Here is a 72,089-nt window from a genome sequence, read left to right on the forward strand (position 1 = left end):
CACGCCCACGGGGTCGATCCGCCTCCGTGTACAACATCCAGTTGTCCGATCGAGTGGTCCTCAACCCACTCGTGTGGTTTTTTTTTACCATCAACATTGATTGTAAGTTGAAGAAGGACGGTGGCTTCTCCCGCGTGTAGATCGTCGTCCGGATTGGCCCGTATCGTTGTGCTAGACCACCGAGGCAGATTTGAACCATCACCGTCACATTGGTGGACCCAAGTGCATCGCAAATCTTCTTTATCTTGGTCGTGTAGTCCGTAACCAACATGTCTCTTTGCCAGATGTTGTTCAGCTCTTGCCAGAGCTGCAACTTACGAGTTGTGGTACTCGCGGCGAAAATCTTCCAAAGATTTTCCCAAGCCTCATTTGGCGTTTTTTCATCTTTGATGTAGTTGAGCATCTGATCGTGCCCACCAGACACGAGACAGTACAATACTCGGCTCACTCCTTGCTCCCATGCTAGGAAGTCTTTGTGTGTCGGCTCCGGTGCTACCTCGTCGGTTCCTTCTAGGTAGCTCCAATAACCATGCCCCAGTAAGTACAAGTGCATTTTATATGACTAGGACGCATAGTTGCTCTGGTTGAGCTTCTTTGTTGGAAGTGAACTCGTCATACCTCTGTCCATACCTTTCTCTATCTGTTGTTACCGGTTATTAGGGTTTGTCTTCGAAAGCGTATGTTGGCTGCAGAGGTTCCCAACCCTCGCGCTCTGATACCATGTCAAAGTTAGCATGCGGAAGCTTATGCCAAACCGGCTCTTCCGGATAGTAACAGTAAAGAGAAGAAGGTTTAATGGAAGCTTAACACATAGAATAAGCATACACAGGAGAGAGAGAGAGAGAGAGAGCAGAACATAAAAATCTATTCAAAATAATACTCTAAAACTCTGTGTACATAGAATGTGCTTAGAGAGCACTTTTATACAAGTCCATAAAGGACTTACAGGTACTTCAATATTCCTACGTGCGACTGACACTAACTACGAGACAATGATTACCTAGTAGTCTAGGCTACTACTAGGCTTCTAGTGTGCACTCGAATCCGGCTCTCTGATCCGTCTCCCCGATCCGGCTCTTGTTTCCGGATACCGATCCGACTCATCCTTCCAGATGTCGTCCGGATGCCGATCCGGCTACGATCCGGATCCGGTTGAGCTTGCCGCTCAACACAACACATATTCTTTATCTTGGAATCTGCGGGGGCTCATCTTTCTCTCAAAGGGTATCGTCTTCCTCTATTTTCATCAACCAGCTTGCCCAGATCTTCCTCTTCTCCTTCGGGTGGTTCTTCGTTTGGGTTGGAGTCAACTACTTCTTCTTCATCGTTGAATCCGTCTCCCAATTGGCCTCCTATTGACATGACTCCTTTGTTGAGAAGTAAGCTCAACAAAGGTATGTGATGCTTATTGAGAAGTAAAATCTTACATATTAGTTATTAGCTAATTAGCTACTAGTGGACATAAAGGTGAAACAGTTATTTAGCTATGCACAACGATTTAGCTACTTACAGCTATTTAACTATAGACAGCTAATTAGCTGCATATATAAGTCACTTATAACTTAGGTAAAAAGAGAAGTAGTGAGTGTGTAGTGAGTAGAGAAAACAGAAAATAGAAAGATTGACGAGAGCGAGTTGAGCTCTACGTGTAATGAAATAGAAGAAGCTTTTTGGTTTGCTACACAGAGGTAAGTCTCCTTCCCCTTCCTTTCTGTCTTGAGCACTAAACTATCCAACACATCACGATCTGTTGTGCACACAGAAGAGACCTAGCGCCTTGGTAACATCCTTGTCGGAATTCGATCGACTCTCCATGTTCTTAAGTCGGCGTTCAATTTTCGACTGATCGGGAGGATGTGTTTGACTTCTCCTTCTCCCAGTCGACAATAGTCTTCTCCTCCATGAAGACTATCTCTCGGCTCCGAATGACCTTGTTGTCCGCTAAGTTCCACAACCGATAGTTGAACTCGTCATCGCTGTATCCGAGAAATAATGGCCGATATTTCAGATCTACTTTTCCCCTTTGGTCCTTAGCTACATGCACGTTGGCAAGTCACCCGAACACCTTCATGTGTCTGTACGATATGTCTTTGCCAATCCACACCCTTTGTGGAATATCTCCATCCAAGGATGTTGAGGGCGATCTATTTATCACATACGCTACTATCATCAGCGCCTCAACCTAGAACGTCTTGGAAAATTTGGCATGTGCCAACATACTATTGGGAAGTCGGTCTCTCCAGATGGGATCCGGTTATGAATGAAGAGGACCCGGTGAGAACCGGATCAGATGGACCTGGTAGAACCGGAAGAGAAGACATATTTGTAAATATGTTTTGAGTAAGCCTATTGAGGCTATATTTGTAAATAGCCCTAAGTTCATATGAGTATAAATATGACCTAGGGCAATCACAATAGATAGTGTGTGTTGTCATATTGTTGTATGTGCATAACTGTTGTATAAAGAGAGAGAGATACAAAGCGATACTCTGTTGTAACCGCCGCTTGGCGAAGATATAGAACTCAAGGTTGTTGCCTCCGAGTCTCTGATTGTACCAAATGTATATTCATTACATGCCCATAAGGGGTTTATATAATACATCCAATGTAACGGTTACATGACCGTTATAAATAAGACCGTTACGCATTCTTGTACACATGCACATAATTGTGCATGTGTCCATACACATACTCATCCTCACACACTCATTTACTTTACACATACACATCAACCACATCATTACACCTACCCTTATGCCTCCTCGTATATTCTTACGGCTAACAATCTCTCCGTTGGTCATCATACCAGTATCCACCCTTTAGTCTATAACGGTCCTCTCGTTGGAACCAAACCTCATCCGGTTGTCGGTCATCCCGTGGTTCAATCTGTCTTGACTGTTCGGGTACCGCCTATCACCTCTTCTCCGGTCATATTCCGGAGAGTAATCTCTTTTGTAACGATCCCAGATATAATCGTCTCTTTGTCGGTCATCATACTAGTATCCACCCTTTAGTTTATAGTAGTCCTCCCGTCGGAACCGATCCTCATCCGGTTGTCGGTCATCTCGGGGTTCAATCTGTCCTGATTGGCGCTACCTACCGATTTAATCAATTGTACTCACATCGGTCCATGGTGTGTGCCTTGGAGTGACATAGCAAACATTGTGTCCGCATTGTACATTCTACAATGGAATGGTCAGGGCTGAGACATGTTGTACATTGCACTGCATGTCAGAATCGTAGGTCCTCCTCCCATCGCCATGTAATTCCCGTTCTGGGCTTGATCCATTTCGAGAACCCGATCAATGACTTTCGTCGATGGTGCTTGTCCGGAAATCCAACACTACTAACATAGACTGGAGTGGCCCCCAGATTGCAGCCAAAAATACTGCCTTAGCTTCATCCTCCAGGGGTGCTCTTGTCAGTTGGTTGTGCAACATTTGGAACTGGATGATAGATTGAGGTACGATTTCGTTGGGTTCTTGACACATAGTATAGAACCATCCAACTAACTCTCTCTGCACCACCTATTGATGAAACAACTACAAAAACTTATCCCATAGAGCCGAAAATGTAGTGAAGGTCCCCGGCAGGTGTTTTGCATGCCATCATGCCACCAGTCCTTCCAGTGATAGCCCAAATTCGGTTATTTTCGATCTTTTGGTTTCTGCTTCTGTTAATCGTTGTGAGACCGATTCCAATTCCGATAAAGGTTCCTATGCCAGTGGTGTCGGTATGCATTCACCTTCCTCCTCTGGTTGTTGTTCCGGAATCTCTTCTTCCAGTCGCATTGGTTCAACCACCGCCTTCGGTGGTGTTGGAATCGGGATTTCTTGTTTCGTTGGTGTTGGTAACGGAGTTTTCGACTCTAGTGTGTGCTCTGATCCGTCTTCCTTCGGCTCGTTCGGGGGTGTCGTGACTGGATCCGTAATTCAAGTGGATGTTGTTTGATCCCGACTCGAGTGCCGAAAAGGCCTCCGAATCTCCAGTGCATGTTGCTAAATTCTATAATATCGATTCGACGTCGAGTAGATAAGGTTGCTTCCTTCGTCTAAGTGTCGTTGATTTTGTATTCAGATCATTTTTTCCACGACCCACCAGAGCACTTTGGGCAAAGATCGATCCTACCGGATCTCTTGTGCCACTTGTTGGTACTCTTCCCTCCTTCGCAGTCGTTCAGCTAATCTTCTCGCTCGCTCGACTACTAGGTTGTTCGTATGCCTAGACATCCATTCCCCATTGTTCATTGCTCTATGTAGGAATCGTGGTCGCCAAAATTGTGTTTATCTTGGGCCGGACTAGCCGCAAACACAGGGTGTCCTATCCAAAACACATATCCAAAGGGGTGGTAAGGATATGGATGATTATCCGGTACTGATCCGACAAATTATATACAAGACTCCGGCTACCGGATCGCTTAATACATATCTTATCCATAATTGTATGTGTATTAGTAATAATTACATCGCAGACGGTCGTCCACAAGAGAGACAATAACATTAACAAGAACCACGCTTAAGCCTGTATTACTTCCGTAAAGTTTATACATCGATCCAGATCCTTTTATAGGCATCCGGTAAATATTACAAAACGGTGCCTTACTGGCTACCAGCTACTATTCAGTGCAGATCCGAATCCATCCATTCCTATAAAATTACTAACTAATATTTACATTATTCAATGGACTCTTTCCCGTCCACACTTCTCCTTTGGATCATACTCCTAGGGCCAACATTTCAAACCAAACCATTGTCGACTGTTATCCACATTCTCAACAACATATTGTTGACTCAACGACATTATGTATTGAATATGTTGTTCAAGTTCAACATGACGTAATGTCGAACTGTCTCGACTCCCCTCGGCCGCAATCAGTATCTGCACCATGACTTGAGATCGTCATATGACGAAATATGATTCATGCAAATTGTCGGGAGCTTAATCTATCTGACAATCAGTCAACCGGATCTAAGTTATCTTATCAACTTGATCAATCAATTCATGTAAAAGCCGACAACCAAACACATGCAGTGCGCACATCAAATATTGAGGTATGTAAGCGGCACTCTTGATCATGGGCTTTCGTACAAACATGGTGTTGTCAAACAACTCAAATGCCGACAAGGCCAAAGACGCAATAGATCACCGATTGACATCGGGTTTTAGGTTCTTCCTTGGGAGCGCAAAGATCTCTTGGAGCAACAAGAAGTACCCAACAATTGCGTCATCAAGCACTAAAACGGAGTATTGAAGAGCGATCGTTGCAACATGTGAGGGAATCTAGCTAAAAAGACTATCGAGGGATCTACAAGTGGAAGTTGCCGAACAAAATCCTAATCTACTATGATAATCTCAACACCATCCAACTTGCCAAGATTTCTATCTTCCATGCTCGCACAAAGCAAATTGAGGTGCATTACTATTTCCTGTGCAAGTGAGTCCTTCATGGTGAAGTCAAATTGCATTTTTGTTCGAACTGATTGGCAAATGGCCGACATCTTCACCAAAGCACTAGGACTGGACAAGGTAGTTTTTCCGTAGATGCTTGGTTTGCAGCATCTCGACTTGCCCTCCTTGAGGGGGACAACAGGAGAGGAGAATGAGCCATCCAAGCCAAATGAGCCTGGGGGAGAGACGAGCCGGAATGAGACAAATTGCAAGGGGTTGATTCCAAGGCTGAAAGGGGTGAAGAGAGCCGAAAAGGCCATATGGCTGAAAGGGCCGAAGAACTGAGGAGACTAGAAGGCTGAAAGCTCAAAAAGAACGAACGCCGAAAAAGGTCGAAAAGGCTAAGAGTCAAAGAGCTTGGCCGAAAGGCTGTCAATTGATCAAGGTCGGAAGGGCCAAAGGCCAACAACAACTTGAGCTTGAGGGGGAATGTTGGCATGTCATGCTCAATTATCTTTAGTGTGGACTTGGGTAGGTTCTAGTTAGACTAGAATTTAGTGCTCGTTTACGAGCCGATTGTATTCTTCTCAGCCCTCTCTCTTTATGAGAGAAATAACAGGCATTGTATAAAAGATGCTCTCAGAGCAAGTTGTAATTGTTGAGAATCAAACTCAACTTCCTGTGTGTGGGAACACACTTTAGGATACTCAAGTGTGTGAACACACCCCGCCTCCTTGTATAGTAACTAGTGTGTCATAGAAGTTAATGTTCTAGGACACATATTCCTTAGGTAATTAAGACATGACCTCTTTCCCAAGAGGTGGTACTAGTAAGAGAACTTAGAGAGAAGGTGACTACATAAACCTTCTCCGTCTCCTTGTAATGTTGTTGGTCATTCTTGTCTCCTTGTTAATACAATTTTTCTGTTTTTTCTACCAAAAGCATTTGCATGACTATAAAAGGCTTATTCAAAGAAAGAGACGAATATGGGAAGTTACTCAACAACTTCTCCAAACGCAAGAGAAAGCACATGCATGTGCTAAATTTTGGGGAAATCTAAAGGGGAAACGTGTTGAGAGTTATGGTGACTTAACTCTTCATGACTTGTCTATGCATTGTAAGAATTTATATGAGTTATCTCTTGCCAGAAAGATGATGTGTTATGGTTCTCTTTCACATATGTCTCCCTTCTTTACAATTGAAGATATATGCATAGGACTTAAGAAATTAGCCTCTCGAAAGGCAAGCGATCTTCAATGTATAAAAGTTGAAATGCTCAAATGGACGGGAAAGTAAGCACACATATGGATATGCGATATGTTTAATGATGCATTGCAACATGGTATGCCATATGATTGGACTACAAATTGGATCAAACCTTTACATAAAGGTGGAGATGTAAATAATGTAAACAACTATCGAACCATCATGGTTGGCTCCTTAATGGCAAAACTATTTGGATGTATAATGGAATCAAAGATAAGTGTATGGGTAGAAAAAAATGGTAAGAGAGCTTATGGACAAGCTGGTTTTCGAAAAGACCATAGCACAATTGATCATCTTGTCACTCTTCGAGTATTAATGGAGGAAAGTCACCTTAGAGGTAAAGGTTTATATAGTTGCTTTGTAGACTTCAAGAAAGTTTTTGATATGGTACCTTGTGAGCATCTTTGGAGGCGGATGGAAGAACTTGAGGTGCCAAGTGAATATATGATTGCAATTTCCCGAATATATGAGAAGGGCATATGTTGTGTGCGTATGAGAGATAGACTTTCAAATTTTTTCAATAGCACTATTGGTGTTAAGCAAGGATGCCCACTCTCACCAACATTATTTGGTCTATGCACTGATGAATTAGAAGAAATGGTTACCAAGTTTGTAAAGGAAGAATGTGTTGAAGAAGTTGCCATTGGGAATGTTGTGATTATGCTTTTGTTATATGCGGATGATGTAGTGCTTTTTGCAAATACTTCAAGAGATGCACAAAAGCTTATGAAGGCATTGGAAAAATTTTGCATGCATATTAGATTAAGTGTCAATAGCTCTAAAACAAAGATTATGCTTGTGAAGAGTCAAAAAAGAGATAAACCATGCATTATGTACGACAATGAGCCACTTGAATGTGTGGAAAGCTTCAAATATATTGGCCTTGAAGTTCCTTCAAATCATAAATGGAATGAATGTGCTACACACCGCTTAGAGGCGGGTAAGCGAGCGAGCATATTATGCATTTGAGAACACATGCAATCTTGGAGATATTAAGTGTTGGGTCCTCAAGAAATATCTTTTTGACACTTTGGTGACCACGGTTCTTCTCTATGGGGTGGAAGTATGGGGCGGTAGCATCCCTAAATCTACGTGGAAAGAGTTTGAAAATGTCCAAAAACATTTTCTTACAAAGTTTCTACAAGTTATGAAACAAAAGCCCTACACCCTCCTCCTCCTTGAGACGAGATCGCTTCCCATTGAGATCATGGCCATGGAAAGGGTTGTTGAATACATGCTTAAGGTTCAAAAAAGCCTCACAGTATTCCGCAAGTACGTGTAAGATCTTAGGCAGGACCGTGGGGGTCTTGGACTAGGGAGTAGAGGGGGAATGGAATCTTAGCTCGAGAGGAGAGGAGAAAGAATAGGACATAAACATAGAATGGATGGAGGCAAGATACACAAAGCGAGTTATATTAAGAAACACCAAAGGCTTTACAACCATGGCCACATAGGCCGAACGAAAACACTATAAGGAACCCTAATCGGATAAGTAAAGTAAAGAAGATGATGAAGAAATAAACCATAAGCGAAACCCTAAACCCGAAATGGTAAGAAGAAGAAGAATAGTAAAACCCTAAAACTAAATGGTATACCTTTCACACTCAAAATAGGCAACCCCTTCACAAGAGACCCCTCCCTTCCCTTTATAGCCCAAGGAGGGAGGGACTTTTCAATGTGGGATAAATTCTCCCCCTTATTCTATACACCATTTCCCTACTATACATGTGCACATGTTGCACATTGCCGACTTGCCCATTCCATCCCGGTTTCACACCAAAGCTGGAAATCTTCACGACAACAGGATTGCTTCCCATTGAGATCATGCCCATGGAAAGGGTTGTTGAATACATGCTTAAGGTTCAAAAAAGCCCCTCACATCGACTTCCTAGAATTGCATGGGAAGCAAGCAAAAAGATCCAAAAGACGCATAAAAGCAATTTTTTGTGTTCCGGTTGGATGCAAGATTTAGAAAAATGGTTTGGTAGATGGGATGAAAGACACTTGCTTCATGATGCGTCACTAGATTCCTCTGTAAATGAGGCCTTTTTGCAACACCAATGTATCATGACATGGGACAAATGTGGTGGCTCATGCTTCACACATTATACTACAAATGTTGCACCTAACTACAAAACCATATTCTTCGCGGAACGGGGAAGCTGTACACATCGATACATGTTAGAGCCCATCCCAATATCTACCATTCGAACCATTGCTTCCATGCAACTTAGCTCGCACGCATTGAGATGTGAGACGGGGCATTGGGGCACAAGTGATGAGAGTGGCTGACTATGCACACTTTGCCCTAAACAAGTTCGAGAGTCTGAGCATCACACTTTGATACAATGCTCTGCCTTCGATCATATTCGACCATGCTTTCCACATCTCTTCAATCGAGCCCAATCCTTGCATGAATTTCTCTCACAACCACGATATGCACTCTCGATTGCAACATTCATTGGTAAAGTTCTTGAACATCGAGAGTCGCTACTCACCTTCACACGTATCACGTGAAATGTAATATTTTTGGTCTCATAGGTCATATTTGACCCCGGAAGATGATAATATAGTTTATCTATCTATCTATCTCTCCACACACACACACACACACACACACACACACACACACACACACACACCCTGTTCTTTCGCTGCACAGAATCGTCACCGATTCCCTATAGGAATAGTCGACCATTTTTTATATTAATAGTTCTTTGTCTTTTGGTGCTCTCTATGTGTATGTGTATTGTCTCCATCTTAGAAGGTTAACCTCCATCTCTGTATTCTGTCATATCGTCCTATCTATGTGGTATACTAGTCGCTCGGTTCTGCCGGTTGTGTACATCAACTTTTGCATTCTTCACATTAAAGAGGGGATACCATTTGAGTGTTGGGAAAGGTACTTGCTTATCTCGGCTTCATCCATCCCCTCAAGCATATCAACACCTTCTTAGTATAGAGAACTGATAGTGGGGCTATGTTGGCACCTTGAATGTGGTGGCTCTAGTATTCCTTATGGGCGGGGCAATCATGTCACTTTGACAATATTATTAATCCAAATGATTCTAGGATAAGTTGAAATAACAACTATCTTGAATAACGTGCACAATGATAGTTGTAGTGGCCTCGATAATCAGGTGGCATGACTTGATACGGAGGAGCCATAGGAGAGTATGTTGCTACATCCAAACCAGGATGCATTCCATTATGGTTTCTAGGTTGAGTTGGTGAAATCCATGAGTCCAATCTTGAGTGTGACGTGGTTTGTTGAGGGAATTCCTTCTCGCATAATGAAAACACACACACACACACACACACACACACACACACACACACACACACACACACACACACACACACACAAATTCACATTGTGCACAAGACACCATAAACAGATTAGAATGTAAAGAAAATACAATAGAGAGACTTGATTATAGATGTCACAAATGGTAAGTAAAAACTTTACAATTGAAGTTCTCTTTTTTTGTTACTATGGTCAATATTTATATTCTTTGGTCGGTCGCGACCTTGTCATTTGGCCTTAGAGGTAGATCCACTAATGGACTGAGCAATGATACCTTTAAGCTTAAATAGGTACCTTTTCTATTTAAGGGGCCTTCTAGCCGTATTCACCCACTAGACTAAACAACTACCCTAATGGACATCCTTTAAGCTTAAATGGACATCCTTTTGGTAAAACAAACATAGAGTTGAGAGCACATATGGTCAGAGCACTACCCTAATTACTATAATATTTACCTTTCTAATTTCCTTTTATCATGCCCAAATTTCATGATGCGCTTGATTCATTTTGGTTTCCTATAGAGAGAAAGGGAAACCTTGTTGATATTCGAGAAATTTTGCTCATGTTAGTGTCCCTAGGAGGTCAAATCAAAATTGGAAAGGGGAGAGAGGTCTCAAACCAAGCAATTGCATTATCTTTACGAATAACACATATGTAGTTGCCGCAACATACATCCACACATACATATATGTATATGTCAGCCTAATATCATAGACAAGTCAAGCATAATAGTAAAAACAATAAATGCTACATAAATCTCCTTTTCTCCGCACAACATCATAGACAAGTCAAGCATAATAGTAAAAACAATAAATGCTACATAAATCTCCTTTTCTCCGCACAACTGATAATCAAAGTGGAAAACGAGAAATATGCACATATTTTAATACGCCTAAAATACCATTTGTGTGAAAGGGAAGGAAGAAAGTGTGTACATAATACATATACATACATACAGATGTATGTATATCATATGTATATGTATCAGTATGTATGTATGTATGTATGCCGCCTGTAGGTTCTTTGGAGGAAACTGCTTTGAAATGTTTAAAAATTGGCGCCTGTTTTTCCCATTCGTTCGTTTCTACACCAAAACAAAACAAAACAAAACAAAACATGACCACCAAAACTATTTCTCTGTCAAACTTACTTACATCAGAGAGACCATCATCGCCTTCTTCTTCTTCTTCTTCTTCTTCTTCTTCTTCTTGACATGGGAAGGATAGACATCCGGACTCAAGGTACAAAAGCTATGGATTCCTCTTCTTTTTCTTGGAGAATATTTCTCTTCTTCAAGCTTCTGCCATCGAGAAGAGAGACACCTTAGAAACCGAACCAAAGAGCTATGGATTTTTTGTGTTCTTCTTTCAGCAAGTATTTGTTTAGACCAGGAAAGAAAGGAGTAAACAAAGCAAAAAGCTACGGATTCTTCTTATCATCGACGTTAGGCTTCTACTTTTTACGTAAGTAAAACAAATATTCCACTTTTTTTTTTGTTGTTGTCCCAGTTTAGTCGCTCGTAACATCCCCGTGTGCTTACTTACTGTCTCAGAGATCTTCTTATTTCTGCAAAAGCAAACTCTTGAGATTTAAGCTATTTATTTGGAAACTATACATACACAGAGGGATTTCCTCCTTCTTCTTTGTGAATTTTACTTTGAGAAACTCTTTTTCTTCGGCTGTTTTCCCTGTTTTTGTCTTTTCCTTTGTTTGTTTGCGGGAAAATGAAGCCTGAAAATTAATAGCTTGGTGTTTTCTTGCTTTTCGTTTGTTTGCTTGCTGGAAAATGAAGCCTGCAAATCAAGGGCTTGGGAGACCGTGTCTTGCGATCAAATCCTCTCACACAAACATATCCTGTACAGGTCATAGAGTGGGAGTCTGTGTGTGTCAGTCTATGCAGTCCAAATGATATGAAAACCTTATGAAATCTAGTGACAAAACCTCCATACAATACAGAGATGACGCAGAAAGATCATGAAAATTAGTGACAAAACCACCATATAATACAGAAATGATACAGAAAGGAGAAAATTAATATACATAAATTGATGATAGAGAAAACAATAGAGAAACTGTGGTGAGAAAAGAAGAGTTGTACGAATATGTTATAAAAACTAATGCTAAATTAAACCCTTGTATGATAGAGAACTAGATAGATTTTATTATCATCTTCGGAGGTCAAACATATGACCTATAAGAAGAAAAAGATAACGTTTTCATGTAACGCAAAAGTCACGGTGACTCTCAATATTCAAGAAACTTAATAATGAATCTTTGAGAGTGCAAGTTGTGATTGAGAGAGAAATTCGTGCTAGGATTAGGATGGGTTGCATATCTAATGAAAGCATAGTCAAATGTGATCAAAGGCGGAACATTCTATCAAAGTGCGATTCTCAGACTCCTAAACTTGTGTAGTGCAAAATGTGCATTGTTGACTTGTCTCACCACCTATACCCCAATGTCCCATCACATCTCGAAGCACGTGTGAACTAAGTTGTATGGAAGCAATGGTTTGGATGGCAGACAATAGGATGGGCTATAACATTTATATATGTGTGCAGCATATGCAGTATAATGTGTGAATTGTGAGCCTCCTCATTTTTCCCATTCCAAGATACATTGCCGTATAGAACAATAGAGAAACCAATGTTAAATCTAGTGCATAACAGAGATATATGAAAATACAAAGCGAGGCTTCTACTTACCATGTAAGAAAAAGCTTCGAATTTCTGATGTACTTAAACCTGTGATCAACAATTAAAATAGTCAATAGAAGAATCCAAACAATCATTTTCTGCATGTACTTTTGCTATAAAATTCTGCATGTAAGTCTTTTATGGCAGATGTACCTCAAGAGGTATTTTATTACACCATAAAACTTATAATTTATAGTAGAAGCACATCTAGGATTATTTTATCAGCATTTGGGGAATCACAAAAGAGTTAATATATTGAGCTTTTCATATGCATATTTCATAGCATAAGAACATTTGGAAATATTTATTACAGATGATTCAACATACACATAATTATTACAACATATAAATATTTCATTGCATAAGAACCTTTGGAAATATTTGTTATAGATGATCCAAAATACACAAATCGCCTTTGCAAGTTCCAGATTTCTGAACGCTGCACTTGAAAAGGGTGGAGACTGCTCTCATGGTCGGCAAAAACCTGTGAATTAAGGACATCTTCTTCATAAGGAACAACTAGGCCTTTACTTAGATACTTAAAATGATACATTCCTTAGTGATGAAAACAATGTTCTATAGTTATGTCATTTCTTTTAGCGGCTAATAAAGGGTTCTTGATTCATTGTGGTGCCCTCACCAAATGAAAAAGATGTTCTAGCCAAAATAAAAAGTGTCATTCAAGCTACTACAATATGTAGTCGCTGTGATTTTTCTCTGTAATTAGGATAAGACAGCCATTCAAAAAACCTTAGATACATTTATTCCAATGTAAAACGAAAGTCTAGGTGTGTATAATAATAAGTTCAAGGAAAAGTAGTTCTAATGTTGTTGAGGTGCCATTCTTGATGACACAAATATAGTGCATAAGATTCTTGAAAAGCTATTTCCTTTTGAAATGGAAATGTTATTCTTATGATTAGTATTAGATAAGAAAAGAAAGTGATAGAATGCATTGCAAAGCGTTTGCTCAGACCATTTTTCTTTAGCTCATGCGATTGAACAAGTTTGTAAATTGAATTTGCGGTTAAGTGCTTCAATTTTAATAGCAACTTTATGTTTCGAAAAAATACAATGATTGAGAGACTAAATATAAAAGGACTTCAAATGCCTTGCAATTCGATGGAGAACCTAGATACAAAAGGAACGCAAATGTATTATAAGCTTAGTTGTCAATTGTTCTTTATTCATGGTGTCAATTAATACTTTTTCCTATGAAGTTACATCCTTGTGTCATGGACTTTATATTTGTGTTAACATCTTGTACATTTGTTGTCTTCATATTACCAAGGTTATCTAGCCAATAAGAGTTATATGGACTCCTTTGAGCACTTCTGGTCATAATAAGAGGGATCTTTCTAATGAACTCCCTCTTTTGACTAATAGAAGTTGATTGTGCCTCATATGGACTTTATATTTGTGTCAACATCTTGTACACTTGTTGTCTTCATATTACCAAGGTTATCTAGCCAATAAGAGTTATATGGACTCCTTTGAGCACTTCTGGTCATAATAAGAGGGTTCTTTCTAATGATCTCCTTCTTTTGCCTAACAGAAGTTGATTGTGCCTCATATGGACTTTATATTTGTGTCAACATCTAAGAGTTGTATGGACTCCTTTGAGCACTTGTGGTCATAATAAGAGGGATCTTTCTAATGATCTCCCCCTTTTGCCTAATAGAAATTGATTGTGCCTCATATGGACTTTATATTTGTGTCAACATCTCGTACACTTGTTGTCATCATATTACCGAGGTTATCTAGCCAATAAGAGTTGTATGGACTCCTTTGAGCACTTCTGGTCATAATAAGAGGGATCTCCTAAGGAACTCCCTTTTTTGCCTAATAGAAGTTGATTGTGCCTCATTTTAGTTGTAAACAATCTTGAGTATTAAAGAACTAAAGCAATCTGTACACTTTTCGTTTGCTTTGTTTCAATCACTTTGCCCTAGCTTTGTTGTGTTAATGTTTCTGCCATAGTCTCTATGTCAAACCTTGTGACATTAATGTCTTTAATCTTTGCCTTGTGTTAAGCCCTTTGTTCTGTTTTGTTAATGTATTTCTCTTAATATTTGTGTTAGTCTTTGTTCTATGTTAAGGTCTATAAATACTTGATCTTCTTTAATGCCTTTTAGTCCGTTGCCTTATGAGGTATACCCTCATCAAATCAACCTTCATGCTATTTCCTGTAGAGTGCTTGGATACCATGGACTTCTAGATTGGCAATGAATGGACATGAAGCTATACAAACTCATGAAGAAGGAATAAATATATAGAAAACCACATAAATATATTGAAAAGGATATGAAGAAGGAATAAATATATATAAAACCACATAAATATATTGAAAAGGAAAGGAAAGGAAAGGATGGAACCATCTTCAATACAAATGTGGGGAAAGAGGATGTATTATGACACTTGATTAATGAAGACATCTAATGTAGTGAATGTCTCCAAGAAGACAATGTAAAGGGAGTGTAAATACACCATATGTATATGCCATTTAAAGAAAAAATCAGAAAAACTATGTAATGAAACTATAAGCCTCGTTAACTGATCCTTTATAGAATTGAAATTAACCAAATCAAGTAATATCATTATAAGTCTACAACAATACACATCAACTGTGTTTTCTCTATCCCATAATAACATTGATTAGAGGTGCAATTTAAAGAAAAAATTAAATAAACCAAAATTGATTTTTTTATTTCTTCTTTGAAGGCATTTTATATATTATTAGAGTACATGCATTTTTGGTATCTTGTGTGCCCTTTGAGCACTTGCAAGGTGGCTCCACCTAGGGATCGGCAACGGCTCGGTTCAAGCCTAAACCGGTTTGGTGGCTTGAGCCTTGCCAAACCTGCTCAAGCCGTTTATGTAATTTAATTAGGGTTTAGAAAGTTAGAAGTTAGAACTTGAAAGTTGAGAGAGAGACCAAACCATAGGCAACAGACTGTTGAGTGACAAGAGAGGGAGGGACAGAGAGGGAGGGACAGAGAGGGAGAGGGAGCCTGCATAGTGGACGATTAGAGGACCTCCTTGCTGTTATAAACATTCTTTCTGTACGTATAGGTGAAATTTTAGTTCCAAATTCTAATTTGAGTTGGACCTAGGAGCTCGACCTGAAAGTGGTTGAGGGATGGGCAATAGAAATCGAGAATGGACATATTGAGGTCTGGAAAGGGTAACATCGACCCTCTCGTCGTGAGCTCACTATATTGGAGGTGCTTGAGAGTCGGGCGGTAGCAATCTTCAAAGGAAGATGAGAGGAGGATGGGGCATGTCAAATTTGGAGAAGGATTGTATCACTGAGAGTGAGAGGCCGCCATAGCCTCGGGGTTCAGGTGGTGGGAGGCAAGGGATTCGTGGATGTCAGCCGACCAATCATAGTAGTCTATGGAGAGGACGTTGAGGTGGGACTTGGAGTTGAATTTGGACTCATCAGTGGTAAGGTTGAGAGTGTGGGAGTTATGAGGAGGAGAAGAAGAGTAGGAGGAAGTGGTAGTGGTGTTTTTTGGTTTTCTTCACACCTCTAAAGCTTTTTTGTCCCAAACCACTTCACAAACCGGTTTAAGGATTGGTTCAGGTCAGGTTTGAGAACCCCAAAACAGTTTAGGCTTAACTGGTTATGTGCCCCTTCTTTGCAAGTCTCTAAAACCTCACCTCTATTAGTTGTCCACCCAAAGTTGATGTATTTAGATTTTCCATTGCAGATAAAAGGAAACTTAAATATTGTAAGGGTTAACCTTATAGGACAGAATTAAAGTGGAGGTTACAGATATTAACGTAGATAAGGGATTATGACAAAGATCCTAACATAGAGATTATGGCAGGGGCATAACCACTATAGAGAGGTTAATGCAGTGCAAGTAACATATCGTTTGTGTAGAGAGATTGGTTATCGGTTATGCAAACATGTTTAAGTTCCAAAATGGGTCTACCACCTTGGATAACATATTGGTGATCCCTCTGAGCCCTTATTGAGGAATGGAGAGTCCACAAAACGTGAATTGATAATTTCTTTGTGGATTTTTTTAAAGCCTTCGATATTATGCCACAAGTTTGGCTCATGCAATGCCTATTGGTCCTTGGTGTCCTGATATATGCGCAATTCAGAATCTATATCACTATATGCTAGGAAAAAGTGTGTGCTCCTAATGGGTCATCAGAGGTTACGGCTCTGCGAGGTAACAACAGAATACAAAGACCAACAATGGATGTTTCTGCTAGAACTCAAGAGACGGGGATAGAAGTTGTTGTGGAACAACAATACAACCACAATTCATCAATCAAGACCCATCAGAACTTTCATTAGTTTCATCACTTGTCGAATACAGGCACAACTAAGTCAAGAGCTACACATGCAAGGTCTTGACCACAGCATTCATTTGTAAGGGGTTATACTAGAGTGGGCAACAATATTTTGTCGTGCACATAGACCACCTCTATTTGAACCATGACATGTCACCCTTGTTTTCAACAAAAAATCAAGGTTATTCTCAATTGAAACTGAAGGTGCTTCCCTTGCGCCCGAGACCTCTCCATTGTGGATAGGCACATTTTGCTCATCTTTTCAAAGGTAAGTTTTACTAGTTTAGTTGTATTTATTTTAGCTTGTTATCAAAGATGAGGCAACAATATTTTGTCGCGCACATCGACCACCTCTATTTGCACCATGACATGTCACCCTTGTTTTCAACAAAAAATCAAGGCTGTTGTCAATCAAAACTAAAGGTGCTTCCCTTGCACCTGAAACCTCTCCATTGTGGATAGGCACATTTTGGTTATCTTTTCAAAGGTAAGTTTTACTAGTTTAGTTGTAGTTATTTAGCTTGTTATCAAAGATGAGACTACAGTTCGAGATGCAGTCTTTTGTTTGGTTTCATGAACCATTTTGGTCTCTTCAAAGATTAGATTTTGGTCTTTTGCCCTTCACTCAAGAAAAAATCATGATGAGTCAGTATTATATTATGACAACCTTTTTCCATTCAAGTGTTGAAAATGGTTGTTGAATGGTATGTAATGAATGCACATTTGTCATTCAGAATTCTCAGAATAGTTGGTTTTGATTGCAAAAGGTTGATACCTGACGTATTGTCATTGAGCTCATAAGTAGTGGGCGATGTACCCTTTCTGATGTCTGAATACACGACTCATGTCAGTTGAGTGGTACAAATTCCCAAACCTTATTGACACAGAAAAACTGATGAGTAATTGATAAAATCTGCCGTGAACCAAAGCTAAAGCTTCCTTTTCATTTGTTTCTTTTGCATCAGTAAAAGATCTCGTTTGGTAATATTGGAGGTCAACAGCCTTTGAACTTATAGAAGAGCCCCTTATATGAAGCTGAAGCCAACCTGCGTCAACATAGAACTAGAGAAGGAGTGGGTGGTCGTTTGGGCAAAGGCAAGGGAAAGGTGATTGAGTGGTGGAAGGGTAAAACATGAGCATGCTGGCAACTGTTGTAGAGTATCATGCATTTATCCCTTAACATAACTTATTTGGGAAAAACTTTGAAATACCCTTATGATTTTCTTCATTTTCCCCCAAATCCCCTTGGTCAAGTAGCACACATGTTTACTCAAGATGGGGGCTGACCAAAGGTTTCTTTGTTGTAGTAAAGAAAAACTTGGGACTATTTTGGAGTTTTTCCAATATATTCAGTTGACAGTATTGCTTGATGAGTTGGAAGATGATGATGACATGTGCATCAAGTTTAGTCAAATAGAAGGTTTTGTGGTTTTCAATGATAAGAGCATGCACGGTACGTGATCTCTTTGTGTCCTACAAGTTCTATGGCCTTTTATGACCATCAAACTTGTCATGTATAGATGTGGATAAGTATTAATGATAAAGGAAGCTAAAACACCCATGGATATGGAAACATAGTGTGCATGGGATGTAGTGTATTGGTATCTTGGGTTTCTAGAAGATAAAGAACTTGAACAGATTATAATGATATTTAAAGTTCAAAACACAAAAAGCATTAAGCGTTCAATTCTTTACTGAAATCATTGCAGCAAAAGAAATTATACCTCGTTAACCTGAAAGTAAGTTCCATTTAATGGAAAGCTTCCACGCATTGCTGTTCTGCATGGAATCTGTCAAATGGTTAACAATCAATGACATGATGTGGATGCTGGTCAAGTGAGCATGATCACTTGACTTATGCACATAAGAACATTCATTCAGATGTACTCACTAATAAGGTGCCTGAAACTACTTCCTCAGCTGTAAATGCTTCTGCAATTGCAGGGAATGGTTAGTGTGTGGTCGTCACACCATATTTAAAGTTTCAGGTTAACAATAAGCTACGTTAATCTTTATGCTGTAAATGTTTCTGTACGAATTCCCCAAATAGAACTACATTTATGAGATGTGGATAAACCTGGACTCCAAATTGCTAGGAGATATGGAGAAGGATCGTCCCTTTCACGAGCAGTAAACTGCCCATATTATGAATTTTTTCAAAAGCTAATTAGATAATTCTTAGAATTATTTGGAAAATCTACTCTTGCTAACATTGTGTTTACTATACAAATTTCATATCTGCAAGGCAAAGGAGAATTATCATCTAGTAGAAATCTACCTTTTCTAACAACAAGTGATTATCAGGAAGTTCATACCTGTGGTCAAAAAGAAAATTAATATATATATTAGAGTATTGGAATGGCAATCTCATTATAAATTCAAAATTCAAAATTTCATTAGCATACACATAATGGATTGTTCGAAGTCGATTAATATTCTTCAATTTTGGAGCTGGAAGATGTGTGCCTGATGGCAGTGGAACAATAGCACTGTGTGCTTCTTTGACATCATCCAATGCTTCCTCGGTGGTGTTCACGTCTTTGTTCTCTGTTCCATAATTTTTAGTAATTTTGACTGGAGGTTGTACATGGGGAATAGGAAAATGAACTTGCACTGACTGGTGGCTGGAGCTCTCTACGACAAGCTTCTTTGACGTTACACTGTTCATGATACTTTTCTCATCCTTCCCGTCATGGCAAAATGTATCAGCTTTATAATAGTTAGTCTTAGAATGCATTGACGAATGGAAGACAGTGTGCCCTTGTTTATCTGTTTCGTTAGTGAAGCTAATATTATCTGTCTTAGTATTCTCATTTTCTCTTGTAACGTTTCCTGCTTTTAACAAATCATCTGTAAAGTCTTCTAAATTGTCATAGATAAATGGAAAGTCCTCAATATCTCCAACCTCATGTTCATTTGTTTGCTCAGGTGATGCAGGTTCTTCAACAAAGAAGATATGATCATCTGAATGTGAACTCATTGTATTGCAAGATACTTCATAAATAGATGGCTCCTTGCTGAGATTTTGCTCTAGATACTGTCCGTTTGCAGAGTGTATTAACAATATATTGCCACATCTGTTCCTATGCGCAGCATCTAAAGGTGAGTGTGTATCCATGTCTTCATTGTTGTCTGGTGCCGTTAAAAGAGGCTTTGCACTGCCCAATAATTTCATGATTAACTTGACTTCATAAGCATGCTATTCATTATAGAAGCTGAATGATGCATTTACAAAGACAGCTCTTTAGATGAGAGCCAGTAATTCACATGTTTGGATAAACTTATTGGTCTCTAACCTTGCGTAAGCACTTGCAAAATGCTTGCACTCTGTTTTCATTGGACATGCATTACAGTTTGGTTTACTCTTTGTGCAAAAAACCTACATCCAATCAGACAGTTTAAATATCTGTACAGTAATTTTGCAGAATGGAAAGAATTCGTCATTTCTTTTTATGTTATTAGTGCAACATGCTGTTTATTAATTGCGGAATGGTTAGGTTAGGATGGATAGAAAGATGCATTTAGAGAGACCTTGCCAAAAGTTATTAGTTGATAGTGAAATTCATACCTGCAAAATAGCAACATTAGTTCTTATAATTATATATGAAATACCAATGCCAAATTAGAGAATCACGAATTTTATTTTATTTTTCCAGAAGAAAGTCAAGGTAATGTACAAAGTCTTCTGGTCTAGAGTACAAAGGCGTGGCCATAAGTACTTTTGGATAGTTTCTTGAACAGGATACCTGCAAATTAGAAAATATGTCATGGGGAGGTTCAAAAGAGAAATAAAGCTTACAATTGCCAAAGAAGGTACAAATGGGAACGGAACAACGGAAATTGTGACAAAAAAAACCATGAGGGACCCAAAGATTGGCCTTGGCCCATTGATAGAGGTTCCTTAATATTGTTTGAGAACTTTAGAAGTTAACTACTTTTTCATGTTTTCGATATCTTTATGCATTAACCTACCAGCATGCACAAAATGTTCCAGAACTCAAAAGACTGAAAACCGTGATTTCTCTTGACAGCAGAAACCTTAATTTTTTCCAGTTGTAGAAACAGTAATCCCTAATAATATCAAACAGAGTGTAGAGTTGAAATCTATCAGCTGCACATATACATTTTCTAGGGGTCTTAATTGTTGTATTGTTTGTGTATTGATACTAATTGGTCTTGTGCTCTTTAAATCTGGATGAAAATAAAGACAGGAGTGTCTGAAGGATACTTCTCTAACATTCTCTGACATGAGACTACCATGTTTTATAACAGTATTTATGTGATACAGGTTGTAAGAGTAGCTGGTAGAACATAGTTTTGGAAGTTCATGGGCTGTGGGCTCTGTGACTATGTACCTTTGTGTTTAAATCACTTGATTTTCTGCAGCAATATTGCGTCTCTGTTGTGAACAGATTGTTTCTGTCTATCAGTATTATGCTAGTTGTGAATAAGTGTTACCAGTTCCAAATGGTAACTACACATTCCTAACTATCATAAAGTTCTTATCCAAGTACACCCAAGTTATTATAATAAATACATATTAATCATGGAAGATTCTCAAAGGATTTATACTCACATCTCAAGAAGATGTAATTGAAGTTCTTCGGGTAATGGTTCAATGGGCACCCAGCCAAGCCTTACACATATCCGTCCAACATTTACATCGACCTGATTTTAACATGCTAAAGTATTATTATCATTATTCAGAGTTCCCTACATTAAGTAAAAAAAATGCATAATTGTAGTAGAGCTATCCCAGGAAGGAAACTTTGAATTGCCTACTGGGAAAGCAACATGATGAAGTGTGAGCAGGCGGATGCATTCCACACTCTTCACTCCAAGGCCATGTATGCTCATTAGGTATGCCCTGGCGAATGTGCAAAACTTAGTCACAAAAAAAAAACAGGAACTTTTTTAGGAGTAGTCACAAAATTTTCAGTTCTAATTACTTAGCATCTTCTGGTGTAAGTTTTCTTAGCCACTCTAGATCAATACTGCCATGCTCATGGTGAACTGTCTTCAGGAAAGCCTGCAATACTAATACTACTCAAGATAAAACTACAGAGAAACCATGATGAATTAGGATATACTAGATCATAAATGATACATATAGAATCATATATACCTTAATTCTCCCACTCAAGACATGATGCATTCCACGTTCTTTTATAGTATCTGCCAATTCTTCAACCTTTGCATAGTGAACAGCTTCCCAGTTTACTGAATCTTTGTGTTTTTCTTCTCTTAAACTTTCTTTGTATGCAAGGTCCATTTCATCATGAAGGCCCAGAGTTTTTTTCCTCATTGGTTCCCAGTCTTGTTTATGATTCTTTTTTCGCCCATTTTGATTCTCTTCAAAGTGAGCTCTTTCCATACCGGTAATCAGAGGAACTCTTCTTTTCTTGCCCAGTAATGAAGGTGATGAATTTATACTTTCTGCAGTATTTTCAGGCTCCTGAAATTGGTGGTTTTGGATCTGGTTTCCATCTTCAGGAACTGTCACTAATGCTCCTTTCTCAACTGCTGGCATTTTATGGGGTTTTTCTTTGAGGGGTCCTTGTTGGATGTTTACACTGTGAAGTGATTCAGATTGTTCCCAGTTATTTTTGTCTATTAGGCTCATTGACTGCAGTGGATAATGATGATTGAGATTTTTTTCAGAAGTAGCATGTTTAAGGATGTTGGGGTCCTTAAAAAGACGTTTGCGAGCATGGCTTTTGCCATAGACTTCATGTCGCTGGCAACCTGTTTGCCAACCTTCCCCTACCATGCCTTCAACATCTTTACAATAATTGTCAATATCACTGTCTTTTATATTCATGGAATTTTGTGTTGTAATTTCTCCATCCTTTATATCACATTGATTGTTGTTATTAGATAACCCACTCTGCACTACTCCAGAATAATTCATTTCATCCAGTGGCAATTCACAATCTGAGTTAATACATCTATTATCGAATGACCCTGTGGAAATGCAAATTCCAGCAGTTTTATCCTGATCAGTCTCACTAGTCACCATCTCTGTTGGTGAGAGGCAGATGTTCTGCAAATATTTTTGCTTGTGATGTGAATCTGCAATTGAGTCTGTTAGAAACCGGTTTCCATTTAGGTAACCAGAGATTTCTTGTAAATCCCTGTATTCCTTGGTTGGTTGTGAGTCCAGACTAAATTTGTTGCCATCTGTTACATAAGCATCACAAGCAATTTGTTACTAATGATATAAGAAGATTTGTTTTAATAAACAATCATTATATGCTAAGTAGAAGACTTCACATAGACTATCATGAATTATAGCCCAGTTAACAGCCCCCTTCATGTGATAAGTTTTGGTCATCATATACCTGTACTGAGGAAGGCATCAGAGATTCTTTGTAAATCCTCATCCACCACTGTCTTAGGATCTCCAATTAACATCTGATGCATCACTCCATCACTATGAAATGATTTTTCAGTGGTTGCCTTTACACAATCGTTGGCAACAAAAACGCCCTTTTTGTGAGGGGTTTCTCCTATTGTGACATGAGGTGTCAGCTTATCCTCTATGTCCTGTTGCATCTCACAACACGGTGTAATGATTGCCTGCAGAGATGCTTCTTCTTTATCTTTTCTTTTTATGGCTGGGTAACGTGATGCCACAGACATAAATGCTGAACTGCAATAATGCAGAAATAACCATTGAACAAGAAGCAATTTTGGATTAAGGAATGGGTGAGGAGTATGTGTACCTTGATAGATGATCAGAGACATTTTGTGTCAGAAATGCTCCAACCACGGAATCCACAATTGATCCTTCCCAAGGTGAAAAGCGTCTGTGACCTGTACACAAAAGGCTCTTACCTTAGGAGTACTTATCAAAGTACTAAAATTCCTCAGTTTTGCATGATTTATTACTGTCTTTAATGTTAAATATAGAAAATTCTACACAGCACAAATTTTGGTGGAGGATTTCTAAGTTATAGCAAACCTTGGACAATCTGCATTCGTTGAATGAATAACTCAACCCTTTCCTTCATCATGCCTCTCTCCTTTTCCCAGTATTGGTGGTCTTCAAACTCCTGTGGTATACCACCCAGTGCAAGGTGAGGCCATATCCTTTCGTTTTCAACGTCCATTTGAACTTTTGCTCTTAGTTTAGTTGATGTTTTTGCTGATTTGGCTAGAATCATCTCTCTTTTGTGGTCATAAATGACTAATTGCGAATTACTGTCTGTCTCCTGTGCCAGGAACAGTTGCGTAGAATGTTTCTCAATAAAAGATGATTTATTTGTGCTCTTATATAAAGGCGCAGTGGTATGCGTGCTACTTTGATCATTGGTTTCCATTGACTCTTTTTCAAGCTTGTTACTAATTGAGGCAGGTACAATTGCATACATAGTGTGTAAGTCAAGCTTATTATTGTCCATGATCACAGCTGTGTGGTTTGGTAAGGCATGTAAGGAAAAGTCACAATCCTCTCTGGGATTGGTTATACTAACATTCATTATGGATGTATGGTTTTCTTTGCCAAATCGTTTTAGCGAATCACAAAATCCAAGCTTACTGTTACTTGTAGGTTCTCTGTCTTGTTGAACCATACTCTCTTCTGTAGTCGAGATGCTGAGTTGGTTCATTGAATGACACAATCCAGGTATGGTTCCCATCAATTGCCTATTTTGCTGAATCCTATTTGCTGCCCATTTTGCAATTGACCTTATTCTTGTATTGGAAGTTCGTTTCTTCCTAACAGAAAAGGATGTCTTCAGGATAGTATATTCTGTTATGGGTGATATATTCCCTTGCAAACCATTTCCTTTCTTAGGTTTGCCCTTTCTTTTCACTATATTGATGTCTCGTTTAACTCTGGGACGGTGCTTCTTTCTCTTTGTTTGACGATTATCCTTCGTATCGACTCTTCCTTTCTTGCTTCCTCCATGATTCATGCTTTCAGAAGTTTTATCATCATCAGTTGCAGCCTTCAGCAAACATCCAACCTCTTGTAAAGTTTCTGAAGCTGTCCTGGATGTTCTAGTTCCATCAGATGCTTTGCTATTTAATTTGTCAATGGTTGCAGACTTTACTGAGCAAATACAAGACAATTCATAGTCCGCTGGATAGTTTTGTGAAGAAGCAGAAATTTCTGATACAAAAAGACACAGTTAGTGTTTTCAGATAACAGGATAAAATGTAGATACAATTGCAGTTCTGTATCGTTTGACACCCCAGAGTAATTGACATTTCATATCAAAATAGTTCTGCATTTGATATTTCATGCTGATCGGGATGTGAATATAGAAAAGTCATTGCCACAAGTTCTGAGGTGTATGTTGATAACTCAGCAGAAACCCCCAGTCACTAAAATGCCGGGTAAAGTTTGTTACTTGCTGATTGGACATATTAATCAAAGGAGGGAAGTTTGTAGTGTTTCCTGATAGTTTCTACAGAATTTATAAAATGTTTGAGGTATTTTCTCATAATTTCCTATTATTTCATGTATGGGAAGAAAATCCATCACATAACTTACTTGTGCTCATAATGTCAGATGGAGGTACAACTTCATATAGCTGACTTGCATTGATGATGTCAGGTTCAGGTTCTGTTACAGAGGAAGAGGCACTCCTGGCCGATAAATCTTCTTGCAAGTTGTCATGCATACATTTGTGCTCTGGCAGTTTCATCTTTTCATAACTATGCTGCAATTTTTTTCGAATTTTACTATTACATGTCGTCAATTGTTGCATGCTCGAAAACTGGGATTGAGATAATACCAAGAGCTTATGATGACCTTTGTGTTTTCTGGAATTGAAATTAGTTGACTGGCCAAGGGTATTGATACTCACAAATGTTATGATTGACTTTGGCTTTGTATTTCTACGCTGTCTCTGTGGATAGATTCTAAGTCTTTTGTGACCCCAAGTTGGAAACTCCAACTGCCTTTTTACTATAATACCATGGGGTTGCAGTGTGTCTGGTGCTGCTCTGCCCTTCAATTTATATTGTAACAGCACTTCATCTCTGTAATGACCATTCTCATTCTCATGATCAATATCAATGTTCTTATTGCTGCTTTGATTATCATAGTCAACATCATTGTTTTCAGTTATATTATCTTTGTATTTGTGAACCATATTACTTAGGGTTACACGATACCCCTTGACTTCTCCACAAACTTCTTTATATCTTATACGGAATCCTTTATTCATGATGCGATTGGAATGACGAGCCCTGTTCTTCTGATGCTTGGTCTGAAGATTGTCAGGTTCATAGTCTTCATCAGAGAGGTACTTATTATTATAACCTCTAGGCCTCTGCTTTCAGAACCCGATATATATTTAGAAAATGAACTAAATTATCTGTAGGTTTGAATTGAAGTTGTGCAACTTGTTCTTGTTGAAAGCAGGCCAAGCTGATGAGAATATGTACTAGATTACTTGTGAAATATACAAAATTTACCTTTTGATTCCTCATTTTTAAAGCATTGATTTATCAGAGGTGTACAACTTATATGTGGGCCGTATTGATGCCTTTGCTGTTGAAAGAATGCAACCTGTGAAGGAAAATGAACTAAAAGGTTAATTAAGAATTCAGACGAATATTTAACTCTGTAAGATTCAGTATAGTTTGTCAATCTAGCAGAGCAAGAACATTGTTTGTACAACTGATGTCTGCCACTGAAAGAAAGCAAGGCAATGTGAAGAATGAACTAGAATTGGGTGATACTTTGCAAATTGTGTAGATTGTGTAATTGATATAGAAAGAAGGCCAAAATAGATGAGGCTACGTGCGCTTAAAGGCTTGAATTAAGAGATGTTTCCGAAAAAATAATCAGTCTTAATTTCCTTCTGTTTAAACCTTCATTTTTATAGAGTTAAAACACTGTTCGTTCTGTACATATGAATGTTCACTAGGGTTAAGTCGTGTATTTAATGACGTTAAGTGTTAAATTTCAGGATGAGAAATAATTCATTTAGAAAGTCCAAATTTGGAAGGATCAAAGAATACAAAATCATGTCCCAAAAACCCATGGAATAATGACAGGAAAACAGACATGCATATATGTATTTCCCTTAAATCATGGCAAGAAATTCTGCTTGAGAGCCATTAGAGAGTAGCAAAAATATGCTTTGCTAATTAATGCAGGTAAGAGAACAGCATGTACAGGAGGAACAGAGGAAGATGAGTTGGGTTGCGTTGGTTCTGGTTGTACATAGTGTGTTTTAGGAGTAGTAGTAGTAGTAGTAGTAGTAGTAGTAGTAGTAGTAGGGCTGTTGTTGAGGACACGGAAAAAGAGGGTTCTTGAGGTGAGCACACTCACACTGCATTAATAAAAGCAAGAAAACACAAACCAGGAGCATAAACAAATTTGTTTGAATTTAGTTAGAAACGAGGACGGAGGGGAAGCAAAGGTAGGTAGGTAGCAAGCAAGCAAGCTAACCAAACCAAAATGCGTTTAAAAGGTATCGTATCGTATCGAAGCTGAAAGCACGGGCGGGCGAAACCCAGGAGAGACCCCCCCAAAAAACCAGCAAGCGACACATAAACATAAGAGGAGGGGTAATGATTATGAAATAATAGCACTAACAATCCTACTCCCTGCCTTCCATGTTCGTTCTTGACATTCTTGATATGTATATACATATGATAACTAGAAAGTTGGGCTGGCTCGCGGTGGTTCCCCACTCCAAATCCTAATAATCAAAACACAGACTAATAAGAAGTCCAATTTTCTCCTCCTCCTCCTCCTCCTCCTCCTGCTGCTGTAAGTTATCAGCTCGGTCTCGGTCTCGGTCTCGGTCGGCAGTGGAGAGAGAGAGAGAGAGAGAGAGAGAGAGCAATGTATGTGAGGGTAGTAGGACGTGGGCGAATAAACTGAATTGGAAGGAAAGGAAGGAAGGGAAGGGAAGGGAAGGGAAGGGAAGGGGAGGAGAGGAGAGGAGAGGAGAGGTGGTGGGGTGGAAGAAGTGAATGAAACACATAACATGACATGACATGACATGACTTTTCCCTTTGAGGAAGGAAGGAAGGACAGAAGGAAAGAGGCGCCTCCCCCTCCACCTATATATTTATTTATATTATATACTTCACAAAGTGCAGTTTTAAGAATATTGTTTGGCTTGTGTTAAAAGTTCCTCCTCTATTCATAGGTTTTGTTGGGTTGATTCATACTCCCTCTCGGTATTGCTTTCTTTTGATTTTTATTCCCTGCCATTGTATTATTTCCACTTTCTTGTCACGGTCTTTGTTAGTTGACACCTTGTCAACTTGGCGTAAGCACTATGCATGCATGTATGCCTTTGATGCGTCTTTCTCATAGTTTAGTAATTACAATGTCATTGAGCAATGGGCTCATCCTCTTGATCATTTTTACGCACAACAATTGCGCAACAATTGAAATAATCCTTCACCTAAAAGAAAGGGTAAAACAAAACACACTCAACAACAAAAAAACTTTGATGATTATGTTGATAAAACAAGGCTAAGAAAAAGTGACTGAAATGAAAAACAATTCTTGGCTTCTTCACCTTATATAATTGAACTTATATGAAAGATAAACATCTTCAATAGATGGGTGTATTGTATGTAACACAACTCATGTAGACTGTTGCATAACTCTTTTTGAATACCAATGTGAAGTTGTGCTAATGGTAAACATTAAAAGACCATAATATAATGAGATTCAATTGTCGCCCTTTCTACTTTGACAAAACCAAATGCCCAATTTCATACTAAGTATAATGTTTAAACATTACGTACACCATGGTATATTTTTAGCAATGCTTAAATATGTTCACAAAGTCATTAGATAAATAATGAATTTTATAAAACATGGTATGTTTTAGCAAAGCTTAAATATGCTCACAAAGTCATTAGATAAATAATGCATATATAATAACATAATGCGGGATGAAAAATCATTGATATGCATTGGAAATTGGTTGCCCAAATTTTGATATGTAATGGGCAAGTCTTTTATCCTTGAATGATGATTATCTCCTTAAATTACATATTTTCTGGTGCGTGTGGTTCTCTTCTCAAGACTAGATCTTGCATGGTTCTCTCTCTTTTTAGCTTTACATAGAGTAGTGTACATTGTTAGCTTTGTAACCATGGATGTTCATTGTTGCAAAGCTAAAGCACTATTGTTTAAAATGAATACAACACAAACCAATATGAAACAATACGTCTGGACGTTGTCGTGAAGAAAACCGTTCCCAGGCGCAAACCGTGTATAGTGTGTGTGAATTGGCCCTTATACGTGGGCACACCCCTTGTCGTATAGTCGATAGGTAGGCACAAAGGTTAAATCCTAGGTAGCAATATTCTATAGGGGAAATCGAGGAGTATCTCTGTCCGAAAGGACAGAGAATTAATGTGATGTAAACGGGTGAAACGGCCTCCCTCCTTGAGCTATAAAAGAGAGGGAGACGGGGGAGAGAAGAGATTGCGCGCTAGAGGGGACGAAGTGCTGTCGGACTGGGACCGAGCTCTTCTTCTCTGTCGTTCTCCATAGCTTCCTTTTGCGCATGTTCTCAGGAGGTTGATCCTGCTCGGTGGAACGTTGTCGCGTTACTACGCGCGTGCATGGAGAAACGAGGCGGGACCACCGGGGTCTTGAACCGAAGAGCAGGTGATAGGAGGGGAAAGAGAAAGAGAGAGAGACCACCGGTTACGTATGAGCAAAGAAACACAGGGACATGGCCCGTCAACGCAGAAAACACGAATGGACAGAGAGACAGAGAGACACAAATGTTTGTATATTAACAAATGACACAAAACAACAGAGCACGCGAGTGGTTACAACCGAACAGGCCGGCGAACAGATGCTGATGCCTGCTCGTCTACGCACGAAAGGGGAATAGGATGGAGGTGCTGCCGGAAGCACACAAGCGTTCCTCGAAGCAGCGCGAGCCTCCCGAAAACCTGCAGAGAAGAGCAGTAGAGAACAAATAGAGGAGAAGCGTTCGGTTACGGTCCGACAACACTTCGTCCTCCTCAATGCGCGATCCCTTCTCCCTGCGTCTCCCTCTCCTTTATAGCTTCAAGAAGGGAGCCGTCTCCCTCATTTACTTCCTACCTACCGAATCTAACTACCCAGGATATACCTATGTACCTAATTCCCTATTATATACATTAAAGGGCGCGCACGCGTGAAGAGCCGGTTCACGCGCGCTATGCACCAATTGCGCTAAGGGACGATTTTCTTCACGACATCCGCCCCCACCTAACCGCGCATCCACCGGTATGCGCCAAAATTGGGTTCTGGTTGGAGAAAACCGGTCCGGGTTCCGGTTCTTCGTCCATCGGTTCGTCCTCCGTTTCAGACTGTTCGTCGTCGCTGTGTTGTCGGTATCCGCTCCCTCGGTTCCCTCGCGGTTGTTGTCGGTATCCGGTCAGCCTTCCTCGGCGGTTGCCGGTCACCGAATTCCAGGGTTATTTCTTCCTCTGGCGCCGGTGTTACTGAGTCTTCCGACCCCTCGTCCTCCCGGTCGTTTGGTGTGTCGTGGCTGCTTTTATACTGGGATGCAACGCTTCCGTCGCTTTCCGACTCCGCCTCAAGTGTTGCGAATGCTTCCGAGTCCCCGTCGCCCGTGGCGAGCGTCTGCAGTATCGTTTCCGCCTCTTGCAGGCTTGTTATGCTACTGCCTTCGTCGGGGATTTGCAGAACCCGGAACTGCAGTGCTTCTTCTGCGACTCTCCGAAGAGTTTTGGAGAATGACCGATCCCGCCGGATCTCGTCGACGGCTTGCTGCAGGGCTTCCCGTCGTTGCTCGCGTTCGGTGTATCGTCTCCCTCGTTCGGTGATGTGGTCGTCGTTTGGTCTAGACATCCATCCCCCGGTTGTCCTCTGCACTTTGCAGGAATCGTGGTCGCCAAAATAGTGTTGTCTGTCTGGCCGGACTAGCCTCAACACAGGTGTCTATCTGACACTTCTCCAAAGGGGTGGTAAGGATTGGATGCTAGGTTACACGCGTAAGATGATTACAATTAAGCACAGACGGTAAACAATACGAGATACAGATAAACACGCAATAATTACTATTGTATTACTTCCGTCTAAACACTTTACAAATCATCAGATCCTTTTATAGGCATCCGGCAAGGTTACAATCGGTGCGCTTAGGCAACCGACATCCGAATCGGTCCGGATCCGGATCGGTACCAGTGTACCGGATCCGTCCCTCCGAATAATAATTCTACTATTATTTACTTCCTATTATCCGATCCGATTCCGCCTTCCCACTTGTCCTTGCTCTTCTGACCGGCCAACATCGAGGAGCCGGATCGGTATCCGAAAACCGGAGAACCTGGAATAAGTGTGAACTGGTAGACCATTAAAGGCCTACGGTCTGAGCCTAGTTAGTGTAGAGGCTCATTTATGAGCATCCAAGTACTTATGGTACTTGTGTAAGTCCGTGTAAGGACTTGTATAAAAGTGCTCTCTGAGCACATTCTATGTACAAAGTATTATTTTTTGAAATTAAGTATGGTTCTGTTCTCTCTCTCTCTCTCTCTCGCATATGTGTTAAGGTTTCCATTAAACCTTCATTTTTGCTTTCTTTTGTTTTTTTGTTATTCGGCAGAGCCGGTTTGTCTACACTTCCGCACACTATCATTTTCAGGGTTAAATGAGAGTGTAAAGAAGGGAAGGATTACTTTTACTCCTTGGGATTGAGACAACCCATTAAGGAAAAGTGTGAACTTGTTTGGGGGCCTTAGGTCTGGGTACAAATATGAGGCCTAGCTACCCTCATTGGGTGCACATCATTCGACTACGTTGAGAATTTGCTAAAGTGGTGATCAAACTCTTGTAAACGAGCACGCTATACTAGGTACACTCAATGGCATGACGGTGGTATGGGACGCCGATCGAGGTTCGAGTTCGTCTCAATCCCTTCGCTCGGGGCTGGTCGGGTGGATCAACACCCTTATTTCTCTCTCTCCTTACTTTTCTAACTACTTATTTTATACTTATCATATGCTTACATTAGGATCTAGCTCTAATAGTGAGACCAAGGAAAGCGAGACAATACAAAGTTGGTTCTAGGCCTAATGACCGCCAGAATCTAAAAGGGTGCAATCCCTTTATAAAAGAATTATAAAATTCACTTTTGTGCCTTTTTAGCTCTTCTTCTTGAATTTGGACTTTGCTTCTTCTTGTAATCTAAGCTAGAGCTCTCTTCCCCTCTTTTTCTAATACTTTTGAGTGATTATAGTTAAGTGCTATTTAGCCAAACACTAATCCTTGTCCCCCCTTGTATATGTGTTGAGCGTGGCTTGAAGCATAATTAGTCTTGTTACTTGTGATCTATTTTCTTGTTTATGTGTGTTTTTGAAGGCATACATAAGGCGTTAGTGAGCTTCTTAGTCATATTAGTGCTTTCAAGAGATGTGAGTGAGACATTGCGATATTAAGGTAATCGAGGTAAGCTTCTCAAGAGTGATTGAGAACCACTCTTGCTTGGCTCACCATCAATAGATTATACAATGGTTCAGATCTCTTAACATACAATATTAGTATGGATTCAAAACTCTGCTAAGGATTTCCAAGAACGATGATTGAAGTTGTCGGTAAGCTTACTAGGCAATGTTTTCCTTTCTAGAACTAAGGGACAATGAGGTTGTAAGGGAATAAGATAGAGGTATCCTTAGTGGAGTGAATAACATGTTTGTTTGTATTTATTTAGTGTTTGTTGTTGCTTATTCTTTCTTATTTTGGTTGCTCGGGTGATTTATCCATTAAGAAATTTCTCTATATGCACACACACACACACACACACACACACACACACACACACACACACACACACACACACACACACACACACACACACACACACACATACATACATACATACATACATACATACATACATACATACATACATACATACATACATATATATATATATATATATATGTATGTATGTATGTATGTATGTATATATATATTTGTTTCCTTAATTTCTCTTGTTTTTGACTAACTTTATAGGTTGAAATTTTTATTTTTATTAGCATGTGAGTTCAGGCTTTTCTCCTAAAAAAGTACCTAAAACTCTTAACAAGAATGAAAGCCAAGTATGTTAGTCCTCAATTCCGTTTTTGGCTCCATTCACAACCTTCATGACATTTTGTGATAAACATTTGTGAACCCATCACACAAAAACATTTATGGGATAACAATTTCTGAACATCACACATGGGCATTCCAAGAACACGTCACAAGATAGCAATTTGTAAACAAATCATGCAAAAATATTGAGCGAATTCATTAGGCAAGAACTTTTATTTATGAATGATAGTAGCAAAAATGTTCAAAGTAATAAGTGATTTATGACATTGTAATGCAAGTCAAATAGATTACATAGATTTATGAGCCCCTAATAGATGTGACAATAATACTCTCATTTGGGCTCACTTTGGATGTAATACAAGTTCAAATCTGACCAAGACCAAACAACATTATTGATACATACGACACTAAACCATGTTTAGACTTTAGGGCTAAGTGCACTTCAAAAGGTCCTCGCTATAGGAATTAAAGAGCCAAAACCACATGGGTGGGCACTTAGACTATTTTTTCGTGTATAAACGATCCATGAGGCTAAGAAACATGGTTGAGCTTTTGGGAACCACCATGAAAAAATGAAATAGAGATCAAGGAAAGAAATTTTCTTTTCACCTCATGGTTTTTAATACACCTTTGTGTGATTACAATTACTTGATCTTGAACCTCATATAATATTTCTAGAGAGGTACTAACGTGAGATCATGATATCGATTAATGTTTATTGATGATATGTTTACATCAAGATATCATGTTATGCCTATTTGTTTGATCCTATCCTATCTCTTTCTTAGAAATCATCTTTATGGCTCATAATAATGACCACCCGATGACATCCTCTGAAGCAGAGTTGATTCATGGAACAACTCTTGGAGCAATCCCAATTGAGTCGTATTTTTAATAAATACAAAATTTCCTTAATTCCAGCTTAAATGAAATTTCTAAAGTTCGGCAATCTCATGGAGCTCTTGAAGCACGTGTCATTGGTATGCAAAGAGATACTAATAGACAATATGAACGTAACACATTGTCGTGAAATAGGAAGACTTCATAATGAAAATTCACAAAAATATAAATACATAACGAAAATAATATGAATCTTTATAGTGTTTAGGCCATATTTGTGATATACATAGAGGTCATATTAACAAAGCACTATGATAATATTATATTATATGAAGAGGTGAATGAAACAGAAAAGATATTACATGGACGAAAGAGGATTTAAACATACAACCTCCACCTTATGAACCTCGAAGCTTACAATATACCACACATGTAAGAGCATCCCTTTACCATAAAAGGAGAAGGAAGTGTCCTTACAAGGGATATGTTGGAGTATTGTTGTCAAGATGAAGATATACAACACACAACTATGTATGAGTAAGAAAACAAGATTTGATGAATGTAATACAAAATGAACATAAAGATTGACAGAGGCAACTCAAGATTACATGAGAGAGAAAGACACAGAACCACACAAAGTTAACTATATATTATTTAAAAGTAAGTTACAAAGAAATGGCGGCATCATCATACAAACTAGGTGTCCATGCCATGTTCGTGACATTTAGGTTATAAGTTGGTTATATGCTAACCAAGCTAGGGCAACCGCCCTTTGTGCTAATTACAAATATAGCCTAATCTTGTTTGTCCAATGGAGTAATGTGAATATGTCCATTATATTCCTGTATTCGACATTCCCCCGCAATGGGTGTATACAAAAGAATTCATAACAAATAAAAGGAACTGTTGAGAATCAAGCTCAACTTGGTCTAGTGTGTGAACTCACCTTGAGAGTGAATAGACACTCCAACGGTCAAGAGTCACCATTATGTCACCTCTTTGTATTCTAGCATTTAGTATGAGTCATAGAATCATATTCTAGCACGCATAACTTATGAGTTTTCACATTCCCCATGCTCCATGAGTCTTGTAGTTAATGAAGAGAGAGGGTAACTATATAAAGCACCCTCCTCCCACCTTGTATTTTGTTGAGTCTTTCTCCTTTGTTAATATACTTTACCTTGCGTATTCTCTATGTCTTACTCCTCATCTCTCTCTCTCTCTCATACATACACACAGTTCACACCTATTCCGCTACACAAGAATCATACCCGATTATTTACATGGTATTAGAGCGATTTGGTAGCTCCATCTAGCCCATTCACATATGTTGAGCTCTACGCCGACGTTCAAGAAGAACCGGCTCAACGCTATTGTAGCTTCGCTACATAGCTCGCATTCGAAGAGAGAAGAAGAAGAAGAAGAATCAACATAATGAATACTCAAATGGGGAGCGCTCTCCCTACCGAGAAGTTGGATCGAAACAACTTCGCATCTTGGGAGTACAAGATGCACCAATACCTTGTCGGACGAGGCTATTGGAGCTACATCAAAGGAGAGCACGAAGACTGACCCGCCGAAGCGGCTCCCGGATACGCGACATGGGAGCAAGCCGCAAGCCACGTGATGTATTTCTTAGCAACATGTGTTCACGATCACATGCTCGACTACATTCGGGAAGCCAAGGTGCCGAAGGAGGCATGGGAAAATCTACGAAAGATTTTAGCGGCGAACACAACCGCAAGAAGGCTTCAACTCCGCCAAGAATTGAACAACATTCAACAAAGGGACATGTCCATCATGACATACACCTCGAAGATCACGGAGCTTTGCGACTCGCTCGGCTCGCTAAGAGTAAATATTGATGATGATGAGATGGTGCAAATATGCCTCGGTGGGCTCGCACCACGGTTCGGCGCAATGCGAACCACCGTTCTAGCACGAGAGAAATCTCCCTCCTTCTTCGAGCTCCAATCAATGCTATTGGTTGAAGAAAACCACGTGCGTACAAGGAGCAATGAGTTGGAAGGCCACATGCTCTACACGCACTCGAACGGAGAAAGAGGACGCGAACGAGCGAGAGGCTGATTCGGCCAAGGACAAGGCAGACGAGGTCTAACCTACGACAACAACTCCCAATTTTGGCCGCAAAACAGAAGCCAACGAGGAACCTTCGCAAGATGGGGGAGCTTCCACTCCGGCCTGAGTCGTCAAAACGCAACCGAATGCGGATATTGCGGAAAGCTCGGCCACCATGAAGAAGAGTGTCGAAAGAAGATGCGCGAATCGGCTTCCACAACCCGACAACTCACGAATTACACACACAATTCCGACTGCGAAGAGTATAGTGGAATATACGGGCACAACTCTGACTACGAAGATCGTGGCGGAATGTTCATGATGAAACATAGAGCAAACTCTATGTCGGCCTCTACCTCAACTAGTGCCCTCAATCCGGAGGACGTATGGTTTGTTGACTCCAAAGCCTCAAACCATATGTCATCTCATCAAGAATGGTTTCTTGAACTTCGAGAGCCGGAGCGACCCGGTTATGTCGAAACCGGAGATGATAGTACGCACCCGATTCGGCACATCGGCAATGTTCCATTCGGCGAAAGAGGTAAGCAAACATACATTTAAAATGTCTTGCATGTTCCTACCATCACGAAGAATTTGATCTCGGTCGGCCAAATGGTTGAGCAAGGGATGCAAGTACGATTCGACCAAGAAGGGTGCTTCATCGAAAAAGAGGGCCGAATCATCGCGCGCGGAAGAAGAGAGGGCCGGATGTTCATTCTCGATTCACACGAGATGAAATCTGCCATGTTCGCAAAAAGCACGAAAGCCGACTCCGACATAGAGTTATGGCACAAGCGAATCGGCCACATCAATCTCAACAAACTCAAAGCAATGAAATCCAAAGGAGTCGTCATCGGACTCCCGACATTCAAAGAGAAGGAGATTGAAGGTGTATGCGAAGCGTGCCAATTCGGCAAGCAACACCGACACCCATTCCCGAAAGAGTGGAACGTGAGCAAAGGTCTACTCGACGTAGTCCACTCCGACGTATGGGGTTCGGCTCAGACAACGACCTTTGGCGGAAGCCGATACTACGTGACCTTCATCGACGACTTCTCTAGGCACTCTTGGATCTATCCGATGCGGCAAAAGAGCGAAGTGTTCGGACACTTCCAAAAATTCAAGAATGAAGTCGAGAAAGCCATGAGCCGTCATGTACAATGCCTTCGATCGGATGGCGGAAATGAGTACTTCTCAGACGATTTCACGGCGTATCTCCGAAAGGAAGGAATTCGGCAAGAATTCACTTGCCGACACACTCCGCAACAAAACGGAGTAGCCGAGCGCAAAAATCGGCACATCGTCGAAGTAGCGCGGGCCATGATGAACAAGAAGCATATGCCCAAGTCATATTGGGCTGAAGCTACAAATATGACCGTCTACCTAATGAGCCAGTGCACAACATCCGGAGTGCACGAGATTGCTCTGCACGAAAAATAGTTTGGAAAGAAGCCGGACTTATCGCACACCTGGATATTCGGCACAATAGCGTACGTGCACATCCCCGACAAGAAGCATCAAAAGCTTGACCCGAAGTCGGAGAAATGTATCCTCGTAGGATACTCACTGGAGCAAAAGGGGTACAAGTGCTACAACCCCTCAACTTGAAAATCTCGAGTAAGTCAAGATGTCATTTTTGACGAGTCCGCATCCTGGTACGCACCAGAGACAACTTCGACTCCGACTCCGCTCGACCCGGAATCTGCCAAACAAGAGATAGAGGATGAAGATTGCCTTACGCGTATGTTCGAAGATAGCCCGATTACCACAAGGCTAAGTGGGCCACAGGAGCCCCCGAGCAATCAAAGCACATCACGGCCTAGCCCGAAGATGGACAAAGGCAAGGCAAAAATGTCAGAATACGAAGACGATCGCTTCGACAATGATGAGTCGACGCACTCACTCGATAGTGAGTTCGGTAGCTTCGATATAACAATCGGAGCTAAGAAAGCCCTCATCTCTGCAAATGAAAAGCTTCGTCGCTCCACCCGTGAAAAGAATCCGGTTAGCCGATTCAGCTACAACGACTACATGGCATATCACTATGCCTTTATGATGAAGGTGGCGACAATATGCGAGCCGGAAACATTTTCCGACGCAGCCAAGGATCCGTGATGGATCGAATCCATGAACGAGGAGATGCAGGCACTACGCAAGAATGAGACGTGGGATCTCGTTCCCACCTCACCACACAAAAAGGCGATCGGATGCAGATGGATTTACAAATTGAAGTACAACGCCGACGGTTCCGTCAACCACTACAAAGCACGACTCGTAGCGAAAGGCTACACACAAATGCAAGGAGTCGACTATGAAGAAACCTTTGCCCTGGTGGCAAAGATGACGACGGTGCGGACCGTAATTGCACTCGCAACGGCGAAAGGGTGGCACCTCCACCAAATGGATGTCAAGAACGCCTTTCTACAAGGAGAATTAGAAGAGGTGGTGTACATGATACAACCACCCGGCTTCAACTCAAGCACCCATCCAAAAGCTGTATGCCGACTCAAGAAGCCACTCTACGGCCTCAAGCAAGCACCGCGTGCTTGGCATTCGAAGATAACGGAATATCTTCACCAAATCGGCTTCCGTATGTCAAAATCGAACAACTCCCTCTACGTACGAAGCGATTCCGCAAGTTTGATCGTCATCATCTTATATGTGGATAACCTAGTCATTGGAGGTGAGCATCTCGTTTAAATCAATAAGGTCAAATCCCTCCTTTCCGACAAGTTCGAGATGACGGACATGAAGGAGCTCCACTACTTCCTCACCATCGAGGTAATTTGGACTCCGGCCGGAATCATGATCTCTCAATGGCACTACATCCTCAACTTGTTATACAACTTTGGGATGGCTGAGTGCAAATCCACGGCAACACCGCTCGATCGCAATCTCAAACTAGATGCGAACTCCGGCACCAAAGTGTGTGAGCCGACTTAGTATCGGCAACTCATCGGGAGTCTCATCTAGCGTGATACTCACTTGGATTGCGCTAAACGAGTTCTACGATACGTGAGCGGCACAATGGATTGCGGCATCCTCTACAAGACCGCGATGCCAATACGACTCAAGGGGTACACAGACACCGATTGGGCCGGCTACAAAGCCGATAGAAGATCAACCTCCGGATTTGTTTTTTCCCTCGGCAGCGGAGCAATATCCTTGAGCAGCAAAAAGCAACCAACCGTAGCTCTTTCGAGCACAGAGGCGGAATACAGGGCCACGACAGTGGCCGCATGTGAAGCCATATGGCTCAAAAAGATACTCAAGGATCTGGGCGTACCCATCAAGGATCCGACTTCCCTTTACTGCGACAACATGAGCAGTATCTATCTGGCTCGGAACCAGTTGTTCCACGTGCGGAAAAGGCACATCGAGGTGCACTATCACTTCATCCGAGAGCGCGCTCTAGCTGGCGATGTTGACCTACAACACATTAGCATAAATCTTCAAACAACCGGCATCTTCACTAAAGCCTTAGGAATCAACAAGCTATGGCAATTCATGACCGATCTCGGATTGATGATCCCTGACCTGCCAAGCTTGAGGGGGAGTACTGAAGACACTACGCAATAATGTGTGGATTCCGCAACCGCGCAACGAAGCTGCGAAGAGCCGATCTACCGCGCAATGTCGCGAAGAAAGATGCAAGCTGAAGCACAGTCTTCGCAACTATGCACAATGCAAGCTGGAGCACGGATTCCGGAACTCCGCATAAATGTGAGTGGACATGGACTCCGGAACGCGAGTCGAAGCGGATTTCGGATATCGTCTGAAACCGACCCAACTTGAGCTTGAGGGGGCGTGTTGAGAATCAAGCTCAACTTGGTCTAGTGTGTGAACTCACCTTGAGAGTGAATAGACACTCCAACGGTCAAGAGTCACCATTATGTCACCTCTTTGTATTCTAGAATTTAGTATGAGTCATAGAATCATATTCTAGCACACATAACTTATGAGTTTTCACATTCCCCATGCTCCATGTGTCTTGTAGTTAATGAAGAGAGAGGGTGACTATATAAAGCACCCTCCTCCCACCTTGTGTTTTGTTGAGTTTTTCTCCTTTGTTAATATACTTTACCTTGCGTATTCTCTGTGTCTTACTCCTCATCTCTCTCTCTCTCTCATACATACACACAATTCACACCTATTCCGCTACACAAGAATCATACCCGATTATTTACAGGAACAATATACAACTATTCAAAGAGATGATACGCTATTGTCAACCGAATCGGCTAGGCCGAGATCATCTCTATGCTCAAATCGACTTGGTCGAAAAACCTATGCCCGAGTCGATTGGGCCAAAGCCACAATTACGCTCATTAGTTGTCAAAGTAACTGAAACCAGTCAGACGAAAGACTCTAAGACTCTTGGTCATCCTGTCCACAACATTGTTGGCTGTAGAGATCTTCTCTAAGTCGAGCTTACCATTAGTCACACAATCCCGAACAAAGTGATACGGAACTTCAATATGTTTTGAGGTATTATGGTGTACTAGATTCTTCGATAATGCGACAACCCCATGATTGTCGCTGAAGACAACTAGCGCTGAATTCAGGTTGGTTTGCCGAAATGTGTAGACCAATCAACTGAGCCATAATGCTTCTTTTGCTGCGTTAGACGAGGCTACATATTCAGCCTTGATTGTTGAAGTGGCCATGCATTCCTAAAATTTTGATCTCTACGAGATTACTGTGTGAAGTATCCAGATGTAGACTTTTGGTTGTCTAGGCAGTCGGCAAAATTCGAGTCAGCATAGCCGATTGTGCCTAAGTTTTTGTTCGGGCCGAATAGGATCCCAAGGACATGTGTACCCACTAAATATCTGAATATATAGTTAACTACAATCTAGTGTGGTCAGTCGGAGTTCTACATAAATCTACTTATGAGTCCCATGACATGTGCTATATTGTTGCAATTGAACCGTAGATCTATGAGAAAGATAGATTGAAATGCACAACGCAGAAATAGAAAACAACAAGTCAACAGAGAATACACAGTACACAGGTTTTTACGTGGAAACCTTAAATAGGGGCAAACCACGGGCAACATATCTTCATTATGAACAGAGGTATAGGAAGGAAAAACAGATTACAAATCTCTACAAATCAGAGAATACCCACTTAGGGTTTTGGCTAGTGCCCTTTTCATCAGAAATCTTTTTCGGTTCAACATCAGTCGAAGCACCTTTGTCCCTTTTAAGGTGTCGATAGTCCTTCTAAAAATGTCTAGGTTTTCCACAGTTCAAACATGTGAGGTTTCCTTTGGACTTGGACCTGGCATGGGACTTGTCTCTCTTTTGTGGACTTCTCTACTTGCTTCTTCCTCTACTAGAATGTTGTGCCACATTTGCCTCTGTCTGAGACAGGACACCCTTGTCCTTCCTTCTTGTTTCCTTGTTTAGGATACTTGTCTTTACCACTTGTAAAGATAAGTTTTCTTCTTGGCACGAGGTACTGAGAGACACCACCAGGTTCTCCCAGCTGTCCGGTAGGGTACATAGTAGTAACAAGGCATGCATAGCATAGAACTTTACGGCTCACAAGTTGATTTACCAACCCCATTATTAAAGTTAATATGTGGAAGCTTTGACAAACCGGTTTTTATCCAGATAGCAGTAGAAAACAGAGAATGAAGGTTTAGTGGAAGCTTAGGGACAAAGAATACACAAAGAGCAGAAAGCATGAACTCAATTCAAAATAATAACACTCTCTACATATAATGTGCTCAGTGAGTTCTTTTATACAAGCTCATAAAGGATTGACAAGTACTTCAATGCTCATACAAGCGACTATCATTGACTCCCAAAAATATACCTACGCATTAAGCCAGATTCGTAGGCCTCTACCGGCCTACCGGTTACAATCCGATCCGGCTCTTGGTTCCGGATACCATCCAGACACCGATCCAGCTCTTGCTTATTTAGCCGATCCGGATCCGGTTGAGCTTGTCTACTCAACACTCCCCCTCAAGCTCAACTTGAGGTCGGATCGTGGCGTCAACGTCTGTGGTGGCCGGTTCTTCTCTCCAGCTCCTCTTCACATCCTCCTACCTAGCTCGCGCTCCTCGACCCGTTTGCTTCCGCTTTCCATGATCCGTCTGGTCCCGTGCACCTCAAACTTCTCGGTCGGCTTGTCTACTGATAAGGCCCATCTCAGCTCCTTTGCTGTTGCGACTCCAGCGTGTCTCAACCCGTCGGTTCCTCTGTATCGGTGTCAACTTCTACTGCCACCTCATCCGTTTGGCCTTCAGTTGATCGGGCTTCTCTAAATCAAGCACCGCTTCTGAATCGGGTGACTTCGATTCATTCCAACTCTTGTCCGAATTGATAATCTCCAATTCGTCCTTAATCTTCAAGCCCTTTACCACATCAGACCACATCCGGGTCTTGGCCTTCTCCTTCCTGTCGGCTCTGTCCTTCTTGACTCTGCCGCCGTCGCCACTTGTTCTGACTTGTTTGGATGTGCTGACTTGTTCAGTCGACTCGGCTCCATTTTTCATCTTGTCTCCCCTTGTTGCGTTTGTTTCCTTCTCTCCGGTTGCTTGTTTGGTGCCCTCACCTATTTTCCCAGTTTCTGTTCCGGTTGTCTCTGTATCGGTCCCAGTTCTCCCCCTCAAGTGCAGCATGTCGAGATGTTGAAGACCAAGCATCTCCGATAAAATGTTGCAACTTGTCTAGGCCGAGAGGTTTGGTGAAGATGTTGGCAACATGTCGATCCGTCCGGACATACTGGAGTTCTACTTCACCATTGAGGACCCGCTTGCACACAAACTGATAATGCACTTCTATGTGCTTCGTCCGACCATTGAACACAGGGTTCTTGGCGAGCTACATGTTGCTCATGTTGTCTTAGTAGATCGGGATCAGAGTCGGGACTTCGATCTGGAGGTCTTGGAGAAGCCGCCGAAGTCAAATGGCTTCATAGGTGGCAACGGTAGCGCCCCGATACTCAGAGTCAGTATTCGATATAGCTACAGTTGATTGCGTTTGCTCCTCCACACAACAGTTGTGCTACCTAGAGAAAACATGAATACGGAAGTGGACCATCGATTCGATGCATCTCCAGCCCAGTCAATATCCATATAACCGACTAGGTTCTCAGTTATACCGTGTCGGTATAACAGTCCCCCGGTCCTTAATGCCACTGACATACCTTAGTATTCGGTGTGCACATTGAAGGTCCTCCATGGATGGCTTCTGCATAAACTCACTGATTGCTCCGACCGAATAGCTAATGTCGGGTCGGGTGATCGACAATTTTTCTGAACCGTTTCTCATCGCAGGGTGGTCCAAAGTCAAAACGAGGCTTTAAGTTCTGGTCCAGGGGTGTGGAGTTTGGAGATTGGTCGGTAGTCCGTCATGTCGAACTTGTACAACATATTCAGCACATAATGTCACTGAGATAACAATATGCCGTCGGGGGTATGGATCACTTCGATCCCGAAAGTAATGAAGGTCCCCTAGGTTCTTTATTCGAATGCGTCTGACAGTTGGGACTTCACTCGGCCGATTGCAGCAAGTCCGGGTCTAGTGATGACTAGATCATCTACATATAACATGATACATACCGGAACATTCAGATGAATAGGGAAGGATTCGACTTCAAGACCACAAACCCCATCTTATGCAACCAGTGTGTGATCTTCGAATTCCAAGCATGTGGGGCTTACTTCAAGCTGTAAAGCGACTTCTTGAGTCAGCACACTACCGACTTGTTCATTTCTGACTAAAAACCAGGGGGTTGGATCATGTAGACCAGTTCTTCAAGGTCACCTTGAAGAAACGCTTTCTTCACATACATTTGGTGAGGATGTTACCCCCTTGCCGCACAAACCACCAACCCCACACGAACCGTCGTCATCTTCGCTAGTGGAGCGAAGGTCTCATCATAGTCGATTCCGTGGGTCTATGCATATCCTTTGGCCACTAACCGGGCCTTGTACCGGTTGACCGAACCATCAGCATTGTACTTCACCTTGTATACCCACTTGCAACCAATCAGTTTGCAATGTTAGGGAGGGTCAACCAGGTGCCACGGGTCGTTAGCATCAAGTGCCTTCATCTCTTTCTCCATAGGAGCACATCAATGTGCGTCCTTTGCCGCTTCTACATAGCTCTCCGGCTCACGCACTGCTGCCACCTTTGCCATGTACGCATAATGATGCACCATATACTCATTGTACCCGTACCTCTTCACGGGGTTCTTTTGGCGAGTGGATCGGCGTAACCTCTCGTTAGCCGATTTCAAGGCCCTCTTGGCCTGCTCAGACTTCGTTCCTGAGGGTCTGTCTTCGTTCTTCCCGGAGTCGTACTCACTCCGATCCGACTCGTCTCTGCCAAAGTCATATTCTGGCATCTTCTTCTTCCCCTTTTCCTTGCGTGTGAACCGTCTTCTCGGTTCCTTGCGTGGGGAAAGCATGACCGAGTCTTCGTTGCTTGCTGGTTCATCATCTTGCTGGTCCTTCCGACTCAATGCTTCATTCGGCCCGCTTAGCTGAAATGAGATCAGACACTCCTTCTTCATCTTCTGCCCAGATCATTTCGGGTTCACTGGCCTCATCCTCTGGAATTGAGTTAGAGTCGGACATATGAGCCGGTAGAGAGTACCATGATGTCGAGTCATAAAATTCGACTTCTCGGCTCACTCGAACTTGTTTTGTTCGGCGGTTATAACATTTATAACCCTTTTGTTCATGTGAGTAGCCGGCAAGGATGCACTTCTCCGACTTCTGTTCTAGCTTTCACTGCCTCTCTTCAGGCACTGCTCATATGCAATGCTACCGAAGATCTTAAGGTGCCTTAAATTCGGCTTCCGCCCGAAATACTCCAATAGCCGACCGATCCTGAACTTGGACGAAACAATCGGCCAAGTCCTCACAGAGGACATCAGGTGAAAATCGATGGGACTAACCATCGATGAGTCAGCAAAAGCCCATCACTCGACCAAGTCATTCGACCGATAGAGTCGAATGAAAGAACAAGCCGACAGAAGCGATCGACGCTACAACCGATCAAAAATAAGGGGAGACCGACAACGGTCAAAGTCAAAAATGGGACGATCAAGCGAGTACTACACACATTGCAGGAAAGCTGGCCACAATGTTTTCGACAACTGGTCATTAAAAAGAAAAAGGAGTGGTCGGAGATCGGAGCAGAATCCGGGACGTTCCAACTTGGATCACTCTCTAGTCGGCAACCAGATCAACGTTGCCGAGACCCGATCTGGAGAAATCCTCTCCTTAGAGGACTCAATGATCGAAGAAATCCTCTACAGTGCACAAGTTGCACACACGTGGCTATTAGACTATGGCGCCACATTACACGTGACCCCCAACATTGAATGGTTCTCGAACTATTCAGTCGACGCCAGCGGCATAGTCCGACTGGGAAATGGGTAGGAGTGCAAGATAGTCGAAACCGGGAAAGTTCCCATCAAATTGCCAAATGGCAACACAATAACCCTGCACCGAGTTCGACACGTACCCGATCTAAAGAGGTGTCTGGTCTCCATCGACATGTTAGCTGAAGACGGGTATAGAACAACTCTACATGAGTCGACATGGGTGATCAGCCGAGGAAACCTCAAAATCGGTAGTAGGTACAAGTATAATAATCTATACCCATTGATGGCGATCAACCCTGAAGGGGCCGTCAACATAGCTAAGAAAACAGACCCGAACTTATGGCATGGCTGACTTGATCGGCTGATGTCGGTCGGCTACATCCCTAAACTCTAGGCAAAGACGGACTTCTGCGAGCATTGTCGATATGGGAAACAGACCCGAAGTCCGCACTCTCTCCACTACGAGATGGTACGTCAGCCCCTAGAGCTCTCGTACACAGAAAGTTTGGGCATACTCCATCAAGTCCAAAGATGAAGCGCTCGAGGTCTTCACTCGATGGATATTTGAAGTTGAGAATCGGTCGGGATAGAGAGTGAAGACACTTTGATCTGACAACGGAGGTGAGTACACCTCTAAAGCCTTAAAAAAGTACTTGTCTGGGAAAGGGATCCGACACCAAAAGACCGTTCCCTACACACCCATGCAAAATGGAGTGGCAAAACGGATCAACACGACGATCGAGGAGAGGGTGACAACAATGCTCCAGCAAGCCGGACTGAAGCTGGAATTTTGGGCGAGACATTGCAAACGACAGTACCGATAAATCTAGCGCCGTCAAAAGCAATCAGGCTCGAAGTGCCACAAGCACTATGGTCAGGCAAACAACTGACCTACAATAGGCTCCGTATATTCAGATGCGAAGCCTACGCATTCATCCCCAGGGACAAAAGGACGAGGTTGGCACCCCATGCAACAAAGTGCATATTTCTCGGTTATGGAACCGATGGGGACTTCGGCTACCGGCTATGGGACCTTGAGAACCGGAAAATGATCCGGAGCAGCGACGTAGTCTTCAATGAAGACTCCATCTTCTCTCAGCGGAACCAACAGAAAACAGTTGATAAGAAGGTATCCTCCGAAGATGACAACACTATCGTAGAAGGACCGACCCACCAGGATGAATCAGAGACTCGACAAACAGTCGAACTCTAACAAGCTGACAACTTCCCTGCCGACATCGAATCGGCAATAAGTCCTATCGTCGAACTCAAAGACAAAGTCATCAAAGACACAACCGAATCGACAAAGATTGATAAAGGCAAAGTAACCAAGAGACAAGTCCAAATAGAGTCGACGACAACCACGGGGGAGGATAACCAAACACTGTCTAAATCCCAATCTGGGGACGAGACACCTAACAAGACTCCTAATACAGATGATTCAACTAATACCGATCGACCAACAGAGCTGATCGAAGGATCAGAACCAAACATCTCGGCACACAGGAGATCTGGATGAGCTCGAAGGCAAACAGAGTTCTACCAACCGGGCCTTGACTACGTGAAATACACAGATGCAAGCAAATCAAGCACCTATGAAGAAGCTATGACCGCGCCGGAGACTGAAACATGGCTACAAGCCATGAAATCCAAAAATGGACTCAATTCATTAGAATCAGACATGGGAGCCGGTCGAACTACCAGCTGGAAGGAAGCTGCTACCCTGCAAATGGGTTTTCCGATACAAGTAAGCATCTGACTTAGAGAAACCCAAGTACAAAGCTCGGCTTGTTGCGAAAGGTTCCAAACAAGAATATGGGGTCGACTACGACGAGATATTCTCACCAGTAGTCAAGATGGACACCCTCCAACTCCTACTAGGAGTCATGGCGACAGAAGATCTAGAGCTCGAGCTGATGGACGTAAAGACGACATTCCTACACGGAGATCTGGAAGAAGACATATACATGACTCAACCGATAGGCTTCACGGCGACAAGGGAGGACAATCACCTCGTATGTTGACTAAAGAAAAGTCTATATGGCCTAAAACAAGCGCCGAGAATGTGGTACCAGAAGTTTAACTCCTACATACGACAACTTGGATACAACAGATCAGACTCTGACCCATGCATGTACATTCGACAACTGGCTGACGAGTCCACAGTCTATCTGATCCTATACGTTGACGACATGTTGATTGCAGGAAGCAATCAAGCAGAGATCAGTAAACTGAAGTGGAGCCTTCACGAAAAGTTCGCGATGAAGGAACTTAGACAAGCCAGACACATACTGGGCATGAGGATAGAGTGAAATCGGACGACCAAAACTCTCTGACTCTCCCAGTCCGAATACATCTACAAGGTGTTGAAGTGCTTCAACATGGAGAATGTGAAGCCAACACCGACACTGCTTCTGACGTCGATCGAAATATCGGATAGAGACTCTCCTTCGACGGACAAGGAGAGAGAACTTAATGGAAAGATACCCTATGCATCAGCAGTAGGAAGTATCATGTACACAATGGTGGCGACCCGACCCGACCTAGCCTATGTTGTAGGGGTGATCAGCCGGTACATGTCAAACCCAGGTAAGAAGCATTGGGAGGCCGTCAAGCACATCCTTAGGTATCTAAAAGGAACCTTGGATGTACAACTGACTTTCGGATTAACAACCTTAGCCGAAGTCGAAGGCTACACTGATTCTGACTTTGCCGGAAATGCAAATAATCGGAAATCGACATCAAGCTACATCTTCTCCTATGGTGGCGAGGCGATATCATGGAGGTCAAAACTTCAAGAGTGCATGGCTCTGTCTACCACAGAAGCCGAGTACATAGCAACATCGGAAGCAGCGAAGGAAGCGATTTGGCTGCACTGACTGACTGCCGACTTCGGAACTACAAGCCAAAACGACCAACCAACGTTGACCATCTATTGTGACTCACAGAGCGCAATACACCTTATCAACAATCCCTTCTATCATGCGAAGATGAAGCACATTGAGGTGCGGTATCATCATATATGGGAGCTCGTAAACGAAAAGAAACTCGAAGTCCGGATATCAACACCGAGGTGAACATCGCCGATTGCCTGATGAAGCCATTCCCAGATCTACACTTCGGAGCACTAAGGACGAAAATGGGGCTACGACAAGAGACCGAGCAAAAGAAAGTTCAATGAGGAGCAGAAGGTAAGATCTGATATGAACAATAACGACACATCCTATACATCTGCTGACTCGGTTGCATGCTGACCGACTTGTAACATATAAACTTAGATCAATTTTGTAATCTAGGCTTACGGGGGAGATAACCCCAAATACTTGTACATGCAAGAAAGAGTAGTCCTTTTACGGGGGAGTTTGTTGGCATAAAAGGCCGACTCCTTCCAAGTTGTATCCGTTCGAGTGTGATCTCATCAATAAGTTAGGGCTTAGTATATAAGCGAATACCTAACATTGTATAGAGTGATGAGTAACAGAGAGATGAACGGGTTGTGCATTGTATATCAGAGCATGAAGCAATAAAGCTTTCCATTAGAGCTTGCACTGTGTAAATCCACGCCTACTCTATTTTCTGTCTGCATTGTTTGTTGTATAGAACCGACAACAGATCCATACACATTTCCGCAAATCGCACTCGTTACCGACAAAACTTGGGCATGGTCTTCTCTTCTAGCATTGCCCATGCCACCTCCACAATTGACCGGTTCTTCCTTTCGACCACACCATTTTGTTCCGGTGTGTATCTGCACCTGAATTCCCTTCGAATTCCTTTCTATTGCAGATAATTATTGAATTGTTCAGAAAAAAATATTCTTCATCTGAGCCAAGGTTGTTAGGTACGTTAGGTACGGTACAGATACCATACGTATTTAACTTATTAATACCCGTATAGTACCTCCCAATTTAAAAATACGTTAAATACGTTTTCTTAATATGTTAAATACTTATAAAATATGTTAAATACGTAAAATACATATTTTACGTATAGTACGTTAAATACTTCTAGAACTTGAAAATTATTTACCTTTCTAAAAAATATCTATAATATTGTAAAAAACATCTATGTTTACACAATTTTGTGATGTACAATATAGTTCTACATCCTAAAATGCATATAAGACATTTGAACATTTCACATCCTAAAATACTTGTAATAATATGGATGTCAACATTCCCTTATTCTATAAATCAGTGTAAGTGTGTATCACGATGTTCTACTTCAAATTGTAATTATTTACAATTATGCCTTCATAGATTGACGAATCGTCTACGATTATCATGCTCATGATAGGTTTCTCTTTTCTTCATTTTCTTCTTCTTCTTCTATCTTCTGCGATTATCACACTCAAGACAGGTTTATGTCTTCTTTTCTCTCTTCTTCTTCTTCATCTTCTTCATCGTTGTCTCTTCTATTCTTCTTTCTTCCTTCCTTTGGCTTCTTTTTCACTAAAATCATTTTTTTCTTTTGCTTTTTGTTAGGGTTTTACTTACATTTTCTTTATAAATACGTATTATACCTGTTGTTTTATAAATACGTCAAATACCGTATTGGACAAACGTACATGATATTTGATTGAACAACATTGAGGTATAGTACGTACTATACAAATGATGAGGTACTATATGTATTTAAACATTAAATACGGGTACGTAAACAACCATGATCTGAGCGCATGCACTTGATCTTCCTTTTCGTTTCCTGTTCTACAAGACTTTGCAGGTTTCGGAAGCAGTCGAGGACTTTGCTTTTCTTCTCTATGAGGTAGATCCACGTGTGCTGACTGTAGTCGTCGATGAAGGAGATGAAATATCGGTTCCTGCCAAGACTAGCGTTATGTGTTGGTCCCCATACATCCGAATGTATTAGATTAAGCTTGTTACGGATCTTGTTTCTTTTGGTGGGGAGCGGAAGCCGATGTTGCTTCCCGAGCTGGCAGACTTCACAAATTTGGGCATTCCAACCACTGAATTTCAGAAATCCAGAAACAACCTGTTTCGATTGCAGGTCTTGAAGCCTCAGGTAATTGATGTGGCCGATCTGCTTATGCGACATATCGATATCCAACTCGATCCTCTGACACTTTGCGAACAAAACGACGCCCACGTCATTGGTGTTGAGGATGAACATCCTCCCATCCCGGCGCCCTTGCATGATGATCCGACCCTCTTCTTCAATGAAGCACCCGAGGTGCGTAAACCACACCTGCATCCCCTAGTCGGCGATCTGCCCCACCGACACTAGGTTTTTTGTGATTGTCAGAACATGTAATACGTTCATCGGTTTGACATGGCTTAAAGGGACTTCTCCAACATGCACAATCGGGCAAGGAGTGTCATCTCCGGTCTCAAAAACTCCCGATTGCTCCAACTTTTGCAGAAAGGAGAACCACTCTTCGTGGCTTGTCATGTGGTTAGACACTCCGGAGTCAACGTACCACACTTCCTACAATCCGGAAGTTTTCTTCTTCATGGAGTTCACCTTGTGCTTCATAAAAAAGGTTGGCCCTTCTCCCCTCTTACCAGTTTCGGATCCTTCCGATCCTTCTGCGTAGTGCGAGCTTTGTCGGATCCGGATTTATCCGAATCAGCACGCTTCTTCCAACACTCGCTTTCTCGGTGGCCCGAGTGCGTTGCAAATCTCCTTGATCTTGGTGGTGTAGTTGGTGACCGACATGTCCCGTTGTCTAATGTTGTTCAGGTCTTGCCGAAGCTGCCACTTCCGGGTCGTGGTACTTATGGCTAAAATCTTCCGGAGATTTCCCAGGCCTCATTCGGTGACTTTTCATCTCTAATGTAGCCAAGCATCTGGTCATGCACACAGGACGCGAGGCAGTACAACACCCTACTCACTCCTTGCTCCCTAACCGTGAACTCCTTGTGTGCCGAATCCAGCGTTGCTTCATTTGCACCTTCCACATAGCTCCAGTATGCATGCCCTAGTAGGTACTGGTACATTTTATACGACTAGGACGCATAGTTGCTCCGGTTGAGCTTTTCTATCGGAAGCGAGCTCACAATGCTTCTGTCCACACCTTCTCTTTTTGGTCTATTCTTTTACCCGTGGTTAGGGTTTGTCTTCAAAAAAAATGCTTGTCAGCAGCAGAGGTTCTCAACCCTCGCACTTTGATACCATGTTCAAGTTAATATGCAGAAGCTTTGACAAACCAGTTTATCTGGATAGCAACAGAAGGTTTAATGGAAGCTTAGGAACATATAATACACATAAGAGACATAGAGAGAAAAAAGCATGAACTCAATTCAAAATAATAACACTTTGTACATACAATGTGCTAAGTGAGCACTTTTATAAAAGTCCATAAAGGACTGACAGAAGTACTGACAAGTACTTCAATGCTCATACGTGCGACTGACACTCACTCCCAAAACTATACCTACGTACTAGGCTAGATTTGTAGGCCTCTAATGGCCTACCGGTTACAATCCGATCCGGCTCTTGCTTATTCGGCCGATTCGGATGCGGTTGAGCTTGTCCGCTCAACACCCATGAAGGTGTTAATGTGTAACACAATGCTTTCTCCATCTCTATATGTTAGTCTCAAAATCTTTCTCATCAAAGAAGTTTTGTTGATCGCATTCTTCATCTCGTACAACCCTGATAGTTTGTGCCACATTTCCTAGGCGTTTGTATCGTTAGCCATGTGATGTAGGACACTCATGTCTACACATTGTTTGATGGTGGCCACTGCCTTCATGTTCAAGAGCTTCCACTTAGACTCCAACACCCCTATGGGTATCTCCTCTCTGTCTATAGGCTCGTACACATCTTGGACTATAAGAAGATCATCCATCTTGATCTTCCAATCTGCATAGTTGTGTGAGTTCAGGACTATCATCCTTGGGAAACCATTCACACCTCCTTCCATCTTGCACCTCAAGCTCTGATACCAGTTTGTTGCAATGAAACAGTAGATCTATGAGAAAGATAGACTGAAATGCACAACATTGAAATAGAAAAGAACAAGTCGACAGAGAATACATAGGACACAAGTTTTTACATAGAAACCTTAAACAGGGGAAAACCATGGGCAATAGATCTTCACTATGAACAAAGGTGCAGGAAGGAAAAACATATTACAAATCTCTGCTAGTTCCACTAAGAACATCGGGGAATGGATGTCATCTAGCAAGGAGAGAATGTGAGGAGGTAAACCTCAAACACGGGCGAAATCCCGACATGCGGCAGAGCTCACTTTGGAAAAGTTGCAACTAGACATTCTCTTACCGGATCTCGATGAAATCGATCAAGTCCACGATCACCAAGTATAGCTCCGTAGGATAGGAGGTTAATATCCGGAGTTTACCCAGACATTGAAACCACTATGCAAGTGGTTTGGAGGCCAACCACAATGGAAATCTCACACCACTCATGACGGATCGCGTTCACGATAGCCTCAACCTTTACAAGTCCGACACCATGACATGTTCGTATCCCCGCTACAGTGGTGAATCTGACACAGAGGCACATGTGAGGTCATTCCTCAACATGTGACAAGCGAACCACATGTCACAACAAGTGGCGGAAGCGGAAGCCAACGCATAAAAAATCGCAAACTTCGGGCTCATCCTAGACAAGATGGTGGCACGGTGGCACTCACACATTGACTTGGCCACGATTTCGACCTTCGAACAACTACGAATAGTGTTTCTTCACTTGTTCCATTGCTGTGTTCCACACTGCGAAATCATTGGTCAATTTTACTCGATTCGACACTATAGCCAGGAACCCATTTCCGACTTGTGATCGACTTCCAAAATCTCCGAAGCTAGTTAATGCGGCCACCCACTGAAGAGGAGGTTAATGAGACTTTTTTTGCGGCCTTGTGCAAGCCAATGCACATGACCCTCAGGATGCTTGACTTCACAGGCCACACAACTCATAATGTGATCGACCGAGTACTCCGGTTCGACACATAAGAAACAAGTGGAAGCATGTCATTGACTTCCTTACAACAAGCCTTGCTAAGAGATGAAGACCTCTAGTTTAGGCAGGCTATCCAACGCAATGTGCGGGCGCATTGCCCAATATGCCACTCCTGGGCGCATACGATGGAGCAGTGTGATTATAACCTCCTAAAACGACCCACGGTGTTGGTTCGGCAAATCGAGGCACAACGTTGTGAAGATTTTCGACAACGCTGTGAAAATTGAATGGAATGTACAAAATCGAGTGTGGTTCTTCACACACAACATAAAACAATAATAGTGAAGATACTATTTTATATTAGTTTAATATCTTGGTACAAAAAGATGGAGGTCTTTAAGAGCTTTCGAATACACTTTACCACATAACAAACGGACAACTAAGTGACAAGTTATGTGGGTATAAAGTTTGCGAAGAATAAGAAAAAAAACAAAACTACGAGATATCCCACATAGACAGGATAAATAAGGATCCCTAAATATATAAGCAGGGCCAAAATCTATTACTTTGTGTCTATGAGTGGATCATAGAATGTTCAAGGTGACTTGAGCTAAACTAATTGGTTGAATGGGTATGACCTAACTACTTGTAAAGGCTTTGGTCGACCGGAACCGAATGATGATTGGCAAGGCTACGAACCATTGAAGCAAGCGAGGCAGCGGCGGTGACCAAACGGACCCGGCAAGGCAAACGGATTGGTCGGTTGATCGCGGTGCATGGTGTTTTGAAGATTTTCGGTGTAAATACAAGACCAAAAGCCTAGTAGTATTTTGTGTTTTAAAAGGGATGTGAGCAAGGCTTGAACCTTACACCTCCAAGTTGAAAGTCAATAGGTTTACCACTAAGCCAAGTCATATCTTCAAAAGCTTTACTTTGATCATTTTACATGTAAATTCTCATACATGAGAGCTTGAATGAGTGACATGGTTATCATGTAATCTCATGCATGTCTTGCACCCTCACAAGCATCATGTGCATGGGGGCATCTATAAAAGAGTGCATGGAGAGCAAAAACAGGCTAGGTATTAATCAAGAAATTAAGAGGAAGAAAATTCGTTACCCCATTTTTGTGATGTATTAATCTTGTCTCTCAATCTAAAGTCAAGCGTTCTATCTTATCTCAATCTCTCTCTTCAATCTATCTTAAATACTTTCTCGCTAACGCTAGTGCAAACTTCGAATCCTTTCGATCCAAAACCTGGCGGTTCCACCTCACGATCTGCAATGGATATTCACGACATAATTAAGTGGTGAACTCAACGTGAAGGAGGCGGTAGGAAGGATTAAGTCGAGGATCAACCAATACTTGGAGATGGCGTCCTCAAGCATCAAGCGGGAGAGTTCGAAAGGATGATGCTAATCGTCGAACAAATGATGAGATCTCGGGACTATGATTCGAGCATGGAGAAGGTTGTCGACCGTGTCGTTGAGCTCGAGTGTCAATTTGATAGAAGGAACATTACGAAGTTCCTTCATGCATACAAAAAAGGGAAATGAATCAGAGGGACGTGTCTGAAGCGCGTCAAATCACAAGTTTCAAGAGAGTGGTCACCAACAACATCCAAAGGCGCGCCATTGAGCTTCAAGAAGGGAAGACAACGTGGTCGGAGTTCGCGACGGAAGATTTGTGGAGGATGACTCGACATGCCTTGATGAAGTGGATAGAAAAGAAGAATAAGAGGATAAGCGCTTCGAGGGTGTACGACGAGTTCGACAATATGTATAATCATCTCCCCACCATGGACCAATTTCAAAGGAAGTATATTTGACGTCGTAATGCGGTGGAGGTGTGAGAGGAACTCTTCGCATTGTCGTGCATTTCGGCGCCGGATCGTTGTGTGAGTCGGGTGGGAACCGCTAGGGTTTTGGACTTGGAGGAGGAGAGTTTTAAGGCTAATAAGAATATAAATGGATTATAAGAAAGAGAAATAGAAATTCATGAATCCCACAAATATAATTTTTTTGTTTTATTAATAAGTAATCCTAATTATACTTTGGAATAGATTGGAATAGATTGGAATCGATAAGAATAGATTGGAAAAGAAATATATAGAAAACTTGTGAATCCCACAAGCATAGTTTATTTAATCATTATTTTTGAACCCTAATGATTTTTCATCCATAATTTTCTCTCCCCCATTACATTGTGCTCCCCATCCTTATATAGTGATGAGTGAGTCTTAGCAATCCATGCTTCTTTTCTAACTATAGACTCCATGCTTTTTTTATCTATAGACTATATACTTTCTTCTAAACTTTATGCTTTTCCTAACCTCATGCGTTTTTTTTATCGACTATATTGTTCATGCACGCTAGATGTGCATGTGTAGCTTTTTTCTATCATGCGTTTTTCTTCTAAGTAAAGCTTTTTCCTAGAAAGTATGCGTGAAGTAACATTTCTATGTGGGATATATTTTTTTTTAACCCTCATGATGTGTTAGTGTAATGGTAAGGCTTCAAATTATTAACACGGAGGTAAAAGGTTCAAATATTGCCCTATGCAAGTAACATGTATTCTCATATTTTCTTCATTTTCTTCTTCATATTTATTAAATCGGGTACTTTATACATTTTTCACGTAGTGTAGGAAATACACTACGACACTCGCCCCCTCCGAACCCGCACATCCTCCGATATGTGCCGAAGTTGTTGGAGCTCATTATTCTCCTTTATCCGTAATACCCTTTGTTTCTCTCGCAATGCTGAATTTGTCTCTCCATTTTGAGCACATCCATTCTTTCCACCCGAACCATTGTTGTCATCCAATCCACCATATTCTTCGTTCACTGTTTACATTGCCATGACCGATTGTCATGTCTCCTTGTGCTCCTCTTTAGCATAACCCTTCATGTCTCGTGCATGTGCCACCTTCGTTCCAACCATCTCCTTGGTCAAGACACTCCGCACTTCGTCCACCTTCATCGTACAATCTCACATTAGAGTTGACAATCTTCATGTTAGAGCCCTCCTTCTTTGTCGAGATCTCATCCTAGGTAACACCCTTCAAATCCGCTTGGCCCTTGTCATTCGTGGTAGTGTGCCTGCTTGGCATCTTCCTCGTGTTCACCGACCTCGATTGCTTCGACCTCCGATTGAGTCGGATTAGCTTCTTTCCGGATCGGTCTCGTTTGATTGGCTTTCGGCTAGGTAGGCTTCCATCCGTATATCATGTTTGGCTGAATTGGACTTGGTTTATCGGTTTCGATTGAGTCGGCCCCCTTCCGGTTCGGTTTCGACCGATCGGTTATGGTTTTGGTTGGCTTCCTTTTCCTCGTGTTAACCGGGTTTGACTGGTTCGACCTCCGGTTGTGCCGGATTTGCTTCTTTCCGGATTGGTCTCGTCTGATCAACTTCCAACGGGAACGATTTCCATCTAGGTCAGGCTCAACCAATCGGACTTCGGCCAAATCCACTTCCGCTTGGTTCGGCTTTTGTTTAGATCGGAATTTCAGACGGATCATCTTCCATCTGAACCGACTTCTGAATTTACCTTCCTTGCCGCCATATCCCATCTCTCCATTCTCACATTGGTTCTCGGACACAACCGCCGAAGTCTCTAGAATTAGTGGGCAGGAATCCTCGGTATTACCATCCTCCGTCATTTCACACATAGCCATCTTCTCGGCTATCTCTACGTCGTATGCACCACCTTCCACCTTTGTTTCCTCTCTGCCACCTTCCGTCTCTTTAGTCTCACGTTGGCCCTTAGATGCAACTGCCGAAATCTTTGGAATTAGTGGTGGGAAAGTCTCGATACAGCCATCCTCCATTGACTCATCCATAACCACCTCCGATTCAATGTCATCTTTCGTGGCTACCTCCTCTATCACGTCCACCTCAAACTCTTTATCTCCCTCGATCATGCAAGCATCGATTATGCTTACCCCTTTCTCACCCGATGTTTCAGACACTCGTATCCCAAAACCTTCTTCCACCCTTGAAGTGGTGTTCGCCACTCTCAAGTCATCGACGTTATCCTTGGCCATTGTTCTTTCACAAGACAAGAGGGTAGCTTGCTCCACACCCTCTCCCATAGTACCATCATATTGTATTTTGGCCTTCGTATCTGCCACATCGTGCATCCTTAATCGATCATCCCTTATAAGCCATGTTGTTGCCGACGATATTCTCGTCTTCCTCTTATCATATCTTTGGCATACTCTTTCAACTTCAGCCCAATCCTCGGTAAGGCCATTTGCACCGTCATCATCTTTGAGTTTGATCCCGATGGCCATCCTTTCCCTTCGATCAATCAATCTTACGAACATTAGAACTTTATCAATCCCCACCAATCGTTGTTCCCGCTCCGAGAGTTGAGCAAAATGATACTCAAACTCTAGGAATGCTTGTGGCGTGCTTTGGTGGATCTTCACCAATACCATCCACTGGTCAAACTCGCGTCGATCTCGTCCCTTCCGTCTCTCATAGTCATATCCCTCTCGTAAAGCTTCTTCAAAGGACCCCCATGTTGGGTTTTGTTGTCGTATCTTGTAGATTCTCTCTTGTAACTCATCCATGGCTACCCGATTGAAGGATATCACTTACAATCCTTCTGATATGCCACATCGCATAATCTCCACCTTGTAGTCACGTAGATAGCGTGACACATCCTCTCTGTTGAATTGTCCATTTCGTTGTATGAGTTGCTTTACTGCCGCCGTGATCTCAGACATCGCTCACTGTTCTTGTAGCATCTGCTTGAACATCATCATCATCGTGTTCATCGCCTCTTGTTGATTCTCCATCTCCTTACCGCCCATTTTCACGCCGGGTTCACCAAATGTGTTGTGCCTTTCGGCGTCGGATCGTTGCGTGAGTCAAGTGGGAACCACTGGGGTTTTGGACTTGGAGGAGGAGAGTTTTAAGGCTAATAAGAATATAAATGGATTATAAGAAAGAGAAATAGAAATTCGTGAATCCCACGAATATAATTTTTTTGTTTTATTAATAAGTAACCCTAATTATACTTTGGAATAGATTGGAATCGATAGGAATAGATTGGAAAAGAAAGATATAGAAAACTTGTGAATCCCACAAGCATAGTTTATTTTATTAATCATTATTTTTGAACCCTAATGATTTTTCATCCATAATTTTCTCCCCCATTACATTGTGCTCCCCATCCTTATATAGTGATGAGTGAGTCTTCGCAATCCATACTTCTTTTCTAACTATAGACTCCATGCTTTTTCTATCTCTAGACTATATGCTTTTCCTAACCTCATGCGTTTTTTTTATCGTGTTCATGCACGATAGATGTGCATGTGTAGGTTTTTTCTATCATGCGTTTTTCTTCTAACGAAAGCTTTTTCCTAGAAAGTATGCGTGAAGTAACATTTCTACGTCGGATATGTACTTTTTCAACACTCATGATGTGTTAGTGTAATGGTAAGGCTTCAAATTATGAACATGGTGGGACAAGGTTTGAATCTTGCCCTATGCATGTAATATGTATTCTCATATTTTCTTCATTTTCTTCATATTTATTAAATCGGGTACTTTATATGTTTTTCACGTAGTGTACGAAATACACTACGACAACGTTGTGTATGACAACATCGATGGAGTGCATTGCATATGACAACATCAATGGAGTGTCTAAGTACAAGAGGTTATTCAAAGAGCTTTGCTCAACATGGATCCGTCTATGAGGAGGCGTAGAGGACAAGTGGTTCAAGATAGATCGCTTCAAGGCAGCCTTGAGTCCTTACTTTGCAATGGAGGTGAATTTGAAGGACCCAACGAATTTTCAAACTCTTCTACAAGTGTGTCAAATATATGATAGACAACTAAAATTGATGCGGATGGAAGTTGATACAATGGTGGCGATAGGGGTGCGAATGTGGTGCCGACTCTAAACGCTCCACTTCTATCCTCTATGTTAGATCGAGGACAGGTTTTTCCGAACATATTTAATTCTAATATAACTAACCAAGCTACTATACCAATGATGCGAGGTGTAGATAATCGAAGAACTAATGGAAATTTCCCCGAAATAATGAAGCTCTTGAAGACATCTATCTTTCCATATCAAACCATTAAGCTAATCTTAAATAATTATTTTACTAGTTTTCATATCGTGTGTGAAAAACGACACGACACCGGAAATACTTGAAAACTTTGCTTTTCTACTCTATGAGGTAGATCCATGTGTGTCGGTTGTAGTCATCAATGAAGGAGATGAAATATTAGCTCCCGCCAAGAGTAACATTTTGTGTCGGTCCCCATACATCCGAATGTATTAGATCGAGCTTGTTATGGCTCCGATTTCTTTTGGTGGAGAATGGAAGACGGTGTTGTTTCCCGAGCTGGTAGGCTTCACATATTTGGGCCTTCCGGCCACTAAATTTCGGCAATTCGAAAACAACCTATTTCAATTGCAGGTCTTGAGTCCTCTAATAGTTGACATGGCCAATCCGCTTGTGCCATAGGTCGATATCCGATTCGACCTTCTGTCCTTTTGCAAACATAGCGGTGCCTATGTCGTTGGTGTCGAGAATAAACATCCTCTCGTCCATGCGCCCTTGCACAATTATTCGGCCTTCTTCCTCGATGAAGCACCGGAGGTGTGTAAACTGCACTTGCATCCCTTGGTCGACGATTTGCCTGACCGACACCAGGTTCTTTGTGATTGTCAGAACATGTAGTACGTCCATCAACTTTCCCTTTTGTCCGACATGGCTTAAAGGGATTTCTCTGACATGCACAATGAGGTGAGGAGTGTCATCTCCGGTTTCGACAACTCCTGGTTGCTCCGTCTTTTCCAGAAACGAGAACCACTCTTCGTGGCTCATCATGTGGTTAGACACTCCAGAGTCAACGTACCACACTTCCTCTTATCCGGAAGTGGTCTTCTTCATCAAGTTCGCCTTGTGTTTCATCACAAAGGCTTGCCCTTCTCCGGTCTCACCGATTCCGGATCTTTCTGATCCTTCAACGTAGTGCAAGATTTGCAAGTTTCCTTTTCTGACTTTACCGTATCCAGATTTATCCGAATTGGCACACTTCTTCCAACATTCGCTCTCTTTATGGCCCTTCCGGCCACAATACCAACATTCTATTACGGTCTTCTCTTGCCAGTTCCTGACGCCGCTTTGACTCCCCTTGCTTGTGGAGGGTCCGGAATGTTGTCAGCACTATCTCCGTGCCTCCGGTTCTACTCTTGCCGGCTGCTGCTATTGCGTGCTGAGCCACCTTGTCCTCTATGCCCAGGGGCCGATCCGCCTCCATGTACAACATCCGATTGTCCAATTGAGTGGTTCTCGATTCTCGACCCACTCACATGGTTTTCTTCGACCATCAGCATTGATTGCAGGTCGAAGAAGGACGGTAGTTTCTCCCGGGTGCAAATCGTCGTCCGAAATGGCCCATACCATTGTGCTAGACCACCGAGGCAGATCTGAACCATCTCATCCTCGTCCACCGTCACGTTGATGGAACCGAGCGCATCGCAGATCTCCTTGATCTTGGTGGTGTAATCGGTGACTAACATGTCCCATGGCCGGATACTATTGAGCTCTTGCCGGAGCTACAACTTCTGAGCCATGGTACTTGCAGCAGAAATCTTCCGAAGATTTTCCCAGGCCTCTTTTGGCGTTTTTGCATCCTTGATGTAGCCAAGCATCTGGTCATGCACACAAGATGCAAGACAGTACAATACTCTGCTCGCTCCTTGTTCCCATACCGGGAATGACGCGGAAATGACGCTTAGCCACAAGCGAGTCTTCAAACAACGAATGGAAGAGAGAAAACTGAAAATAAGATGACACAGAATGTTAACATGGAAAACCCTAAATGGGAAAAACCACGGGAGCCCACAGACTCCAACTATCACTATGAGGGGAGGAATACAATGTGAGACTTAGAGGCAACGACCTCGAGCTCTATGTCTTCGCCAGCCAGCAGTTACAACAGAAACTACTACTGTATCTCTCTCTCTCACTTTCTCATACTCTGTGTACAAGGATGATACAACAACTACTACACCATATTCACATAAAGTGATTGCCCTAAGTCATATTTATACTTATATGACATTTGGGCTATTTACAAACATAACCTTAATAGGCTAACCATCAAACATATTTACACATATGTCCTTCGATCCGGTTTACGCCGGATCAATCCGAATTCACTTGATCTAGTTTCCAGGTCTCATCCAGAACCCTTCCGGATCCGGATCCGGTTCCTTCATCCGACTCGTCTGATCCGGCTCCTCCGGTTCTCATCCAGATCTCATCCGGAGGGACCAAATTCCTAACAAACTCCCCCTTCACTCCGGCATGGGATTTCTCGTTAATCCAATCCGTTTTCGGCACGTGTCCAGTTTGTCATCTGACAACACCTTGGTCAGCATATCCGATCCGTTCTCGTTCGTGTGGATCTTCGTCAGCACAAAGTCTTGATCTTCTACTCTCTCTCAGATCCAGTGATACCTCCGTTGGATGTGATTCGTCCAGGAATGGTAGGCCGCATTCTTCACAACCTGGATGGCACTTTGGTTGTCGCAATAGAGCCGGAATTCCTTCTGCCGGATTCCTAGCTCTCCGATGAAGTCCTTCATCTAGATTATCTCGTTGTCGACTTCCACATCTGCCATGTACTCCGCTTCCATTGTCAACAGTGGAACGGACTTCTGTAGCCTCGGCTGCCATGATACAGCTCCCCTTGCATAAGTCATGACATATCAGGATGTAGACCTTCTGGTATCCGCATCAGCCGACATCGAAATCCGTGAATCCATCAAGTTGGGGTTTATCGGAGCCAAACTGGAGGCACATACTCAAGGTGCCTTTCAAATACTGGAGTATCCACTTGACCGCATTCCAGTGCTCTCTTCCCAGATTGCTCATGAACTGGCTGGCTACTCCGACAACATATGCAATATCTGGTCGGGTGCACACCATTGCGTACATTAAGCTTCCAATGGTAGAGGCATATGGTATGTTTGTCATATCCGACTTCTCTGCCTTTGTCTTCAGACTCTGCTTTACGGACAACCTGCAATTTGCCGAAAGTGTCGATCCAACCGGTTTCACCTCTGACATGTTGAACCTTTGAAGCATCTTTGTCACGTACTTCTCCTGTGACAACCACAACAACTTCTCTGACCGGTCCTGGATTATGTACATCCCTAATATCTGTCTTTCCGGACCCAAATCTTTCATTGAGAAAGTCTGGTTCAGGGCCTTCTTCAGAATTCGGATCTTGATTTGGTCTCGTCCGATGATCAACATGCCGTCCACATATAGCAAGAGTATCAAGAAGTCGCCTCCATCAAATTTTGTAATGAACATGCAGTGGTCAGCTTGCGTCTTGTGGTACCCTTGGTCGGTCGTGAGGGAGTCGAACTTCTGGTACCATTGCCGGGGGGCTTGTGTTATCCCTTAGGCTGGACAAGCCTTAACACAAGGTGTTCCTATGGAACACTTCACCAAAGGGTGGTATGGGAAGATATGGACGGACCGTGATAGCGGATGGGTCTTAATCGGTTACTAACCCTCACGGTTAATGATCGTAATACACACGTAAGATGAATTAACTTAAGCACAGAATGGTAATCAGATAGACACTTAATCATATGCAAAACAACAACACTTCTATTAATTATCCGTCTTTGATTAAATTCTTGCTAGGTCCTTTTATAGGTCTCTGACTGAGTTACAAACCGGTGCAACCCGGCAACCGGCAACGATCCGGTCCGGATCCGAATCGGCATACCGATTCTGGGTCCGTCCGTCCGCTTCTCAAAATAGCATAATACTTATTAATTAATTTCATAACACTTATTAATTTCAACTCCTATTCCTAATTAATACCCCTTTTATATTCTGGACTCTAATCGGCCATTTTGCCTTACCGGCCGACCGACACATGGCACGCCCGTGGGACAGTACATTGTACGTTGAACCCACGGTTACCCCTTTATCACTCGTTTGTCAAAATGTCCAGAATGCTTTGGTCCAATGGTTCTAGAGGTTCTTCGGGTAGTTCCTCCGTTTGTTGTTGTGGCTGTTGTTGCTATTGTTGTTGTTCTCCAGCCTACTCCTCCTCTCCGGATTTCATCCCTTCCAACTTCAGTCCCTGTCGGGCTTCCGTCTCCGGCTCATCTGTTCTGGGCTCCTCCCGCTCCTAATGTCTGGCTTGGAATAGTTCTTTCGGGTTGGCTACCTTCGGCTGCTCCTCTTGAGCGACTTTTTTCTAGCTTTCTCCGGTTCAGCTGCATTCAGCGTCTGCTCCGGAGATTTCTTTCCGTCACTAACCGTCGTTCTTGTAGGCTCCATTTGCTGTCTCCGCTCTCGTTCATAACGCTCGAACTGGAGTTGGGTATCTAGCTAGTCGTCATCCAGCTGTTCCACCAGCCGGCCTACCGCCACCAATTGTTCCCCGGCCAAGGACAGGAAGTCATCCAATAACTTCTCCCGTATGGTCACAACTCTTTCCGCGTCAAGTTTATAGAAGTTATCACCGTCCTTTCGCCGATTCTCCGCATCCGCTCGCAAGACCTGCAACTCTGTTGCCTGCTTTGCCCATTTGGACCACCACTGTACTAAACTTTCTTCGACTAACTTCTTCGTCCGGTCCCTCCATGTTAGTACAATATCTCGGATACGGTCAAGTCCCCTCTTTGACTTCTCCTCTACGGCCTGCTTTTCATCCTTTAATTGTTTTATGAGGATCGCGGTTGCCTCAGCTTGTCCCTTATATTGCATTGGTTGCGTCTGATAAGTCGTCTGAACTCTATTCAGAGCCATCTTTGCTTTTTCCATCTCCTCATGATGCTACTGGGTAAGCTCCAGTTTGTCTTTTGCCGCTTTTGCCAGCATTTGTGCCGTTTCGACTCCCTTGGTCCTTTCCTCCGCCAATGCCGTTGTCGTCCTGTGGACTTCATCCCGTAGTTCCCGCATCTTTTCTTGCTGCCGATCACCTTTTGCCATCAATTTCTTGTGTTCCGCCTCTAGGTGCTTGTGATCCCCGCACAACCTGTCAAAATCCTCCATTTTTTGTTTCAGTCGTTGGTTGATTTGGCGTCAGGCCCAGTCCTCCCGGTCCTTCTGTTGGCAGAGTTCCTCTTGGAGCCGCTCAATCTCAACTTCAGCTGATCGCCGGAGTTTCTCCCTTTCTTGCAACAGTTTGTCTTTTTCTTCCTTTAATCGGTCATATGCTTGATGACCTTTCCGTAAATTTTCTTCGGCTCTTCGGAGGTTCTCTGCTGATTTCCGTTGTTCTTCCTCCACCACCTTCTTCAAGTCTCATTCTCTAGCCCTTAAGGCCTCTTGGGCTGCCAATTCCGCTTTGAGAGTGGCGAGTTCTTGTTCTTGTGCCTTATTTGCATCCGGTGCTATTTCTGTTACTGGCACCTGATCAATATATTCATTTCCCGAAGCCACCGGTTCGGATAGTCTTGGTCCTTCTGTGACCTGCTTAGCCAACCCCGCTTTGGCCTAAACAATTTCTTCTTCCATTCGCCGGATCCTCGACTAGGCCTTCTCAAGTTCTTCAGTCGTGGCGAACAACTGGTTCCCCTGTGCTCTCTCCTCCATTTCTATTTGGCACACAACCCCGGCCACTTGCTCACTGATCCACTGTAGCCATTGATTGTCGGTGCCTTTATGGCGTGCCGGTTCTGGTTGTGGCGTTGCCTCTGTTCGCGTCGGAAACCCTTTTTCAATTGTTGACTGCAGCGACAACTCTTGCTCTTGTTGTGCCTATTGCCTCGGTAAGGTAGGCAATTCAATTACCGATTCTTGGACCACTGGCACTACTGCTTCTTGCCGCATAGGTAGCTCTTCCATCGGTTCTGGTTGAACCGGTTCTGCCTCCTTCCCTAGCTGCGGTCCCTCAGAGTGGGGTGTCGGTGCGCTATCCTTCACCGGACCCGATTCGTCCCCCTTCTGCTTCGCATCACTATGCTTCTGGCGACGCAGGAGGTTCTCAGCAGGGTCTTCCTCCGCCTCCTCCTCTTGGGTCCTGATATTGATTTTTGTTGCCAAGGGGTCTGGGTCTTGTTCCTGTTGGCGCAACTTGATTTTTAGAGCCCTTACTAGTGGCTCTACCGGTGTCTTTGCCTCCGCTTGTCTCTTCCGGCTAGGTTGTTCTTTCCCTTGCTACGAGGTACTGCCCTCTTTCCATCCAGGCGTGTGTTTGGCCAGAAGTTGATGCCGTTTTGAAGGTTTGTTCGACGTGGTCTCCGTTACTCGAACCCGCTTCTTAGTCCTTACCGGCTCCACCGGTGGCGCCAAAAGAGTCAGCCATTAAGCCACGGCCGTCCATAATTTCTTGCCGTTCTGCACTAATTCTATCACTGTCCGCAAACAATCGGCGATGATTACTGACAAATCTACTTGCACCCCTGTGTACGTAGCAATGATGAAACCGGCTTTGTTCTTTGGCATTGCCAGGGGTCGGGGGTACACGAACCCATACTCGTGGAGGATACAAGCCATTTCTCTAAACAGGGGATCCTCGTCGCCCTGTGTCTGATGAGCCTTACTAGCGAGGGAATACTCACCATAAAACTTGGTTAGTGTTTCTGGAGAAGGGTTCTCGATCGAGTAGATACCCCCTTCCGATAATCTGATTAGCGCGTGGATGGCTTCCTCCGTTATCACCTCCGTGTCGATTTTCTACACAACTTCTTCAGCTTCGTTGTGCGGCGGTGCCTCGACTATCCTCAGGAAGCCTCCCAACCCATGTTGGTTGAGCCACTTCTTGGCTATTTCGGAGAGTGCCATAGGTTCCATCTCGTCTTCTGGTTCTGCGGGGGTAGGTAGGGCCGATTTGTTTGTCTGTGCTTCTTGCGTTCATTTGCTCACTTGTATTGTCCTTTGTGTGCTCAGTGGTCTGTGTTCGCGAAATGAAAGAGACTCTACGAGGCGGGGGTTTCTTGTTCCCATGCTTGGCGCCTTCCTCGATTCCTGCGCATGCATGTCGTGTACTATAATAGCACTGTGTGACACGTGGTACACTTTAACTAGGCTTTAAATAGCCACTACACACCTTTTCAAGGTTTCCCTTCATTCCTCGCCTCTGCATGATGACTTCTTCTTCTTCTTCTTTATTTAAATATCTACGTTAGTTCGAGTTGTCCGATAACACCGGATCCCTTGGTTGTTGCTCCTCGTGTTTGCCGGTTACGTGCCTACTGCCGCCTGTGTCTGCGTTGGCCTCCGGTTGATGGAACGGGTTTTGTGGCATGGGTCCATAATAGGGTTTAAGCCAGAACCCATTTACCCACTTGTCTAGCATTTTGCTGGCCAGCGTTCCTGGTATGAACCCTTGAACCCGGCGTGATCCAATATGGTCCGGTCCACCAGAACCTCAGCTTCCCCGGCATGTTACCCATTCGGGTCTGGAATACGAGCACTGGCTTGCCAATTCCAAACAGTTTCTCGTTGTCCTTCCAGTGACAGTCCACGAATGCTTTCCTCTGCTACTGCTCAAGTTCCATCTGCATGATGCTCGTTATCCGGTGCTCTTCCAGCTCGCATAGTGTTGCTAGCCGGATTTTCTCCGATTCCTTTTTACTTAGTCGCTCCTGGACCTATATCCGTAAGCTTGGAACTTGAAATTCGATCGGCATCACTGCTTCTAGCCCGATTGCTAACCAGAATGGTGTTGTTTGGATACTTGTTTTGTATGTTGCCCAGTAAGCCCATAACGGACTGTGCAGCTTCGTGTCCCAATCGTTCTGGTTCTCGTTGACGATCTTCCGGAGGATGTTCTGTAGCGTTTTGTTGGTGGATTTGGCCAGTCCATTGGCCTGCGGGTAGTATGGAGTGTTGCACTTGTGTACTACCGCATAGAACGTTGTTAGGCTCTCCACTACTTGACCGAGGAAGTGTCCACCTTGGTCGCTGATCAATTCGATTGGACATCTATACCGGCACCAAATATACTCATACAGGAACTTCGTAGTCGATGTTGCGGTATTATCTCGCAAAGCCTTTGCTTCTACCCACTTGGTGCAATAGTCCATGGCAACGATGATGTATCTGTTGCCGGTTCGCATTGCCGGCGGCTTGAATGGCCCGACGAAGTCCAGCCCCCATTTGTGAAATGGTTCCAAGGGTAGTACCGGTTGGTGAGGCATCCGCGCCTCGCGCCTGTTCTATCGGTTGGCCCATCCTTTGACACAAATCACATTCCTTCATATACCGGACCGAATCTTTTAGTGTCGTTGGCCACCATAGCCCATTGTGCCAGATCTTCCTTGTTGTTGCTTCACCGACATAGTGCCTTCCGGCGACTCCGCAATGCGCTTCCCGTAATATGGTGTCTTTTTCATCGCTCTGAACCGTTCGCCGCCATATGCCATCCGCTCCTTTGTGGTATAGTGTATCCTGAAATGAACAAAAGTGTCGGCTCTAGACCGCCAATAGTTTCCGCTTATCCCAGTTCATCTCTTCCGGAGGTAGTCCCGTGCTTAAAAACTGATGCATGTTTGTTAGCCATTTGTCCTCGTCCGCAACTATACTATCCGTCATGGTTTCCGCTGTTATTTTAAACAAAAAATGGCATCCGGAAACTCATCTGGCACACCATCACCGATCTCTCCGGATTCTAATCGGCTCAAATAGTCGGCAACCACGTGTTGTATCCCCGACCGGTGATAAATTTTGAACTCGAATTCCTATAGAAACAATGTCCACCGGGCTAGCTTGCCGATGAGGGATGCCTTAGAGACCAATTATAATAGTGTTGAATGGTCTACGTGAAATGAAAATTTTCGACCCAAAAAATAGTGTCGGAACTTCGTGACACTGTAAATCATCACCAAGGCCTCTCTTTCCGTTGTGGAATAATTTCGTTCCGCCTGTGACAGTTTCCGGTTCGCGTAGTATACCGGTCGGTACCACTTGGGTTCGGTCAGCTACATGAGTGCACTGCCGATTGCTATGTCTGACGCGTCGACGAACACATGGAATTCTTTGGACCAGTCTGGGGGTTGTACTATGGGTGCTTGTGATAACATTACTTTGAGCGCCCGATAGGCCATGTCTTCTTCCTCTGTCCATTTAAACGATGTTTGGTGAACGGTTGTGTGCAAGGGAGTTGTCAGGTCTGCCAAGTATCTGAGCATCCGGCTATGCCATCGAATCTATTCTAAGAATCTGCTTAATGCTTTGGCCATCGTCGGTGCCGGTGCCTCGAAAATTGCTTTGACCTTATCAAGGTCTACGGCTATCCCGTCCTTGCTAACAATATGACCAAGTAGCGTTCCACTAGTCACCCCAAACACACACTTTGCCGGGTTCAAGCTTAACCGGTAATCCCTACATTTTTCTAGGCATAACCGGAGATGGTCAAGATGTTCCCCTTGCAGGCTATACACCGCGAAGTCGTCCAGGAACACCTGCATAAACACCAGGATGAATTCTCCAAATGTCTCCATGATTATCCATTGAAAGGTAGTCGGCGTCGTCTTGAGTCCGAACATCATTACTACTGCTACAAAGACTCCCCATTCGGTGACGAAGTGCCCTGGCTTCCCATAATAGAAGCAAGTAGGCCTCCCCCTTGACTTCGACCTCGTCCCCAACTTGTCCTGGTTTTGGGGACTCCGATACCGGCCTCTTCCCCGGTTGTGGTCATCTTCCATGACCAAGGCCTTCGGATCAGTTTCGGACTCCCGGTCCTTCCGGCAAGCTTCTTCATCTAGCAAGCTTGATTTTACCCTTACTAGAGACAACTGGTTTCCTTTCGGCCCGGCATTGCCCAACATGACAACTATTGTCTCCCAACTGGTCGGGAGGGAACCAACAAGAGTAATGCGAGTACCTCATCGGCGAGAGGTACTTCCAATGAGGTTGCCTGGTGGATAAGTCCTTGGAAGCCATTCATGTGCTCCACCATACTGAAGCCATCCTGGTATCGGAGCCTCACTAGCTTCCAGAATACCGAAACCCGATTAACAACATTCTTGTTCTGGAACATGATGATGATCTTCTCCCAGAGTTCATGAGCCTTAATTTCTTCATTGAAGTTGTTGTACAGACTCATGTCGATGGAGCATTGGATGTATGCCGTAGTCTTCATGTGCACCACCTCCCACATTGTGGCGTCGATCTTATCCAGTCTCTTGTCCCCGAACTGAACCGGCAACCAAAGATTTTTAACCACCAACATATTCCTCATCTTCAACTTCTACACTGAGTAGTTGGAGCCGGTGAGCTTGAATATTATAGATCTTGGTACTAACGTAAGCTTAAGATAAGGATAATGAAAAGATAGATAGAAAGGAGAAAGAGAAAGAAGGGTGCCGATCCACCCGACCACCCCCGAGCGAAGGGATCGAGACGGACTCGAGCCTCGATCGGCGTCCCATACCACCGCCGTGGCGTCGAGTCGTACCTGGTGCTGGCACGCTCGCTACAAGGGTTGACCCACCACACGAGCAGAGTCTCGATGTAGTCAAAAGATGATCAAATGAGGGTAGCTAGGCCTCTTATTTATAGTGATACCTAAGGCCCCCAGGCAAGTTCACACTTGACCTAATGGGTTGTCTCAATCCCGAGGATTAAAAGTAATCCTCCCCTTCTTTACACTCTCGTTTAACCCTCACACTTATCCACGTGTATAGAATACTACAGTAAATTCTTACCACGGGATATTATATGGTCATGCCCGTAACATACTCCCCCTCTTTAAAACATTGCACTCTTGCAATGGAAAGTTAGGGAAGTTAGTTCTAAGAGTATTTTCGCGTTCCCATGTGGCATCTTTTATTGATTTATCCATCCATTTTATTTTAAATTCTCGGATTTCTTTAGTACGTAATTTTTTTATTTTAACATCGAGAATTCTTTTTGGTACATGTGGTTTAGAAGATAATTCTTCAGAAGTAACCAGAGTTTCAGTCGTAACTGTATTGTCGCCAGAACCTAGAAGTTCTTTTAGACGACTCACATGAAAGACTGGATGAATTCCGACACCATCGGGAAGAGCGAGACGATAGGCTGATGACCCAATGCGTTTGAGGACTGTAAAAGGTCCACAAAACCGTGGGGCTAACTTAGCGCACTTACCCGTAGACAATGTCTTAGAATTGTGAGGTACACGTAAAAATACCTTCTGTCCAAGGTTGAATACACGAGGTTGCCTATGATGATCGGCATAAAAACGCGCTCTATCTTGAGCTGTTTTTATATTATCTCGTGCAATATGCAACATATTTTGCATATCCCGAAGAAAGTTTTGCGTACTTCGCAACTCATCATGATGTATATTAACATCAATCGGGGCTCGTGGCTGGAAACCATACATCAACATAAAAGGACTATATCCTGTCGACGTATGCTTGGAGCTGTTATAAGCAAACTCCAAAATTGGGAGATAACGTTCCCATTTTGTTGGTTTTGCACCAACGTATGCTCGAAGCATGTCCTCAATAATTTGATTTACTCGTTCTGTCTGTCCATCGGATTGAGGATGATACGTGGAGCTCATGCTCAACGTAGTTTCTAACTTCTTAAAGACTTGTGTCCAGAAGTCACTAGTAAACTTTGGATCTCGATCACTCATGATATCCATCGGTAACCCATAAAACGAAACAATTCGTCAACGAATTGGTAAGCCAATTCAGGAGCTGTTACCGTGGTTTTAGTAGCAATAAATCTGGCCATTTTAGTTAGTCGATCAACGACAACCCAGATGGCATCATGACCTTTTTGGGTGCGAGGAAGGCTAACAATAAAATCCATGGATACACTTTCCCACTTATTATTGGGAATGTCCAAGGGATGTAAAAGTCCTGCAGCTTTAAGTCGCTCGGCTTTGTTAACCTGACACTGGTGACATTTAGTCACATAGCTATGTATGTCAGGACGCATCTTAGGCCAATAAAATTGAGTGAAGATGAGAACGAGTGTACGATGTATTCCAGGGTGCCCTGCTGAGGGTGCATCATGGCATTCAAAAAGAATCCTCTTTTTGACCTCGGGTAAATCTGGAACACAAACCTTCCCATTACGGTAGAGCAAACCGTTAGCAATGTGGAAGTATTCCTTCGAGGATGTGGTGGTGTCTGTTCCAGACTCAACTCTTGCCCAATATTTTCCGAAATAACTGTCATCAGGATACTTTCCTCGAAGGTGATCATAAAGATCTGATGATATTTCAGTGAAGCTAAGCATGTTAACTTCACGGATGCGACTTAGTGCATCAGCGACAGTGTTCATGGAACCTTTACGATATCGTATGGAAAAATCAAAGTCCTGGATGAGATCAGCCCATCGTGCCTTACGACCTTTCAAGTCGTGTTGGTCACAAAAATATTTCAAGGACTCGTGGTCCGTAGTTACCACAAAGTGATTTCCATAAAGATAATGGCGCCATGTTTTGAGCGCATGTATAACTGCAAATAATTCCTTTTCTTGAACGGTATACCGACATTGAGCAGAATCAAGTTTCTTACTCTCAAATGCTATTGGTTTACCATCTTGATACAAGACAGCACCTATAGCATAATCGCTTGCATCGGTTTCAACCTCAAAAGGTTTTGAAGGATCAGGTAAAAGAAGTGAAGGAGCCTTGCAAACTAGGTCCTTGAGTTCCTTAAATGCAAGGTCTAGTGTAGCATTCCACACAATAGGTTTTGTAGACTTACGCGTTTGACCTTTTAAAAGATCAGTAAACGGCGTCGTCAATTGGGAGTAATTACGAAGAGACTTTCGCAAAAACCCCACAAAACTAAGGAATGATCGAACTTCTCGAATATTCCGAAGAGTGGGCCAAAGCTTGATTTTCTCAATGCGAGAAGGATCAATTTCAACTCCTCGTTCGGTTATGAGATGTCCTAGATAAGTAATTGATTTCTTGAAGAACTCACATTTTGAGATCTTCGCATAAAACTGTT

At 42.6% G+C, this 72,089-nt stretch overlaps 1 protein-coding gene across 3 annotated transcripts; it reads right to left on the minus strand.

Annotated features, from left to right (window-relative positions):
* Nucleotides 1–11,085: 11,085 nt before the first annotated feature.
* LOC147850840 (protein ROS1A-like) lies at nt 11,086–26,511 on the minus strand. Of its 3 annotated transcripts, XM_087335498.1 has the most exons (21): nt 26,398–26,511; nt 25,713–26,252; nt 25,469–25,637; nt 23,933–25,084; nt 23,694–23,784; nt 23,310–23,620; nt 22,094–23,148; nt 21,918–21,997; nt 21,751–21,835; nt 21,545–21,636; nt 20,646–20,714; nt 20,500–20,536; nt 20,265–20,347; nt 19,374–20,126; nt 19,247–19,283; nt 19,046–19,103; nt 18,860–18,900; nt 18,693–18,758; nt 13,027–13,141; nt 12,667–12,705; nt 11,086–11,815 (listed from the first exon to the last, which is right to left on the minus strand). In XM_087335498.1, exons 1-21 carry the CDS (start codon nt 26,410–26,412, stop codon nt 11,700–11,702), a joined length of 5,004 nt encoding a protein of 1,667 aa, XP_087191624.1. In that variant the 5' UTR covers nt 26,413–26,511; the 3' UTR covers nt 11,086–11,699. The 3 variants fall into 3 exon arrangements, with proteins under 3 accessions (XP_087191624.1, XP_087191623.1, XP_087191622.1); XM_087335497.1 differs by having other exon boundaries at nt 23,933–25,024; nt 25,469–26,252; XM_087335496.1 differs by having other exon boundaries at nt 25,469–26,252.
* Between the last annotated feature and the right edge of the window lie 45,578 nt (nt 26,512–72,089).

Source organism: Azolla caroliniana, unplaced genomic scaffold (genome assembly GCF_043228905.1).
Source record: "Azolla caroliniana isolate FFs.n. ecotype wild unplaced genomic scaffold, voAzoCaro1.0.p SCAF_20, whole genome shotgun sequence".
NCBI classification, from domain to species: domain Eukaryota; kingdom Viridiplantae; phylum Streptophyta; class Polypodiopsida; order Salviniales; family Salviniaceae; genus Azolla; species Azolla caroliniana.

Excerpts from the sequence above, each read along its gene's own strand:
- LOC147850840 (XM_087335496.1), bottom strand. Across the intron at positions 21,836-21,917 it reads CTTACACCAGAAGATGCTAA|GGCATACCTAATGAGCATAC; the intron begins GTAATTAGAACT and ends CACATTCGCCAG. Across the intron at positions 20,127-20,264 it reads TTTGCAAGTGCTTACGCAAG|TGCAAAGCCTCTTTTAACGG; the intron begins GTTAGAGACCAA and ends ATTATTGGGCAG.